At 39.1% G+C, this 72,089-nt stretch overlaps 1 protein-coding gene and 1 pseudogene across 2 annotated transcripts; one reads left to right on the top strand and one right to left on the bottom strand.

Moving 5' to 3' along the window:
* The first annotated feature begins 805 nt into the window (after nucleotides 1–805).
* On the top strand, nucleotides 806–1,302 carry LOC306665681 (mitochondrial import receptor subunit TOM22 homolog; annotated as a pseudogene). Its single transcript has one exon. The product of its transcript is annotated as a mitochondrial import receptor subunit TOM22 homolog (transcript).
* Nucleotides 1,303–17,335: 16,033 nt separating this feature from the next.
* GCLC (glutamate-cysteine ligase catalytic subunit) lies at nucleotides 17,336–64,597 on the bottom strand. Its single transcript, XM_079147638.1, has 16 exons — nucleotides 64,032–64,597; nucleotides 38,173–38,285; nucleotides 36,920–37,102; nucleotides 32,267–32,380; nucleotides 30,558–30,616; nucleotides 30,322–30,455; nucleotides 25,561–25,635; nucleotides 24,980–25,096; nucleotides 24,058–24,196; nucleotides 23,525–23,637; nucleotides 22,933–23,025; nucleotides 22,527–22,631; nucleotides 19,445–19,526; nucleotides 19,265–19,368; nucleotides 19,072–19,192; nucleotides 17,336–18,019 (listed from the first exon to the last, which is right to left on the bottom strand). The coding sequence occupies exons 1-16, from the start codon at nucleotides 64,179–64,181 to the stop codon at nucleotides 17,808–17,810; spliced, it is 1,914 nt and encodes a 637-aa protein (XP_079003764.1). The 5' UTR covers nucleotides 64,182–64,597; the 3' UTR covers nucleotides 17,336–17,807.
* Nucleotides 64,598–72,089: the final 7,492 nt, after the last annotated feature.

Below are 72,089 nucleotides of genomic sequence, written 5' to 3'. Positions count from 1 at the left end.
GAACTTGAGAAAGCAGATCTCATTGAGGTAGTGCCCCTGATGGAGAAACACTGGCTAACACGCCTGGTATGAGGTAGAAAGTACAGCTGGCATGTTCTCTGGAGATCTTGGATGTACTTTAACACAATGAAGGCAACAAGTGCAAAGAAGCAAATAACACCCTAAATCCAACCCACAGAAGAAATGGTGGTATGTATCTCAATGGCTTTCATTCATTTTACTCTGTTCACCTAGATTTGTTGCATACATATTAGTTGTTATTATATTGCATACTAAGTTGTTTGTCCTGAGTTATGGTTTGGATGTGAGGTGTCCCCCAAAAGCTCATGTGTGAGACAATGCAATGTTCAGAGGGGAAATGATGGGATTGTGAGAGCCTTCACCTAATCAGTGAATTAATCCCTGATGGGATTAACTGAGTGGTAATTGAGGGTGGGTGGAGTGTGGCTGGAGGAGGTGGGTCACTGGGGGCAGGCCTTTGGGGTTTATATTTTGTGTCTTGTGAATGGAGCCTCCCTCCCTGCTTCCTGATCATCCTGTGAACTGCTTCCCTCAGTCACACTCTTCTGCCATGACATTCAGCCTTACCTTCAGCCCTGAGGAACAGAGTCTGCTCTCTACGGACTGAGACCTCTGAAACCATGAGCCCCCCAAATAAACTGTTCCTCCTCTATGGTTGTCCTGATTGGGTCTTTTAGTCACAGCAGTGAGAAAGCTACAACATCCTATTTCATGCACTAAAATCACATCATAACAATTTTCCCATGTCATTAAAAAATCATTCCTAAGGTTTCCAGTATCCCCTATAACCATGGCTGCTGCTGCCGCTGCTGCCGGCTCTGGGGAACCTCTGTCCCCTGATAAATTGCTCCAGAAAGGCGACGCGGAGAAACCTGAGGAAGAGCTGGAAGAGAACGACGACAGCTAGATGAGACCCTGTTGGAGAGACTCTGGGGTCTGACGGAGATGTTCCCGGAGAGGGTCCGGTCCGCGGCCGGAGCCACTTTTGATTTCTCCCTCTTTGTGGCTCAAAAAATGTACAGGATTTCCAGGGCAGCCTTGTGGATTGGGACCACTTCCTTAATGACACTGGTTCTTCCTGTTGTCTTTGAGAGTGAGAAGTTACAAATGGAGCATCTGCAGCAGCGGCAGGTACTTCTAGGGCCTCACACAGGGCTATCAGGAAGAATGCCAGGGGCTCTGCCTTCACTTCCTGGAAAGATCTAGGTTGTTACTGCTATGTTTGAGCTGTCTTGATGGGAGAAATTTGAAATTCAGTTGTGTTTAAAATGCTATCTGGGGCTTTTTTTTTTTTTTTTTAAACTCTGGCATATTGATCCAAACCTGATAGAAAGAATTCTCCCCTCACTGTCTCCGGGAGAGACTCCCAACTTTTAGCTGTGCCCTCCACGCTGTCCTCAATGTTTCTTCTGTCCTCACTCTGACACCAGAGTGCAGCTATGCAGATGGTTATTCCAGCTCTGGCCACCTTACCCCTTCTAGTAAATTGCTCCTAACTGGAAGATCTCCTCACTGTCCTATTGTGGGGTAAAAACCCATGCCTCACAATAGGAGGGAAGGATCCCTGACCATTAATGACTTTTTTTTTTTTTAAAGAATGGAGATACTGGGGAGAGACATGCACATATTGTGAAACCGACAAAGTTCACTGCACCTGTCTGGTAAAGCACCAGGAAGCCCCATGTATACTGGAGAGAAGGGAAGCTGGTTGCAGCTTCACCCACAAAATGGGGACAATGAGTGTGGAGGACAGAGCAGAAGCTCATTTCCTCTGCACATTTTGGCTATTAGACCTGTGTGTAGTAAAAAGTCAGTGCTCACTTTTTGTATTTAAATATTAAAAAATATTCCAATTCAAAGTGTCAAAAAAATCGTTCATAAGTATAGCTTATCTGATAGTTACAAAATAATCCACACCATTCATTGCATAGCAAAACATTTGAAATCATTTCTTTATTAGTAAACTTTGAGTTATCTAATTTTCTTTATCATAAATAACAATGTAAGGAGTCATGTTCACACTAATATACATAAGTATACATATACTAGGTACTCCATGATTCTGATCACTTTGTCATGATAGATTCCTAGAAACAGAATACCTGAACAGAGCTTAGTGCTTCGAAGGGTGGGAAAGTTCCCATTATACTTTTAATTTCCTTCACTATACATGAGTTTGTATTTTGTACATATGTTATTTAGGTTGCCCTTTTAAAAGTATACTATTTTCAGTAATATTTTAAGTATGGTAAAATACCTTTCCATTGTATGTATAGACAATTCTTTTGCCTATCCACTAATCTGTTGATGGATACTTAGATTGATTCCATCTTTGGTTGATAATGCTGCTTTGACCACGCATGTACAAATACCTCTTGAAGACTGTGCTTTTAATTCTTGGGAGGTATATATGCAGAAGAAGTAGAATTGTTGGACCATGTAATATTTCTATTTTTAATTTCTCAAGGTACCTGCATTTTGTTTTCTATAAAGGGTATACAACTTTACATCCATACCAACAATGCATAAGGGTTTAATTTCTGTACATCTTTGCTAACATTTGTTTTGTTTCCTATTCTTTTAGTAGTGACTCTTTTACTGGATACCTCCTTGTGATCTTGACTTCCATTTCTTTAACACCTTTTCATACATTGATCATTTATATATCTTTTTTGGAGAATTTTCAATTCAAGTCCTTTGCCATTTTTTATGTTGTCTGGGTTGGGTCTGGTTTTTTGGCCCAGTTTAAATTAGGTTATTTATTTTTGTTGTTCATTATAAGACTTCCTTAAATATTCTGGATATCCAACCCCTTATTAGAGATGTGATTTGCGAATATTTTCTCCTGTTCCATAGGTACTTTATCGCCTGTTTCCTTTGATATATGGGCGATTTTAAGTTTGTCATAGGCCCAGTCTGCTTTCGTTGCCTATGCTTTGGGTATAACATATAAGAAATCATTGCCAAATCCAATGTCATAAAAATTTCCCCTTATTTCTTTTGGATAAGTGTATAGTGTTAGGTGCTACTTTCAGGTATTCAATTCATTTTGAATTGATATTTAATATGGTGTAAGGTAAGGATCCAGTTTCACTTTTTTTTTTCACATGGATACCTACTTTCCCCAACACTACTTATTGAAAGGATAATTCTTTCCCTAGTGAATGGAACCTTTGTCAAAATCCTTTGGTGGCTTAGATGAGGATTTATTTCTGGCTACTCTTTTCTATTCCATTGGTCTCTACATCTGTCCTTATGTTGGATATTACACTCTGTTGATGACTGTAGCTTTGTAATAAGTTTTGAAATCAGAAAGTGGAAGGCTTTCAACTTTATTTTTCAAGATGATTTTGGTTATTTAGGAGATCCCTTGAGATTTCATATGTAATTCAAGATATGTCTTTCTGTTTCTGCAAATGTGTCATTGGGATTTCAATAGGGATTGCATTAAATTTGTAGATCTCTTTGGAAGGTACTGACATCTTAGTGATGGGAAGTCTTCTAATCTATGAATATGAGATGGCCGTCAAATTGTTCCCTTTTTTATGAATAGTTTTTTTCATATCTTTGCTTTTCTAAGCAGCCTTAATATCTTTAATTTTCTTAATACCTTTAATTTATCTTTAAGTTTTATGAACTTTTTACATATTATGGATATTAAACTTTTGTTATATTGTACTAAATCTTTTTTCAAGCTAGTTATTCATCTTTTCATTTTTTCCCTCTCTCTTCCTCTTTTTTTTTTTTTTTTCTTTAAGATAGGGTCTTGGTAAGTTTGCCAAGCTGACCTCAAACTTGCAATACTTCTGCCTCAGTCTCCCCAAAGTCTGGGATTATAGGCATGTGCAACCAAGCCCAACCATCTTTCATTTTCTCGGTGATGTTTCACTATAAGTTTTGCATCCAGTTAAAATTCATAGTCATCAGTTGATATCTTTTTCTCATCTAGATAAATTTGTAAAACTGCACTCAGCTAGAACAATAGCTAACATTTATTGAGTGCAGCCTATTCTGTAGGCACTGTCTTAAGTGCTTGATAGGTATTAGTTCTAACCTCACAAGTTTTCTAATCTAGGAACATGGGATGTATGTCCTATCTTTCCCTTTTTCAGAATTAATGCCTAACTCTATGAGATAGGCACTATAATTGTCATTTCATGTTATGTAAGTATAAAAAGGTCACATATTGGGCTGGTGACGTAGCTCAGTGGTAAATAACATGCTAGTATGCATGAGGCCCTGGGTTCATTCCCAGTACTGCAAGAAAAAAAAGGAGAAAAAAAAAAAAAAGCCTCTATACCTGTCCCAAAGTCACACAGTGAAAGCCAATCAGTGAGATGTCAGAGACTTCATTCCTTGATCTCTCTGTTCTTGTTGCCTCCTCTCCTTGCTTATGCCTTTTTCTCTCCACTCATGATCATTCAAATCTCTTGTAGGACTATCAACAAAAATGGATAAGATGCAGGGACTCTTTGTAAGCGGCAGGTAGGATCTTTGCCAACCAGGAAAGAGGCAATCCACTAATTGGTATCATGCATCATGGAGACAAGGTCACCCCTGGGTCTTTGGTCTAGATTAGGGGAGCCAGGGTAGGGAGTTTGATAAAACTAAGCTTGTCTCTAGAGCAACAGCCTCCTGAGGCTCAGTGACCAAGAGGGAAAAACATATTGGGGAAAATAAGAACATTAAGCTATTTATTTAAGATTTGACGTGGAACTGTTTCAATAACTACCAGGTCAATGACTTCTTAAGGTAGGTGTGTTTAGAAGTGCTCAAGACATCTTGAAATTCACATGAAATACTGTTTGTGAGTGATGTTGATAATAGCAAACATTCACGTTGCTAATAGCAACTTTTTCTTACAAGTGATTTTTTTGAGCCAGAAAATGAGGTACTTTTCTTGAGTTTTGATTTTGTTTTTGCAGTGTGCTAAACGTGTTCCTTCTCCACCCATCAAAGAGAATGCACCGGAGCCTCTCCAGACCAAACTCAGGCATGCTATATTCAAGGGAGAAAACAGTGAAACGACTTTGAATACCAGACTTTGAATACCATCGTGGTAACCAGAGTGCTACCAAAGCAAACCTGCATCTTATCTCATGTCTTGCTTATTTTTCAGAAGGAATCTTATTTACACATAGTCCTTTAATTTTGAAAAAACGCCGCTCCTCTTTGTTCTTTGATTGTGTAAGGGATGCCTTGTTAGCCTTTACTTCATAGTGAGTCCCTGTAATTTTGGGTATGTTCCCTGTGGCTGTGTTACGCATATTCATGAGCAAGTCTGTCACCTTCCATACTTGTCTGACTTTGGCAGTCAAACTGTGGAGCCCAAGGAGGAATTTACCTGGTAAGTGACAGCAACGGCAAGTGGGTCTGGAACTCTTGAAGAGGAAAGCTAGTCAAGATTCAGCTTCAAATGGATATGAACATCCTTTACCTGTGTGTTTTCTTTTAAAAAAGTAATAGGTGTACTGGTGACCCACTCTTTTAAAGGCTGTGAGGAAAGAACTCTTCTACATTCTCCATAGAACTTGGACATGAATTCAGGGGGACTGTGACAAAAGTTTGAGTAATAAGCTCTTTAGGACATTTGGTGGATGCTCACAAGGATGCAAGATTTTAAAAACATTTGTTTGTTCTTAAAAAATAATGCAGTAATTGAAAATCCTGGAGGATGCTACTCTACTCCCCTAGACGAGGGAGTTGAAAATCTGTATCACCTCAGAGCCACTTCAAATATTCTTCACAAGGCAGCAGGCAAAGACAATTCCTAGGATGTTTATGAAAACAATGCCCAGGGCTGCTACAGCCACCCACCGCCTGCACATTCTTCCTTAGCTAGACCGGATCTTCTCCACACCCCTAGGTGTAGATGGCCTTAGGTGGAAATCAATTGTCCATGGTGTTCTTGTGCAGCAGGAGTCAGGAACTCCACCCATGGCTAGGCTAGGGATGTTCTCTAGATCTGTGGAGTTAGCCATCCCACAGCAGTTAAATCTCCCTGCGTCTTGTCCAATAATGGCAGTACATCCACTGGCATGACAAGAGACAGGAAGATGGAAACGTGATCTTAAGACAGTGGTTGTTTTCTAGTCCCACAGCAGCCCATGAAGGCCACCAGAAAGTGGAACGTATCCACTGCAGTGACAACCATAGACAATAGGGGACCCAGAGTTGCCCTGTGGGTTATGGTATAAGCTAGGCCCTTATACTCATGCTGATCAGTATGAGTATACAAGCACCAGAGGCCAACAGAAGAATGTGGAGCAAGAATCTGACACATTTTATTTCTCCTTCTGCTGCCATCACTGCTGGCCCAGACACAGAAGACTTGAGGGCAGAAACCGTTTGTCTTGGTCACCCTGCATTTTCAGTTCAACAACCTTGGAAACGAGTAGACCCTCAGAAAATATTTGTTTGCTGCCAGATGCAATTATTACTACCTTGTCTTTGCTTTCTCAGTAACCAGAGCAGTGAGGACTTCAGTAACCTCCCAGCATCTCCAAGGAATCTTGGGAATCTTTTCTCTAAGGCAGAGCAGGCAGTTTAATGCCCCATCTATAATGAGGTGATTTAGACCCTCCAAAGACCACCATAAGAAAAAAAAAAAAAAAAATTGTTCACCAAAGCAGAAAGAACTCCATGAACAGAGGGTTTTGTTTTGTTTTGTTTTTTCTCTCATCCTGACTTATTTGAAAATGCCTAGAGAAGGGGTCTCCATATTGGGCCCTCATTCCCTTCATGAGGATGAGTGGATCAGGTGAACATTTGCTTTACAAGTGAGACCACCAGGGGGAGGAGACAGCTGACCAGTTATTGCTGCCCTGCCCCAATATTCCCAAGAAAGTAAGCTCGATGGTCCCTGTGGACTTTTCTGCTAAACACTCACTACTGGCTTACAGTATAGGGACTGCAATTCTTTGAAAAAACAGGCCTTGGACTTGGAGTCCACAAGCCTGTTCTTTAGGAGCAGTGATTCACTGAATCCCACCACCCCACAGGCTCCAAAGAGAACTAAAATTCCCCTCTAAGCAATCATTATTATTATGGTTGTTTCTTTTTCTTTATAGTAATGATGTATCTTTTATTTTGAAAAATTCCCACGATCTCTATGTGACTTATATTTGAGAGCAGCCAGAGTCTGCTCACAAGGCATTGCGGAAGCTGACGTTTATTGAGAATCTGCCACGCTCTGGCACCCAACCAGATGGACACTTCCTGTGTGAAATGACTTTGTTAGGCAGATATTATCGTTTCCATGTTTACTGAGAACAAAGCTGACGCTCTGGGAGGAAAAATAAGAACGTTCATGGGGTCACAAGGCTGGACTGAATTCCAGGGACCCTGTTTTCTTCTATTGCGAGGAAGATTCCATGAATGCTGGAAACAGTCATGAACTCGTTTTTATACCTCCATTGAACTTCGCACAGGAGCCTGGTGTGTTTGATAGGAAATGCATGTAACAGAACGTGCACAAAATACGCTTAAACAAATATGTGATTCTGGGGGGGATACTGGTTCATCCCTATCACATGAGTAAAGTTGAACCACGAAGAGCCAGCAGCAGGAGTCCTCAGGTTTTCTCTCTAGTGCTCTACACTTGCCTGAACACAGGGACCTGTATCTCTGTCTCTTAGTTGGAGTCTTCTGGGGAGAGAACCTCACTGGTTTCTAGTGGGTCAATGTATTGCCTCCTTTCAAGTCAGGTGTTCACCTCTAGTCCAATCACCTATGACCAAGAATCACGAGACTACAACCAGACCCCTGGGAGCAAATTCGGCAGATGGATGGGACTCTTCTCTGAAACAAACAAACAAACAAACAAACAAACAAATAAAAAACAATCCAGTGCTGGGTATCTATGGTGCTTGGACCAAAGGTGGTTACTGTACTTGGATGTAGCTCAGGAAGTGCTTATGGCCTGGTGTTTTCATTGTTGTTGTTGTTGTTTTTATTAGATTCCACCAAGCACTTACAGAACCTTGGTTGAATCATCTGTGTTTCATTCAATCCCTAGGCAGGGTTCATAAGGCCATATGTGTTCAAGGAAAATATGTGATATTTCTATATGCCAGTTGTCCCTTTGTTTACCACCACTGGAGCAAATCAAGAAAAGAGAAATGAACTATTTATTCTCAAAAGCCTGGTTTCAAGGGGACAGAGGAAATGGCAAAAACACTATTGGATAGAGCTATTGTGTTTGCACTGGACGATTACCAAGGACAGTTAGTAGATGGGTGGGCAGCAACAAGTAGGTGCTTTGTTTTCCCCCTGTAGGAAGTCATTTCCTCTGTTTTGCAAGTTCGTTGAATTTCTTTTGTTCCTGTGGTCAGTGACCTAAATGCACAACTCTTTTTCTCCCTTCACAGTGCCCTCATTTTTCATTTTACCTAACTGCAGAGCTGACTGAAAGCTGGTTTGTTGAGAAGGATGTTGCTTGCAGGTTAGCTGGTTGGCTCTGAGGACTGCAGGGACATGGATTGAGGACTGCGGGGACATGGATTAGTCTTATATTGCCATCAAGAGGTGACTACTGGAATTCCAAGGTGCTTTTAGCTAAAAGACTTGTTATGTCAATTTTCAGAACACAAAGTGAGCAAGTTAACTTTACATTGTTTTACTTTAGATTAAATTATTATTTTATAGATTTATAGAAACTTATAATGGAACAGTTTACCTCCTAAAACACGACCTTGTGGAAGGCTTAAATGGATAGACAACATTGCCAGGTGTGTCTGAGTTAGATAGTAAAGCTTTTGAGAACTGCCTCCACCTACCACCACTAGTGACTATCTTTGACCCAGGGTTTAAGTCTTCTAGGCACAAGTGTAAAGAAGCTCTAACAGAACACATGTCATAGGGGTTTGGGTTGACTAAATGAGAGAGCCTGTGTCACTCATTAGCACTTGGCAAACATTCAATAAATGACTGCAATTGTTTCTACCTGAAATTGGCCTTGCCTGAAAGCTTCAGGGAAGACTTCCGGCAGGAGGAAGCAGGGAGAAGAAGGCACCAGTAACCTAATGAAACTAAACACCAAGCCCATTACTGGAGCCGATGCTCAAAGAACACCTGAAAGGGTCCAGGAGAGGGGTGATGTCACCAGAGACAGCTCTACTAAGAGGGAGATGGAAAACATTCTTTTTTGTCCACTGATCATTTTAGAGATAGAAAATCATAAAAATATAAAATGAATTCTAGAAATGTCCTCCATTCTCTTTTCAAATGGAGCAACCACGTAATTGATTCACTTTTCAAGTGAAAATGGGAATCAGTAGTAGAGTGGGGCTAGAATGTAAAACTTTTGATAAGTAATCCAGTGTTCTTCATACAGTACTGAAATATCACTCAAGATTGGCCAAGTGAAGATTGCTCTAGATTCAAAAACATAACCTGGGGATGTGGCTCAGTGGTAGAGTGCTTGCCTACCATGTGCAAGGTCCCAGGTTCAATCCCCAGCACCAGAGGAGGGGGGAAAAAAAGACAGGTGATTTGTTTAACTTGATAATCTTGATTTTGCTTCTGTTTCTTTACTGGCAAAATGGCAATGATAATAATATCCTCCTGCAGAAGGCGAGAGTAAAGATCAAATGAGATATTATGTATAAAGCATTTAGAATTGGGTTATGCATGTTAACCAGTGTGATTATATAACAATACAGTTCATCTGTTAAACTGTTTCCTGGATGTGATCAGTGGGATTTGCTCTCTAAAACCAGACTTCTGTCTCCATGATAGTAAGCTCTTTAATGGTGGGGAAATTTGTCACCTTTTTATTCCTTCCAGCACTGTACAATTACGTTTTTTAAAAAATTAAACTTTAAATTGAGACAATTATAGATTCATGTGACGTTATAAGAAGTAATACAATGAAATCATGGGTATCATTTACCCACTTTCCTTTTGAAACTGTTTGCAGAACTATAATACAGCATCACAACCAAGATATTGACATTGACGCAATCCACTAATCCAATGCAAATTTCGCCAGTTTTACCTGTATTCAAATGAGTTTGTGTACTTAGTTCTATAAATTTTTATCACATCTACAGATTCATGTCTCCACCATCACAGTCAAGATACTGAAAAGTTCCACCATCCCCAAGGATCCCTTGCATTGACAGGTTTTAACCACATAACCTCCTCCTTCCCCACACCACAACTCTAGAAGTCCAACTGACATTGGACTTTTCCCACTCAGCATAATTCACTGGACATTCATCCATATTGTTGTTTATATCATTGGCTGGTTCCTTTTCATTGCTGAGCAGTAGTTGATGGCACAGAAGTAGCACTGTTTGCTTAACCATTCACTCCTTGAAGGGCTTTGGGGTTGTTTCTTGTGTTTTACTACTAGGAATAAAACTGCTCTGAGAGTTTATGTACAGATTTTTGTGTAAACATAAGTTTTCATTTCCCTGGGATATATTTCCAGGAGTATAACTATTGCAATCAATGGTAATTACGTCCTTAGTTTTATAAAATGTCAAATCATTTTCCAGAGTGGCTATACTATTTTACATCCTCACAAACAATGTATGAGTGACATGGTTTCTTTGTGTCCTTGCTGGCATTTGGGATTATCACTGTTTTCTATTTAGATTTTCAAATAAGTGTGTGGTAATATTCATTGTGGTCTTAATTTTTACTTCCCTAATGGCTAATGATGTTCAACATCTTTTCATACTCTTATTTGCCATCTGCCTCACCTCTTTGATAAAAAACCTTTTCGTGTCTTTTGCCCATTTTATAGTCGAATTGCTTGCTTTCCATTGTTGAATTTTGAGAGTTCTTTACGTATTTTAGACACAAAGATAAACATAATGTTTGTAGTAGTAAAACACATGACAACACTGCCACAAAGAAGGGGAGGTGCTGAATGAATGTACTGTGGTATGGTTTGTCATTCATATATGAATGGAAAGAGTGAGCCCATGCTTCACTGTGATACATTAGAGATGTGTATCATAATAATTTGGAGAATACACAAAGACCCATTAAGAGAACACTGGAGAGACACAACTGAGTCAAAAGAGAAAATGGAATACCAAAAAGTGAAAAAAAAAATGTGGATTAAAGGAAACAGAGAATAGAAGAAACAAAGATGGAAGAAGATGGAGGACTTAAACCTAACCATACCAAATATTACAGTAAATGTTAATGACTAAGTACTTCAACTAAAAAGGATTTTAAAATGGGACCCAACTATGAGCTGTTTGTTATGATACCTTCTAATTATAAAATCATAGATTGCAAGTAAAAGAATGGAAAATATTTATTATATAAGCACTAATTCTAAATTAGTGTGGCCATATTATTATCCGATGAAATAAAGTTCAAAGCAGGAGTACTGCCAGAGATAAAATGGATACTTTCTTATGACAAATTATAGCATACTTTATCAAGAAGATATACCAATCCTAAATGTGAAAGTTCCTATTCATGGAACTTCAAAGTATATGAGGCAAAACCAGACAAAACTAAATGGAGAAATAAACAGATTCACAATCACATTTTGGTTTTAACATTCTACTTTCAGTAATTGAAATAAGAGCAAAGAGAAGCAGTAAGAATACAGAAGATTTGAATAACACAGTAAAATATTCACCATGGTAAAGGAAACTAGTTACTAAATATGCCAAATGCATATTTGGTATAAATATTCCAAAATATTCATAAAATACTTTGAGGTGTTTACAAAATATTAATTAAGAAAGGCCATATATTGGGCTATTAAAAAGTCAAAAATTTAAAGCATTGAAGTCGTACAAAATATTTTATGACCACAATGAAACTGTTCTAGATATCCATAATACAAATGATATCTGGAAAATCCCCAAAGATTTTGAAATGAAGCCACACACTACTAAATAACCCCTGGCCAAACAGGAAAGCACAAGGATTATTAGACAATACTTATAACTGAATAACAGTGACAAAATGATGGGGATGCAGCTGAACAGTAATGAAAGTGAAACCCATAGCTTCAACAGTTTATGTTAGAGCAAAGTTCACTTATGTGAAAAAATGAGAATAGAAATAAAACATATTTCAGTACAGAATTTTATTTTACAGCAAATTTGTTTGGATTATATCTCTGAATTAGGGACTATTATAAAACATCCTAAATGAAACCCAAGTAAAAAGGCACCGATTGAGGAGACCACTAGAGGGCACTAATAGCTAACTTCCAGAGGAAAAGCAGTCAGCAAAGAAGCTTCAGAAATGGTACCCCTGGAAAAGAACCAGGTAGCACAGAGATTTTATCCATTTTGTGAATGAGACAATGAGGTCCAGAGGGAGTAAATGACTTGCTGAGTGTTACAGAAAGACTAGTCATAGGGTCAGAACTGTAACTCAGACTCCTGACTCTAACACATGGTTCTTCACGAATTCACAGACTGACTTTCCTATGGACTTATGGAAGGAACCTCTTACCCAGCAGGGTTGCCCAGCTACTGTGATGTATGCCTGGAGCTGCTAGAACTGCTGAGGGGTGGGAGGACACAGGGGCAGGAAGAATGTTCCATGGAGGAAGCCTGTCTGAGAGTAAAAACATTTTAAATAGAAAGCACAGTTCAGAGAAGGGGAGTCAAGGACTTGGCATTTGGATCCCAATGACCTATACTTGCAGCTAGTGCCAACTTTTGGACATTTCACTTATGCAAGCAGGTAGTTTTCTTTTTTATTTAAAATAGGTTGATATGGTTTTTCCTGTCACTTGCATCCAAGTGTCCTTAATTTGCCAGGTGTCTCTACTTCACCAGAAGGTTAATAGTATTCAAAATACATTTTGGACTAAGTAAATTTTTTTTTTTTTTTTTAGAAAACTCATCAGGACCATATTTGAGAGGTCATGTGATAAAAACATATAATACGAAGCTTCTCAAGTTTCATGTTTGCCTCCAGATATCTTAGTTCCCAAGTTTTTGATTTTCTCTGACTTCTTCCTTGCATGGTTGGAAGGGTAAATTGTTTTAAAGAAACTGTTAAGAAAATATTATGTTGGTAGAAAGTTGATGCAGGTTATCATTAATACAGTATCCTCTGACTCTTAGGGCAAAGAGTAGGGGCAAAAATAGCTTGACTGAAGATAGTCTAGAGACTTTGTCTTTGATGTGGGCACTCATTCCCAACCCCATTGCAACTCTGCACAGTATTCTGATGTCTTTTACAGATGAAATGGAGACAGAGGTGAGTTATGTCAATTGCCTTAAGTCACATAGCTATGTGAAAATACTAGGATTTGAACTACATTTTGGTTCTATATTCTCACTTATTTGCCAGAAATACCTTTGTCCTGTCCGAACCCAGTCCTGATAAGCTTCCTATGAACTTCAGAACCCAACGATTTCGATGGAGATGCTAACTCTTCAACTGCTTTCACCTAAGATGCCATGATGAATGCATAATGTATTCAAAGGGTATAAAAATGCAGTTATTCCACACACAACTCACAGGCAGAGAGCAAGTTTCTGCTCAATTTTTTACTTCCATCCTTTCTTTTTACTTTTTTTGTTTGAGGTAAAACAAACATAAAAAATGTCATGTGCCTCATCTGAAGCGTACAGCTCAGTGATTTTTAAAGCCTGCCATGACTCATCACTTAGATGAAGATATAAAATATGTCTAGCAGCCCAGTTTGTCTCCAGTCAGTACTTGCTCACTAGTATCCAGAGATAATCACTACTAGCATTTCAATGTCACTTAGCGCTACCTATTCATCAACTTGTAAATGCAATCATACAGCACACATTCCTCTGCCTCTGGCTTCTTTGACTCAACACATTTGTGGTTCATCCATGCATGGCAGTTCCTTTTGTATCACTGTTACATCCTTCATTGTTCTTTTTCAATCTGTCTTCTGTATTTAGCTTTGTAATGTTTCATTTCGCAGACTATTTAGTATTAAAAGAGGGCCTGGGGATTATCCAGTCTATTTTAGCCTCTGCTTACTAAGAAAGCAACAATCCAAGGAGCGTACCTTTCCTAGTCAAGGTCACCCACCAAAGTCTCACTTTTGGTTCACTACTTAAACCAATTCCCTTGGTTTGTGTCTTCCTAAAATTTCTAGGATGAAGCTTGCTTTTTAGTCAGATTTGCATTGCTGTGACCAAAAAGACCTGAGGAAAAGCTTATTGGGGTTTATAATTTCAGAGGTCTCAGTCCATGGATGGCTGACTCCATTGCTCTGGGCCCAAGGTGAGGCAGTACGTCATGGGGAAGGCCCCAGTAGAGGAAAGCTGCTCAGCTCATGAAGCAGGGTCTTGAAGCAGAAAAGGGGAAGGAACCACAGGGAAGATGCATTTTCCCAGGGCACAGTCCCCAGTCACTCACCTCCTCCAGCCATGCCTCACCTATCCTCAGTTGCCACCCAGTCAGTCCATTCAAACTAGGATGGATTAATTAGGTTACAGCTCTCATAATCTAAGCAATTGACCTTGGACTATTGCTGCATTAACATTTCAAAATAACAACACAACCAGAGAAATAAGTTTTACCCCATTTGTTTAAAATGAATCAAAATAAATAAATTTTAAAAAATAACAATGACTAATTTCAAATGTGATGGCATTTGGAGGTTGGGCCTTTGGGAGGTGATTAGTTCATGGGGGTGAAGCCCTCAAGAATAGGATAAGTGTCCTTATCAAAGAGAGGTGAAGGATGTATGATCAGGATACTGCACAAATGCACCCACCCGCAAACCAGGAAGAGTCCTTACCAGGAACCAACTCAGTCAGTGATGATCTTGGACTTCCAGTCTCCAAAACCATGAGAAATATGTCTGTTAAGTTACTCAGTCCACAGAATTCTGTTCCAGCAGTCTGAACTGAGGTGTCTTTCCCACTTGCACTTTTCTAAGTATTACTTGGTATATATTCTCAAGTGTTTATAGGGAAAATGAAATATTTATATAAAACCAGTTTAGAGAGCAATTGATAGAACTCATGGCTCATCTTCAGGGAGTGTGCGAGGCTTAACTTCAATGGAAAGCTCATCAGCAGGACCTCTGACAACCAGGCAACTAAGGGTCCCTCATCTAGCTGCACTTTGAAAGCCTCCAAGATTGCAGGTACACTTCCCTCCTGCTTCCTTCCCTCATGTCATCCCACAAGAAGCTTGAAAGCTAATTCTACCTTTTCTCTTTGCAAGGTTTCAGGTCCTAGAGAAACCTCCCAAATCCTCAGAGACATGGCCTAACCTGCACCATGTTCCAGATTTCTCCATCTCTTCGTTTTTATATCAGCTCCACTTAGGAATACAAGGGCTTACAAGCAGCCTCAGAGATGGGCTGGATGACAGAGGCATCCAGGACGAGGGGGAAATTTCTTATCAAATCAGGGGAGTGACCAGCAGGAAGGCAGATTTTGGGTTAGAAGCAGTCTTACATAATGGTGTACTCTAAGAGAGGGTCTGAGAGTTTAGGCTCAGTGATGGGTATTTCTAACAAGGAGAAAACTCCTTTTATTTCAACATGCATAATTCTGCTTCCCAAACCCTGAATCCTTAGCTGTGTTCATGTGGTAAAGTTCATGAAATTTGGAGGCTTAGTTGACTTTGTCTTGGGGAAAGAGCATTATTATATGGTTTAAAATTTAGTTAAGAGAAAAACCGACACATATCACATTCAAATTAAAGGCAATTATTATTGCAGATTTTAAATGCATCTGTCTATGAACAGGGGTACAGATTATGATCTAAATCCTTGTTATTTATGAGGCCCACAGACAGACCAGCAGAAATCTGGAAACTTGTTAGAAATGCAGAAATGAGAAACATGGGTCCCTCTCCATACTCACTGAGCAGAGTAATACCTCCAAGAGCTTCACATGCCAATCAATTTGATAAGCACACCCCTAGGATGCTTCAGATAAAGAAGTTAGAGCTCTGGAAAGCTGCCCAAGGGAAACACATTATTCCATGAACTGTGTGTGTGGATAGCAGCAGAGTGGCTGCAGATATTGATTCAAAGACATGGGTTGGAAACAGCTCTCTGTAGTACTTGCGGACTCTCAGTCTGTCTCCAGCTTCAGCTGGCAAGTGCACACAACATCCTGGTCACTCAGTGATCCCCATGTCAAACCACTGCAGCAGTGGTATATCAGCCACACTGGAAGGCCTTTTCCTCTCTGCAGGGGTGGATATTTAGGGAAACAGGACACTGCTTGCCATTATTACCACACTTCCTTCAAATCACCTGAAGATTGCTATGAGGAAAAAACAAGTTCATGGAATTTTTGTTAAAAAAAACAAAAACCTCTACTGCTATCTGTGGTTGTATAACTCACATACATTCAAGAGTTTTTCTGAATCCCAATTCCATTCTTTTATTTCCTCATACCACAAACATTTCAGTTTATCTGCCTTTTTACAACTTGATTTATACAAGCGAATTGCAAAGGAAAAACATTCTTTCATCCTCTAAAATACATGTATGAAATATAGAACAGACCCTAGTATTTAACATGAACAGTTTTAGCTTTTTTAGCTGAAGCAGCTTTATTGCAATCTCTTAAAATTAGCATTACGCTTTAAATATCTGTGCCAGTAAGGTTTTGCATAATCTATAATTTAACACAGTTATTTATGAAGCAGTTAAGACTTTTAACAAACTGGGGGTAAAAATGCCAACGAAACTTCAACAGAAAGCTCTAACAAAAATTATCTTAAACTTAAATTATTTACAATTAAACATTTAGGGTCCTGATTCACAAAACTTAGTGCATTTCATGATTTCTTTATGAGTTTTATAGAGAAGGTAAGCAATATGCAGAATAATCTGCAGGGAAATTCTGGAACAATAAGCTTTTAGAAGAAAATTCATCAGTATGCTTACTGAAAACCAGAGAAAGGATAACAAAACCAAACTTCAACAACTATAAATTGATTTGAAAATTTAAGCATACAGTAGCTATCAGCATAACAAGCCAAACAGAAGAGCTGATGCTGCTTTTGATAGTACTGCTCATATATACAGGATGAAAAATGAGTTCCCCTGCTTTTTAGTTTAAAAAACAAACAAACAAAAAAAAAACACCCCCCAAAATCTACATAGAGACTCTGGGTGGCTCCTTTCCTCCAATAGAGTTGTCTCTAAACTTAATGCCTGAATCAGCAAATTTTAAACAAAAGACAAAGAAGGAAAGTTTTTTTTAAATAGCCACCAGAGTTCAATGGGTCCTATCAGTGGGGAAAGCTTGCAGCAGGGTTAACAAGTGGTCAGCTGCATCACAGATGAGGTGCCAGGAATCCAAGATTACCACTGGGTGCCTCAATGGATTCCAGTGATTTTATGTACATAATGAAGAAGACCAAAAAAAAAAAAAAAAAAAAAAAAAAAAAAAAAAAAAAAAAAAAAAAAAAAACAAGGAAACTGTAAAGTAAGGTAGTGAATCTTGTTGAATCAGGTCCCAGGTAGTCTTTAAAAGAACATTTACAGTAAACATTTTAAACTCTGGAATGCAGGTATTGTACAATTATCAGCACATTACATTTATAAAACTGCTTAGACAGTATTTTCTCCAGAGTAAGAATTCAAAAATGTACAAGCCAATTCACAATGACTTTAGATACAATGTTATTAAAATACATTGTTAATCATAAAAATACTTTACTATGTACATGTACACTGTATAAATTCTAGGTTTACCTACTGAAGGAAGTCTCTAAATTAATTTCTGGCCCAGGCAACACCGCATTTCTACCATTTGGTCTTCACACCATATACATGGGCTGCAGTCAGTCTTTCCATCACACTGTAACACATTTTTCTTTCTGCAGAATGTTTAGTTGGAAGAGTCAGTTTTACTTCCACTGTATTTTACTTTCCTAAATGCTGGTCCTAGTAACTCTGGGCATTCACATAATTCATTTGCAATTTGGTTACACTTCACAATAAGGCTATAGTTCATTTCATCAGTTATTATACTGTCTTGCTTGTAGTCAGGATGGTTTGCGATAAACTCTCTCATCCATCTGGCTACCGTCATCAGTTCACCTGAAAAAAAATTTAGATCAACATAAAAGACATATTTAAAAAAATAAGGTGATATTTAGTGGCCAGCATAAATATGATTCTGTAAAAACAGGACCTGTCAGTATAGCCACCTGGCAGGGGCTGGGAATAACATGTCTGTCATAGTGTTTAAAGAATTCCTCCAGGGGAAGAATTTTAGGGTGCAGATGGGCAATGAGAACATCTACATCATGTTTCTATGGTACCTGTTAGATGCTACCCACATGCCGACACTGCCAGCTCTTAAGGGACAGGAGCCAGCACAAGACCATGTGTCCTCCCACTCGGCCAGAGGGTTTAGACTACATATGCCGCTGTCATGAGATGCCTCAGAGGACTGTAGGGTCCCTAGAGTAAACTTTGATCAAAGAGGTGGAGAGAATAAAAGACTAGTAAGCACAGTGAATGAAGAGGGAATCTGACAGACATACCATTTGGGGGAGAGGTGATACTGGCTTCTACAGATGATCCTTTTTTGTGACCACATTAGTAAAATACACATGCCATTATGATTATTAATGGTACTTTCATTAATAGCTGGAGGCTCTCCAGTGCCAGGCACTGTAAATGTCATCTCGCCAAAGCTAACCAATAAAGAGCATCCTGAGGATACTCTGTATAGAGGAAGGCTGAAGAACATCTTAGCTGTGCAGCTCATTTAACCTACAAAGTTACTTAGCCCTATTAAAGAGCCCGTGATGATATACAACAAACATGGCTAGACATAAATGATAAACAGGCAGCCCAGATACTGTATCTTAAGATACTTTGCTATTCTATGAGCTGGAAAGGGGGGAAAAAAAACCCCAAACCAAAACAACAACAAAAAAAACCCAAGTCTGCTAATTTAAACTATAACTGTCAAAGACCATAAGGCATATCCAATTGCAGAGTTTTTAAAATGTGAAAAAGTGTGCATGGATAAGATGTAGTATACTTTAAAGGGTACTTTCAGGAATCAAATAATGGAGGAGCCTGCGATTCTGCCTACATTATGAGATTAAGAAAAAGAAAAGGAAATAAAGTTACTATACCAGAAGCTCTCTTCTTAATTAACTTTAAGTAGTTCAGAATACTACATCTGGTGTCCACATCGACTTCCATGTTTTCAAGATAAGAGTTCAGAATTGGGATGAGTCCAGGAAACACACCTTCCTATAAGAAGCAGGACACATTATGAATGCCCCGCCAACTGCTAACACACCACGGGCATTGCACAAGCCCTACCTTCCCATTGATGATGGTGTCTATGCTCATGAGGGTGTACTCCTCCACAGCCAGCTCTGAGCTGCTCTGGGCTTTGCCACGACCGTCCACCACAGCATTACCACCTGACGAGGAGAGGGCAGAGCTTTATCAGCTAGAAACAGCATAAACTGACCCCAGAAATCTGAGAAAATGTAATACCTTTGCAAATATCTTTCCTGAAATAAAACATTCCCTGCAGAACAGCATCTCGTTTCTGTGCTACTTTCATGTTTTCATCAACCTAAGAGAGAAAAAGAATCATGACCAAGTCTTGACCAAAACTGGAGGTTGTAGAGCCTTGTTCCACCCGGTAAGAACTCTACCCCTGAGCCCTTCCTGGTTGAGGACAGATCTCTCATCCACGCGGGGCATGTCCCTCACTATCATATGACAGGTTTGTGCTTTTTAATAACAATGGGAGATTAAAAGAAATCTTTTAATTGAAAGATTAAAAAAATTCAAGTTTCTTAAAGAAGAAAACCTATATTCACATAGACAATCTGTATTTCAAAGCACCTTGGTGAATTATCGTGCCATAAATTGACAGTGCTGAAAGGGCAGTTGGTTGGTTCCCTTTACACAGCACAACAGTTCACCTAAGGTCCAGGACAATGAAAGCAGGATGGTCCAGTTCTACGACGTCTAGTGCAGTGCTCTCCATTCCCTGCCCTGGGGTTTTGTTGCTTCACTTGAGTAAGGAGAGCAAAAGGGTCAATAGGCTGTCAGACCTGGAATAAGCTTATGGCCCTCCAAGAGCAGAAGGTCACTGGTGCTATTTGCTAGCCTGGTGGCCCTGGTCACATAGATTCATTCATGAGACTGAAAATATTCTATTTATTTGTAAATTCTCCATTTCTCCAGTAACTTTTTAAGACCCTCCAAGCAGTCCTTTTAAAGATTCTCAGTGTTCTCTTATTTTCTATAATGTTATCTTATGTGAAACCTCAATATAAAAATAGACACAAGTTAGAGGAGCAGGCTGAAGCAGCATGGTTGTTATAATCTATCTTGATTCTTAAGTGTTCTCCCACATTAACTTTGGGGGGGTCCTGTTGTTATTGTTTTGTTATTTTTAAGACACACAGGACCTTCTGAATAATCTAGACACTTCTAGGAATATGTTCACGTAAGTTTCAAATCCCACCATGGCTGTCTCTAAGGTTTTCATTTTGAATGATATTCCTTTTTTTCCTTAATCTTGATAAAAGTTCATATGGACCACTGGTTTTAATTTGTTTTCACAAATTCCTGTTTAAAAGTATATTTTGCAATTGCTCTTCAGATTCTTTGGTTTATCTTCGATCACCTTTTTACAACATTTAAAGCCAAGATTTTCATAAGGGCTTAGTTAGCTAACCCCTTCCATCTGTGAGAACACAGTGACAAGGTGCAATCTAAGAACTAGAGAGTGAACTATCACCAGATACTGAATCTCCTGGGAACTTGATCTTAAACTTCTGGGCCTTGAGAACAGTGAGAAATAAATTTCTGTCGTGTATGGCTGTAGCAGCCCTAACAGACTAAGATGCTTAATAAAACTTCTGGCATGTTTTTAGCCTTAAATTAACCTATGAAGTTTTGTTAGAATCACCTGGAATATAAAGAAAATTTGGTTGGAAAGAGAATTCTATAGTCATAATTCTTTACTGTTTAGGATTCTGGACTTCTTTCCATCTCTTCTAACATTTAATGCTGAAAGGAGTTATTTTTCCCCCTTGGCAAGTATCCTAATTTTCTATTCTGTCTGGACAGTTGGTATAGTCTTTGAGATCCAGAAATTTTCATATGTGGGTTCTTCTTCAAATATTTCTGTCTTGCTGATGCAGTGGCACATGCCTATACTTCAATTTACTAAGGAAATCAAGGCAGTTGGATCTCAACTTTGAGGACAACTTGGAAATTTTGTGAGACCTTGTCTCAAAATAGGATAAAAAGGGTTAGGGAATATAGCTCAGAGGTAGAATGCTCCTGAGTTCAATCGCAAGTACCATCCCTCACCCCCAAATCTTTTGTCTCATTCTTATGGACTCCTATGTTAAGGGAAAACTCTGTCCACTATTTCCTTGATTTCTGTAAATCTCACGTCTCTTCTGTATAAACCCAATCTTCTCTTCTAAATTATTACACAAACATTGATACTTTATAGTGCAATTCTTCATGATTTGGTTATTCCACAATTTTAAGAATTTTGTCTCTGAAGTCACTAACTGACCCTGGCAACCCCCTGCTTTACTGGAGAGCACACTGAGTTTTAAAAGTGTGTGGAACTTTTATGGTTCAAAAACTCTTTGGTCCATAGAGCTTATTTATTTTATGGATAAACCCTTTCCATAGAATTTTCTGAGTGCACTAATCAGAATTTCCTTATGAACTCTTTCCAGCTTCTTAAATTAACTATTTTATTGAGGACAGTATCCCTAGAGGCCTGGTTGGACCTTCTCATTAAGGCTGCTGATGGTTCTCAACTTTCTGTTGTCTTTCAGACATCTACTCATATTAATAAAAATAAAGAGCTTGGGCTGATAGCTGACAAGGACTCTTTCCTGGGGCAACACAGGCCCACAGAACTCTGCAGGCTACCTCCTGCCTGGGTGTGACAAACTCAAGGTGTATGTGAGAGGGGACAGGCGCAAGCCAGCAAGCCCCTTGTGAGGGGACCAGAGCAGGTTTTCATGGGGCAAAGGCTGGAGCTGAACAGCTTCATGCTTCCCTCTATGGCTGCTGTGACAGGGCCGCTTTGCTTCTTCTCTGCCCTTCTTGTGCCAAGAGGCATGGGCCCCAGAGATACAACAACTCAACTTCCTCTGCAACTGCCCCTGGGCACTTGGCTTTGCTGCCTCACAGCCTCGAAGGTTCTGCTGGGAAACTTGCCCCAGGAAGCTCCTTCTTTGGTCATTGCTGGGTTGGGCCTGATTAACTCCAGTTTATTTTTCTGATAGTCAAATGCCATGTACATATTCCAGACAAGTTTGGTTCAAATGAGGAAAACCTTTCCTGCACTCTAACAACTACCCTTTCCCTTCCATCCTAATTTTAACTTCGTCATACAAATGGGTTCTTGGGTAGATAAAACCAATTTGTAGGGCTGCCTCCAGCCACTGTCTTGAATGAAGGCCTCTAGAAATAAGGCTTAGATTTAAAAAGAAAAGAGCATTTCATCCTGAAGGGTAAGACTGGAAATAAATGAGCAAATACAAATGCAGGTATCTACATCCAGGACTGTAATGAAACACATCCTCACCTTTGACAGTGGAATGAGAAAATCCAATTTGTACGATAGGATCACCCTGGTGAGCAGGACCACAAACACCACATAGGCAGAGTTCTCAAAGTCTGTTAACTGCACCTAGACAAGCAGAAGCTCAGAGATGTTATGAACTAACAACCCAGCCCTGTTCCTCCTTCACCCCAGTCCCTCTTCAGATCACAGTATTCCACCCATCCTTCCCCATCTAGGCCGGAAACCCCTTTCCACTTATATGCTCAGAAATCAACTTTCCTTAGCTTTTGGACTCACTTTTAACCGGCACATTCTCAATTTCTATTGCCTTATAAGAAACTTAAGAGCCTATGGCAAGAGTACCAGAAGAGGGACAAGCAGTCAGAAGAGAGCTTAAGGTCAGTTCCTGCCGATGCACCCATCTCACCTCCATGGGTCGGAACTCTACTCTCCATCCAATGTCTGAGTTTGGAGGAGGGGGCTTAAATCTCATTGTCTGCCAATTTGTGGACTGAATATTCTACAAAAACAAAACAAAAACACAGAGGATAAAATTAACTGTCTATAAAGTCAGGAAAACATTACCATGATTTGATACTTAAGTAGGGAAGAAAATTATTCATTGTCCATGTCAAATACTTTTCAATTTACAAATACCAAAAAATAGAATTTAAGATTTTCTTGAGTGTGACCTGTTAGTAAATAAAACAGCAGATGTTTAATAAAAGTCAGTGATAGATGCAGCACTGAAGTAACTGACCAGGTTACTTTTTGTGTAGTATGTTTGAATTTTTTTTTAATTACTAGGCAAACAAGAAAGTATCAAACAAAAAAATGTACAATCACAGAACAACTCTAAGTCAAAAGATAAGAATACTTAAAACCAACTAATTATTGTTGGTTGTTCACTACACTAGGTAACGAAAGGTATATGAGATTTCTATTGTCACTGATTCCTCATAGCTAAGAAAACTTCTCTTGGTTCGTGAAGTGAAATACATTTAAAAAAGAAGCAATACCTCAAAATGGTCAGACTCATTGGCATCATCCAGATGTATTTTCTCTTCAAACAGAGTCAGCGGGTCTCTAATAAAGAGATGGGCAACGTGTTGGGCCAGGAGATGATCAATGCCTGCAAAGACAGAGCAATAGGACTGACTACAAAGCATAAGACACCACTTTTTCTAAGTCCACAGTATGAAGAAGGGGTGTCTAGAAGTTTAGGAAATGGCTGGATTGTTCAGAATTCTCACCTGGCCCAGGACTTTATCCTACAGACACTGGGGAAGAGTCAGAGGTTTATTCATTACTTACACAATGCCTGCTGGGGCACTGGTGTGGACCTAGATACAGAGCTCCAAAGTAAGTTCCTTTTGCTAAAAGTCAAGAAGATCGCACAAGTATTTGGAACTTGAAACTTTAGGAACAAGCAGCCTCATAAGAAAAGTTAGAGACTTCACACTAAAAATAGAAACCAGACCACGAGTCAGAAAAGAAGTTTTGAAGACAAAAGGCGTACAATCGAACCTAGAAAAAGAGAAGGAACACTCACCTTCCTGCAGCAGCTGCTGGTAGATTTCTTTATCTATGGTCAAGTCGATGTCATTGTATTTCTCACCACACTTAGATAAGTAGCTGTCTATTGAATCATACCGGGATTTACTAATCCTATAATTATTCTTCTTCAGTGGCTAAAATAATAAAAATATGAATGAATGCCACAAAAATGATCTGGAAATTAATATCTCAACTAATTATATACAAATATATTTTACACATCACAAAAATATAAAAATGTTTACTTCTATATAGACAGCATGTTCAGTAATTTGTGATAATTACATAAAGACCACAGCAGAACAGCCCTGGTTGAGAACATCAGAATCATTTTGGGGGTTCCTTTGAAAACACCCACGTTCCCATCCCAGGTCCCAGTTCTGGGGATTCCCATTTACTCAGTCTAGGAGGGGACTGAGTACCTATTTTTAAAGATATCCATAGGTGTTGGTGAAGCACACTTTTATTTGGAGTGATGCAGTGTTAACAGTTCAATATGCAAACAAGAGGTACTAACTGTGCTTACTAGGCAAAGTCTGACCCTGTATATGGAAAAACCATCTCTGACAGCAAACTGCACTTCCATAGAGGACATCTTGTATGTAACACCCAGAAGCCTTTTGGTAAAAGTAGCCATCAGCATTGACTTCCAAAATATAGAAAACCAGAAGTACTATTTTTTTTTAAATAAAACAAATATAGATTTCAACTAGTGATAAAAACTGACTCCCCACCCAAGCCCAATCACTTTCTCCACATATTCACCCCAAAACAAAGACAGTATATTTCTTCCCATGTGTGACCCTAATCCACTCCACAGATAAAAATTTAAGGGAGACTTCAAAATTGCAAGTGGTTACAATAACCCATTTCAGCTGCTTGATTTAAACGAGCAATTAAGGAAAAATCATTCCCACCTCCAGTCCTCTTTCCTCCCGAGTTCTATCATCTACAGATGCAGAAATCACTCCCCAGCGACAATCAATGTCTGACACATAGCCTCGGTAAAAAGGAGATGCAGCACTCAAAGCCATCTAAAAACAAACAGAAGTCGGCTCCTGCAGGTTCAAAGTGTCATTTACATGCTGAAAAAAGTCACATGCACTCATTTCCTGGTCAAAAATAATCAGTTTATGTAATGCACATAGAGTTCTACCACATGCACCTAGGCCTGCTTTTTTATCAGTGAAAACACCAGGAACAATCCAAATCCTTGGATTCATTTAAATTATCCTCTCTATAATGTGAGGATCTAATGGGAGAGGCAGAATGGCCACTGTCAACCTTGACATTTATTTAACAAATACATGTTTTACTAGGAACAGTATGAGTCTACAGTTTAGACTCTTCATTAGCTTTACTCTACATACTATTTAAATTAGTTCATTTCTGAATGAAGTCTTAACTGGACTTAAATGGTATGCTATCAGCAAATTCTGCATATATGGTGTTATTTTATACAAAGTTATATTTAAAATAAGATGTACTTTCTACTTACAACAATTGGACAGATAGTGGCCAACTGATCATAAAGGTATCTGGCTTCAGATATGCTGCAGGCTTGGAATGTCACCTGTTAAGAATGCAAGTTATTAACAACAATAAGAAATCACTAGCATCCTCCGCAAGCAGTAAAGTCTGAGAAGGAAGATGGCTGGAGAAAATGACTATGTTAAACACAGGAGTTTTGTTTCAATGCTGTCTTGGGTGAATTTAACTAGAAAATGGTATTTAATCATATTCTGCTGTATATGGACAACTCATATAAAACCATGTTCCTAAGTGAAACAGACTAACAAGTCAGAAATCAGACACAGATAGCATGGTGAAGTTCAGCAAGGCATGTCCTCTTCTGGATTGTTTGCTTCTACAGCTTCCCATCACTGCACTTAGCAGAGGGCTTACTGAAATTTGATATAAAAGGGATTTGGAGATGCTAAGGAATATCTTCAAAAGTACACTGGTAGCAGGAAGGGGACAGCTTGGAAGGGGACAAGACCAGAAAGAAGGAAAAGCAGTTAAAACTCTGCAGCTGACAGTGAAGAGTCAGAAGGGCTGCAGGAAGGTTGGCCAAGGAGCATGCAAGTCGAAGTAGCAGACTCTGGTGACCATGGGTCAGTGATGGGATGACTTAGGTTTTGGCTGATGTGTTCCCAGTACATACAGGAAGAAAAGGTTACACAGAAGGGGATGCCATGACACGATGAGCTTACGAATCTAAGGAGACAGACAGCTAGAGGTCCTGCGAGTGCCTGGGTCTCCAGGGATGTTGCCCGGGGAAAAATCAGAGCTGAAGTAGTACTTGGGGAACAGGGCCAGATCATGTTCTGAAGATGAGGAGACCCATGTAAGTTAGTGTCCTAAAGATCACGCAATTGGTGAGCACAAATCCTCTAAAATACTCACTCAAAGGAAACCAAAACATGCCCTTCCCATGGGAAAGGGTGGTGGTGGTGGTAGAAGGGGCAGGAACACAAACTGTGTTTGTATTAACGTTATTTTTCATATTGCAAATTTGGAACTGTTTTACTTTTTTCCGCTACTATGATTAAGTAATAAAAGCTTAAATTCAATGTTGGTGTTTAGAAGCTTAAGAGCTAAAATAACGGCAGCTAAATGAGTTAATGTTCACAATCTCAACCCATTAGTTCCAATAGTTTCAGCTATGTTCCATCTTTGCTTTATAGAGCAGATAACTTCTGTGACTCATCAGTATACCTGCTAAATTATAATTGCATTTTATGTCAGTATGGTGACTACAGAAAATAATTAAAAACAATTTTTATGTCTTGACCTTCCTATAATTCCCATGTCAATGCTCAAATTGGTACTTTATTTCCATTAAAAGCAATGATAATTTACCAGCCATTACAGATTAATTCAACATGGAGAGAAGCTATGTTACCGACATCTAGGAGTTTCAAAGGTTAAAGTAAAGATTAAGGAGGACTGGCAATTAGGTCACTGACAGACAAAGCAAGGAAAAGTTTCTGCAAAGTAGAAACAAACCAATTTGTGGGTGGTGAACATTGAAAGTGAAGAAAATACATTTGTTTGTTGTGACCCCATCATTTAAATATAAGTACCAGGAGGGATCTGTCTCGCCATAACATTCCAAGTCTGTTGGGACAGTGTCTGACACTCACTTACTGCTTTAAAAAAATATTTATTAAATTAACTGAGTATTAAGAAGGAAAGAGGTACTAAAGGGAACACAGCGGCAAAGACATGTTGAGATACTGGAAAACCATAATCCTAAAGGGCCAAATTTACAGGGAATAGAGACTTCAAATACCTAAATGTTGAAGTATTCTGACTGAAGAATTCTGTTGAATACACTTCTTAGTTTATTTAGGTCCTTTTCATGATATTTTAGAATGTGTTAGTTACTCCTCTTGGTTTTTCAAAGACGCTATGATAAACAGTTTTTCTTTCCTGTGTTTTTTGACTGGCTTCTCTGAGCCGGCTTAGGGCACATTAGTGAATTCCTAGGCAAATCCTGAAAAAGCCAACCCTAGAAAAGTATGCTTAAGAAAATTAGCAAATGGAGTTTGATAGGTCAGTTTACACCAGTGACTTAGTTATTTTAGTTACTTTAAGTACATTTAGTAACTACTTACTATGGAACTGATGTAACAAGTTCATCAAATTAAACAGGGCATCATCAAAATGATGGTTTTAATGCAGAAAGAAAAAAGTTTAAAACTTAAAAAGGTATGACTACATGAACAGTTTTGGCTTCTGGTGTCTCTTTTTTTTTTTCCCCTGTCCCAGGGATTGAACTCAGGGGTGCTTAATTCCTGACTCAAATCCTTAGCCCTTTTTATATTTTATTTAAAGGCATGGTCTCACTAAGTTGCTCAGGGTTTCACTACATTCATGAGGCTGGCTTTGAACTTGTGATCTTCCTGCCTCTGCTTCCTGAGCTGCTGGGATTATAGGTGTGCACTATCATACCTGGCCTTCTGATGACCTTTAAAGCATCATATAAATAAGAAGAGACTCAATGTCACTAGGAAATTGGCAAGAGGAGTGAAAGGGGGAACTGTGAAAAGTGGATGCCAGAAACCTTTTCTAAAGTTTTTGAAGCCACATGATTTTCTGAGGCAGAAAAAAACCCATCATAACATGTCAGGAACTTATTAAATAATTCATGAAGAGCCCAACAATTACTAGGAATTTTGTAGTTAAAGTGCTTTTGTATTTTGTACAGTAACTCTTCCATTAACCTTTAAAAATTATTGTAAGGCCAGGTGTGGTGGCACATGCCTGTATTCCCAGTGACTCAGGAGGCTGAGGCAAGAAGATCACAAGTTTGAGGCCAGCTTCAGCAACTTAGTGAGACCCTTCTCAAAACAAAAAATAAATAGCACAGGTTCAATTCCTAGTACCATTTAAAAAAAATAATTACTTTGAAATTATTATTATTATTTTGCTGCTTAACTATGATAAACAGTTTTTCCTGTTCTGCTTATGAGGTACAAAGCATCTATTTCTGTGGCTTATTTGTGGAATTCTTCTCATTTGGCACATACTAAACATTATGTGTGTTAATCATCTTTCTGAATGGAGTATTGAAACGGGACAGGTCACTGGGAAAAAAGAAAGCTTAATACTAAACTCATGACAAAGCTTAAATTGGTTAGAGAACTGTATCTTCACACAATGAAAATGTTTACCACCTATCATTAGGGCACATTCATTTGTACAAATACAGAGTTTCAAGGGAAAGAATACACCTTTGGAACTCTATGAGAGCAACTGTGCTGTCCTTGGCTGAACACCCTGGTTATTATTAAACCAAGAAAAGGTAATGGTACTTGGAAAGCACTAACACAATTTTAAAGCTACACACTGTAAGTGCCTGAGCTTAATGGCTCTCTTCAGAAATATTTGCAATTAAGATAGGAAAGCAGATATGCAGTTAAAAGTCAAAGGATCTCTTTTTAAGTTAGGCGAAACCATTTGTAAGGAGACTTACTGGCCTATGTTTGTTTAGAAGCTTATGCCACAAATCCTATGCCATATGTGTCAGGAAAAGAGAGAAGGAAAACAAAACAAACAAAAACAAAAAACCCTTATGCTTGTCCATGTTAATCATAATCAGCATGGAGAAATCTGACTTGCACATTTAAGTTGGGTTACACAGTTTTAAAAATAAACACATTGGAGGTATGGGCAAGAAGATATGTGATGTGCTGCAGCTGTCTGAAATGAGAGGAAAGCTGGGTTTCTTGGCTGTCATGCTGAGAGCCATCAGGTTTTGCACTACCGTGGACCCCTAAAGACTTTCTCATCAACTGAAGTAATTACCACTGGAGAAAAATCTCCCTAGACAACAAACATTGAACAAAATTCAAAATTCTCAATTTGAAAATTAATGCTTTGTACAACTTCTTACTCCTGCTACACCACGATTTTAATCAAATTAAAACCAAAAACAAGTATTTATTAATAAAAGCAATGAAATAAAACAGAGTAAGACCTAGAAGGGGTCTTAATGTAAACCCTTCTTTCAACTGAAAATTGAGAAAACTGAGAAAACTGAGCCAGAAGAAGTGAGGGGAGTCATCCAAATACCTGTGTGGTAAGAGCCAACAACTAACTGCAAACCTGTGTGTGACAGGCTCTGTGATCTCCCTCCCTGGGTCCAGTGACCTGGGCACAATCACTGTCAGGAGCATCAGTAACTCAATCAGATCCAGGAAAAAATTTAAATGAGCAAACAGAGAAGGGCTATTTTACCTCCTGTGTAATCTAGCCAAGGCAAGGCAAACACAGGCTGCTAAATATTTATTCATTTTATACCACTGGGTAGCTTTGCATGAATACAAAAACTTAAAAGTCCAAACAGTCTTTCCTTTATATCACAAATTCACTGGAGTATTTCCATCTCAGCTCATTTTCAGAAATCAGAGGTTTGAGCCATGGTTAACCACCTCACCAGCCTGCCATTAGGTGGCAGTAAAAATTAGACATACAAAGAAAATGCAGACAAAGATCAGAGATGCTCTGCATTTTAAGTTAATTAACAACTATATACCTTTGTGGTGAACTGCAGACTCTGGGATTCTTGGTCAAGAATTTAAATTAATTTATTAAAACAATCTCATTACTTTCCAGAAAGGCATACCAGCTGCTATTTCAACCTAATTAAAATGTGATTTTTAAAACAGGAGACATGCATATATAAAGAAAAGAAGTAAATAAATAGAAATGGATGAGGACATTTTGCCTCTCCATAGATTTGAAACAATACCTGAAGACAGCAATTTCCCATCCCAAATCCCATGGCATCCATGTAAATATGATCTGGCTTGGAAGCCTTTGCTGCCTCATCATCTTCAGGAAATGTTTCTATAAATGGAGATGGTGTGTTCTTGTCCTTAAATACTGTATTATTAATTAGGGGGAAAAATAAAGGAAATGGTGAGAGTCAGGAATAAACAACTGAACAAGTCTCTCTCCCATACCACCTCCCCTTTATAGACTTACTTGGTACATTGATGACAACCTTTTCTCCTCTTCTATGCCGAATATTTCTCGTTAGGGTACTAAAACAGACAACCGAATGTCATAAATTGGTTACCTAAGATCCAACGTATACACAGAGTTTGACCATGTACAAATGAATGGAATAAAATCCTACCTCAAACTAATACTCTAAGATAATCCTACAGAAAATGCATCAGTCAAGATACTAGTCTAAAGGGACTTTCTGAAAGAAGGTTTCGCATTATATTAACTCCTTGGCTCTTGAGAATGTCATTCTCTCCCCTGCTCAACCCTGTGCTTCTAAGACTCTAGTTATTCACCAAATCAAGCTCAAGTGTTCAAGGTCTGCATGGTCTGATTCACTCTGTTTCTAACACTTACCACATTTACTACAAAGATTATAGCCAAATTTATGTACTCATTTCCCAAGGCATGTGTGGAGCCCAATGCCTACTGTTCCTCTACCCCAACCTTGAGGACCATGCTGTCTGTCTAATTCAGAAGCTACGAGGCGCTTCTGGCCACCGAGTACTTGAGATGTGACTTGCCCTAACTGAAAATACTATGAGAGTAATACACATCAGAGTCTGAACAAAAAAGAAAGTAAAAACTCTCATTAATAATTGAAAAACATCCAATACATGTTGAAATAACAGTTTGGATGCACTGGGTTAAATAAAATATTTTATAAAATTATGTTCATCTATTTTTAATTTTAACATGATTACTAGAAAATTTATAATTACATTTATGGCTTGCATTATGCTTCTACTGGAGGTGTTGATTGATTCAGCTTAAACACCACCTCTTCCGTGAACCCTGCTTTGATCCCCTCAGTCAGAATCACCTCCCTTTATCCAAGGAGGATCTCTGGTACTGCCATCTTTCAACATCTGTTATAATCTATCTTTTCTTGCAGATGAATATTTTTATGCCTGTTTAAACACATGACAACATTTTAAGTTGGAAACTATGTTCATAAAATCTATCTCCCACAAAAGATTCTGCACATAGCAGATATGAATGCCTGTTAAAGGAATGAATACAGCATCCCTAATTCTGGGTCAGGAGCCTTTCCTCAAGATAATCAAGTACTTAAGATACAAAGCCAAGTTGGTGTAGTTCCTGAAGCAATTTAAAAACTTAAGAATTAAACTCCGAAGAGCAGGCTGTTGCTCAATGTTAGAATATGTGCTCAGCATATGTGAGGCCCTGGGTTCAATTCCCAGCAACACACACACACACACAGTGAAAAATTACAAACTAACAGAGCTAGAAGTTAGCAAAACAGAAGGAAGAGAGTGCCTCTTAATATATACCAGGTGGTGTACAGGTTTTGCCTTATTGTCATGGGAAACAGAATGAGATAAGCAGACACAGCTCCTGGTGACAACTTATGGAGGAAAGATAGGAATACCCCAAATCAGTTTGTTTACAGAACTAGGACTGAAAACAATCTGCTCATTAAAAGAGGACAGCAGCTAAACTTACGCATTTTAAGATGACTTGGAAAACAAATCAAACCTGGATGCAAGAAGCCAACACTCAAGTAGTCTTGGCTTCTGAGGCGTGAGCAGATGCATGTCTGCTGCCTTCTCTGCGACTAAGGAAAGGAGTAGAATTCAGAAAGCTCAAAGGGGATTCCCAGGCTAATACTGTCTCTCAGAGGGCAGAGTCTAAGTGAGGGGCATTTCAACAGACATACTCACCTGAAGCGGGGGTGCTTGTTTATTGCTTCATCAGGAAAGAAGAGGGACTTGGAAGCTCCTCCTTCAATTGGGTTGGGTTTGTACTCAGGCAGTGTGAACCCAGGACAGCCTAATCTACAACAAATTGAAGAACTGAATAGATAAGATTTGTCTTTAGGAATTAACTGCCTGTAGTCTTGCCATAATTTGAATCTGTTAAAAACACCTTATTTCTATTATTTCCTTCTGGAGGGTCTAGCAAAAGAGCAATGCCTTTAAGTGCTGGGCCTTTGTACCAACATTCCCTGTTCTTCAACATCTTGCTTCAGGATCTGCTTTTATGACTGCAGCCCATCAGTGACTTTATGAGTCTCCACTCACTCAACATCTCTGTAACATTTGTTTAGGTTTTTCTGAGAACTGACAGCATGAAAGTTACTCCCCTTGGTGACATTGTCTCTGGTTACAGGTGCCCCTACACACTTCCTCGGTGTCCCTGATCAGCTAAACTCAGGTTATCTTTTGAGCCTGTACACCACTTGCCTCAACCTCCTGATAGGCTGCATCTGAATCTGGAGATGGTCTCCAGGTTTTTGCTTCTGTATGGCTTCTTAGGAAGTCCTCAAGGTCAGGCAGTGTCTCTGGTGTCCCCATCTACCCACAAGAGCTCACTCTTAAGTCTAAAACCCAACCTATTATATTACTTGACCTCAAGAACAACTCTAATTTCAATGTAGAAAAATGAGGCTCCAAATTTGTTCCTAAGTGTAAAGCTCAAATTCCACCTCACTTGCAGTAAAGCTACCGGTTCTTCCCAGTTTGGAACTATAAGGTCAATGTTAAGTGTGCTATGAGGGAGGGAAAAGACCAACAAGATTAGTGAAAGCAAAACAAGGCAGGCTCTTGTCAGGGTTTTAGATCAGTGTAGGAAACTTTTGGCTTGAGGGCCAAACTAGCCCACACATAATCTTTAACCTCTACCTTTTCTAAGGTACCTACTGGCTGCCTACATGTACCTTACAAGCAACTACTTAAGTGGCTGATTTTATCTGGGAAATAGTTTTAAGAGATGCTGAGAATTCTGTGCATCACTTGCTGTGAGTCTGCAACTTTAGAAAAAGTCTTTTAGGAGAGTGCAATAATGATCTGGAGGATTCCTCACTAACAAAATCAGGCAGGGGAAGGCAGAGTTGGGACAGGATCCTGACACCAACAGCACTGCCTTCTAGACCAGTGTTGGCCAACAGAACTTTTGGCAATGATGGAAATGTTTAACGCCTGCATTGTCCAAACCAAGGTGGAGACTACCAGTCACAAGTGCTACTGAGCATCTGAAATGAGGCCAGCATGATGCAGTAGTCAGAATTTCATTTTATTTGTTTAGTTTATTTAAATAGTCTCATGACTATTGTTTCGGACTATTGTTCCACACTACAGAGCTTTGCCTCTACAGAGAAAATCTCACTGCTTACATTGAAACAGAGCATTCCTTTCTCTTTTGCTCCTGTAACTTTATTATTCACTGTCAAAGTGAGGTTTCTAAGAACTAAATCACTAATAATTATTATTTTGTTTACAAGTCTCAAAATATCATCCATTCTAATACATATGGCTAAATTTTTTAAATTATAAATTTTACAATAAAATCTATTCCTCTGTCTCAATTCTCCCATCACAATGGCTCAAGAAGCCAACTTTTTTAAAAGAGCAACTTCAATGAGCTATTCTCCATTGAGCTAATAGACACAGTGGGACTTAACCAAATGCTTTACTTTGTGTCCCAGAAAGAAACATCAGCATTACTCGTGAATACTATACATTCTGGCTGGGTGTGGTGGCGCACTCCTGCAATTTTAGCTACTCAGGAGACTAAGGCAGCAGGATTCCAATTTTGAGGCCAGCCTAGGCAACTTAGCAAGACTCTTTCTCAAAGTAAAAAATAAAAAGGGTTGGGGATGTAGCCCAGTGGCAGAGCACCACTGAGTTCAATCCCCAGTGCTATGAAACAAATAAAAAATTACATATTCTTAAATTTCAAAATAAAAAATTCTGGTTTGTGTTACAGTTTCCTATCTGCTTTATTTCACTAAGCAAAATGTATAATGCTATTAATTTTAACTGGGAAAAAGGAAAAATTTAAGATCCTGAATTTTCAAGTTCACTAAAGTGGTCAAGTAACATCTGTAGCCTGCTCCTTGGCCAAAACTCTGTTATTCTAAGGTTTTCACAATAATTACCTGCAATAATAGCCCTGACACCTCTTCTCTCTTCCGGTCAATTAGCTGACTCTGCCATATTCTGATCCATCCACTGTTTTCATCTCCTTCACCACCCTTATCCACACCACCACTGTGTTCCTTCTTATTCCCCTCCTAGTAAGCCCTGGCACATGCTCCACAGTCATTCTCATGCTACAACCCACAGGAGGACTGAGAAGCAAAAATGTGATACTCTCCACCCAACCTCACCTTCTTGGGCCTCCTACTGCTTTCAGAATGACAATCGAAATTCTCAGCTAACCTGATCTGGCCACCAACTACCCACTTACCCTACCACACTTGCACTTCATCCTCAGCTTCCTGGTCACACCAGTTCACTTGCTTTTTTCCAGTTACCAACTTGCCTGGCTTATCCCTGAACTTGTATGTCACTCCCCTTCCCTAGGACACTTTTCTGCTCCCCACTCCTGTGAAACTCCTCTTAGAGCTTTGGACATATCACTTCAGTCACCCTCCCTCAGAGAAACCTTCCTCCATCCCAGAGTTCATCATGTCATACTTCCTGGGCTCCACATCTCTCTCTCACAGCCCTCCCCAATTTTACACTCATCAAATGTGGGGGTATTTAATCTGTTTTCCCCCATTTCCACAAAGCACAGCCTGTCTGCTTTCATTCCTGGGGCATGGCCACTCTGCCTGAAGTTGGTGTGGAGCAGGCACCTGGGGCCTAGTACATGGCATTAGGACAAAGAAATGTGCCAACTGCTACCAAAAAACACCTATCTACCCTTGAAAATTTTTTTTTTTTTTTTTTTTTTTTTTTTTTTTTTTTTTGCGGGGGAGGACAGGAAAGGGCAGTTGTAAGTGGAATGAAGGAATCACATAAAAGAGATAATTCTTGAGGTGTTACTTTCTAAAAAGGGTCCTGCTATGTTGCTCCGGTTGGCCTTAAATTTTTCATCCTCCCTCCAGAACCTTCCAAGTAGCTGGGATTATAGGTGTCTGCGGATCTACTTAAGGTTTCAACTACTGTATTTCGATGTTACAATGGAGATCTTAAAAAATTAAATTTCGGCTGGGCATGGTGGCATTTGCCTGTAGTCCCAGCTATACAGAAGGCTGAGGTGGGGAGGACCACTGGAGTCCATGGGTTTGAGACCAATCTGAATAACACAGTGAGACCCCACCTCAAAAACTAAGAAATGGCTCAGTGGCAAAGTGCCTAGCATGTGTGAGGCACTGAGTTTGATTCTCAGCACCACATAAACAAATGAATAAAATAAAGGTATTGTGTCCATTTACAATTAAAATTAAAAAATAATTTTCAAAAAAGGTCCATCAACAACTAAAAAAGTTTTCAAAAAACTCAAACAAAATTAAATTAATAAAAAAAGGTTCCTATTTAAATGTCCCTCTAAGATCAACTGTATGACTCTGAAAGTCTGTGTTCATTACAGATATTTGCCAAAAGAAAAATGAGGTATTAAAATAGCTCAAAATACTCTTGGCCGTGGAAACCAAGCCCTAAAGCTCTTCTGAACTCTGAAAAGGTGAGTTTACTCTCACAATCTGGCAGATCTCTAGCACAAACGAGTCAGCTTTATGATCAGGTACAACTTCATTCTTACAGAGTTACTGAGTTTAATAGGATATTACTGAGTTTAATAGGATATTCATGCACCTCATTCTAAGATGAGAACATGATTTCACTAATACATTTATTTTTAAATACTTTCAATTATAACTAGATCTGATGACAAACCCTAACTAAGTTGTCTTCTCAACACCATATCCAATCATGACTCATCTTGTTAATAGTGAAGATACACCCACAGTACACTGTGGGCACAGGTGACCCTCTGATGTCCTCCAGTACTGCTCTGGCATGTTCTCAGCTTAGAATGAGGTGCGTGAATAACCTACCTATTAAATAGAGCACCTCTATGTAAGAATGCAGTTCTACCCGATCATAAATCTGATTTATGATCAGATTGTGAAAGAATGCTCACCTTCTCCAAGTTCAGAAGCGTTTTGGGGGGGTTGGTTTCCATGGCCAAGACTGCTCTGATACGTAATAGAGGGCAAATGGTCCTTTCTGGAAGTGCATGAGGGAGTGACTGCTACGGTCTAGCGAGAAGAGCACCTGACAGTCAGAAGTGCTCAGCAGACATGCGCTCTCTCTACACCGCCAGGCAGTCATCACACCGCCTCTCCCACCAAGCCCAGACAGTGCTCTCATCACAGCATCCTGTAAGGCTGCCACCCAGTGACCAAAGGTGATGTTTAACTTTTGCTACAGCTCCAATGGGACAGTATACTCAAAACGGTGATACATAAAGTCTGAACTGTCTGTAAAGTATGAGAAAAAGGTGACATGCTTTAGGGTAACAATTTGCTTTCCTAATAACCTAAAGCTCTAATACAACTGCTTGGACATGTTAATGTGGGAACTAACCTGGGAAATGAAGTTATAGTGCAAAGAGCCTGATTTTCTTCTAGTACAGAAGTAGCCTCCTTCCGGCGTTTTCTCATGTTATCCTCGACTGTGTTGAACTCAGACATTGTTCCTCCATAGGGCTGCCCAGGTGTTCCTTCAATCATGTAACTCCCATACTCTGGTCTCCAAAGGGTAGGATGGCTACAAAGGAGAAATAGTTTTAATTTCATCTTATCCTTTTGCAGAAGTCTAGTTAATTTTTATAGGTTTTTAAAGATGCTTTAAAAACTATGAAAGCCATAGCCAGGCACAGTGGCATACATTTGTAATCCCAGAGGCTCAGGAGGCTGACACAGGAGGATTCAGAATTCAAAGCCAGCCTCAGCAATGGCAAGGCACTAAATAACTCAGTAAGATCCTGTCTCTAAATAAAATACAAAACAGGGTTGGGGATGTGGCTCAGTTGTTCAGTGCCCCTGAGTTCAATTCCTGTCTACCCCCCACCCCCAAAGAAAACCATCAGGTATAAACAAAGCCAAGAACTCATAATTATAAGGCTGTTAATTTTTCTATAGCCTTTCAACTACATAAGGATCAAAAAGTATTGAGTTCAAAATATTTATAAGTAACTGAAAACATACTCAGGGCCCTCATTTGCTGTACAGAACAAAGCTAATTTACTCTGCAGGAATGGAACTGAGGCCTGAACGAAACTGAAACTAAGGGCTTTTAGTTTTAAATGTGGAGTCTGAACTTTTTTTTTTTTTTTTTTTTTTTAACAGCGTCCCAAAAACTATGGAGAAGAAATAGAGAGTATACACTCTCTCAGCTCTTTATGCTCTTAAACAAATGTTTTAAAAACATCATACCAGCCAAACAAAACCCATCTGCAAGTTTTATCTGGCACTATAGTGTGTGATCCCAATTATGTTTCAGGAATGCATTTCTTAAAAAGCATTTAACAGTAGTAAACAGAATGTTTAGCTTAATGTACTAAGTATTTTGAAATATTAACAAATTTAATCCCAACATTTCAGATGTAGGTATTATCACTATAGATGAGAAAACTAAGACACAGAGAGGTTAAATAACTCTCTGTTAAAAGGTTAGTCAGTTATCAAGCAGAAGAATTAGTATTGAAACCCAGGCAACCTAGAACCAGGGCCTGTGCTCTTAACTGCTGTGCCATCTGCCTTCTGTAAATCTTGAGAAAAGATGCTGTCTTAGTAGCTCTAGTCTCAGAAACACTAAGCCTCAGCATATCAACTTACTTTGGGTTTGTCCTTTCCCCCTTCTCTTGTAAAGTTTCAAGAACATCTTCTCCAGACAGGACCAACTGGACCTTTTTATTTTCATGATCAAATGATACCAACATGTATTCCACCTATTGGAAATAATAATGGTGAGAAAGACTAACATTTTTCCAGACTCACGTTCAGCTGACCATTAGAAATAAAGGCAGGGAAATGTGAAGGTTGGAAGGATTCACACTTGAGATAGTCCCATTTGCTTCATACTACAGCATATAATAAGGCTCATTTGCATAAGATGAAAACGTGCAAAAGATGGTCAGTCAATAGAGGCTTTGAGGACAAGGACTCATTCTTTGAGCCCTTCTTTTCCCTATTCTACTTAATGTCCTATAGAAAGGTCAAGATGTTCCCTTTTGGCAAATTCTACTTCAAAATGTTTGAAGTTAAGATACTGTAAACTGAGGTTGTAAAGAAGTTGTGTCTTCAATTGGCCTTCTCTAGTTTAGGAGAGTGGTAATGTGGTCATTCGGTTTGAGGGAGATGGCACCAGCAAATTCTTTAATAACCCTGCTACAAATCCCACTCTTAGACATGAACTCCAAGTGGACTCCACCAAATGGACTCCAAAAAATTGAACTTGTAAAAGTGGACTCCATCAATGTGGAGATTTTAGAGATTCTAACAATTTGGTCTTGGCACATCACAAATAAGACAACTTTTCTGAGATGGTACAAAATTCCAATGCAGGATGTGCTGGTGAATTTATAACAATACTTGGTAGAATTCTGGTAAAAACTGAGAGTTATATACCAGTGGAAGACTTTTCTGGGCAGAGTACAACTGCTTTTGTCTTCCCTGAAATAGCATGCTTTAAACCATGATAGCTGGTATGAACAGTGATAATTATGAATTACTACCTGGGACACAGATAAAACACCCATTATCCACAAGGAAGTGAAAAAACATAGAACTGGGTTATTCAGGCAAACACTTGAAAGTATTCTTTGCACAAGGCACCAAGACAGTGACTGTAGAGAGTTGGCAAAGTGGGGCCCTACAGGCATACCAGGCCTAGATTCACAAGATAAGAAATATTATGTACAATATTTCCCTGACACATCTCATGTAAACCCAGATTCCTGCTATAAAAACATGGCCGTGGAGGCAAGCACTCAGCTGCAGTCTGGGACTGAGTATTCTCTTCTAGGGATGCACACTATGGTGTGCAGTGCCTGTTCCCTTACTTATATGTACCTGCCAGGTCTTGGAAGGCATCTGAGTCAGCCATCCCCATCAGAGGAATGGTAATGTTTAATGGTTAAGAGACTGTTCTGGGGACTGGGGTTGTGGCTCAGTGGTAGAGTGCTTGCCTAGCATGTGTGAGGCACTGAGTTCGATTCTCAGCACTGCGTATAAAAAAAAAAGATAAATAAAATAAAGGTCCATTGCCAACTAAAGATATACATAAAAATTTTTTTAAAAAAGAGACTGTTCTGGCTTGCAGCTTAAGAGGAAATCACCTGGCAGGTTTAAACAGTAGCCAAATAACAACAAAACAAAAACAAAATAAATGATTTCAATTTACTTTAACTCATCATCTTATTGATGAGTTTAGGTTCATGACAGGATTTTTTAGTTCAAAAAATGAAAGAATATTTGATTTCAGTAAGTGAAGCAGAAAAGCAATCTGTGCTAGTACGATCGCTGTCAACTGACTGAAAACTGCAGGCTGAGGCCTCTGTAACGGCTCCCCACTTTGCACAGAGCCAACAGAGATTGACCACTCCTGGACAACTAAAACCTGACAGAACAGGAAGCTTTGTTAAAGTTCAGGATGAGTATGTGATAAGATCCTATGTGTGCAAATGAATCTGTCTTTAAACAAGCATAATGAGTGTGCCTTGAACTCTCAGATATGGATCCTAATCTTTAAAGCTATCATGCAAAAGTAAATTTGATCACCCATTTTAAGGATTAGAACCGGCCCTAGTCTGACCTCAAGATCCAGTAGACCTTACTGCTGGGACTAATAAGGATGCCAATCTTGGTAAATGATGACAGACTTTTTATGAAACTATTATAAACAATGAGGCAAGCACAGAGTTATAGTACTGGCTAAAATTTCTCAAATCATGCCCATTTTATCAACTGACATTATGTCATAGAAGTAGACATGTAACTAATAATTACACTCATAGATTGAAATGGATGCAACAGCCCATCTTGTTAGGTCCAGAACAGAGCCTGCTTGCCCATTCTCCCCCCTTATTTCAGGGATTTCCCAGTCCACCCTGAGTACTAGGGACTGAACCCAGGGTCTTGCCCACTTGCTATATCTATGGATCATTCCTGTCTCTCCCAGTTGCAATGACCCTTCCTCCCATAGTAGTTCCTTCTTCACCCACTGTCTGAAACACATCTGCCTGGCACCATCTGCTTACAGTTGAGTTATCTTCTTGGCCAGATAACAGGCTTCCTAAAAGAAAGAAAAAGAGATATCTCCTAGCTTCTAGGTCTGTATCACTGGAAATTATACATTTCCAAAATGAGCAAAAATTTTGTAGTGATTACAAATAGACTAACTTACAATAACTTTGGCTAGTTTCCTAGTTTTGAAAAAAATTAAAATTCTTTGCTTTCAAAATCATTCTTAGTTCCCAAGGTTAAAGTATGAACAGTGCAAAAGCTTGAGAGGACAAAAAGCTTAAGCCTTAAGCTAAGTCTTAGTATCAATTTTAAAATGTTAACAAACCAGACTCTCCTTAATTAAACTACAATCATCCCATGAACTCAGCAAGAAAGTGAAACAGAAAACATCAGCATATTTACCAAAGGAGAAAGAAGCAGACTTACTTTCTGATAAGGTCTAAATTCTAATGGAAGCCTTAGGAACTTCCTGAACATTTTTCAGACTTAAATTTAAGGCCTTCTGAAATACTCCAGTCACCCTGATTCTCTTCATTTAGCCTCAAAATGGTTCTTCAACTTCTTACTTTGTTATTTCATCCCCTCTGCTTCTTCAACACATTTTTTATTTCTAATTCTACATCATAGAAGCACTTAAATAAGTAACCAGATCTTTTTTATTGGTACCAGGGACTGAACCCAGGTGGGGGTGTGGGTATGTGGTGCTTAATCACTGAGCCACATCTACAGGATTTTTTAAAGTTCATTAAATTTTTTTTTTAATTTTAAACAATTTTATTGCTATATACTATTTGTATATATTTATTTATTTTTAATTTATTTTTATTGCAAACAAATGGGATACATGTTGTTTCTGTTTGTACATGGAGTAACACCATACCATTTGCATATTCATACATTTACACAGAGTAATGTTTGATTCATTCATTATTTTTTTCCTTCCCCCCCCACCCCTCCCACCTCTCTTTACTCTCTATACAGTCCCTCCTTCCTCCATTCTTGCCCACCTAACACCCCCCATTACATGTCATCATCTGCTTATCAGTGAGATCATTCGTCTTTTGGATTTTTGAGATTGGCTTATCTCACTTAGCATGATATTCTCCAATTTCATCCATTTGCCTGCAAATGCCATAATTTTATTATTCTTTATAGCTGAGTAATATTCCATTGTGTGTGTGTGTGTATGTGTGTGTGTGTGTGTGTATATATATATATATATATATGTGTATATATATATATATATATATACACACACACACACCACAGTTTCTTTATCCATTCATCAATTGAAGGACATCTAGGTTGGTTCCACAGTCTGGCTATTGTGAATTGAGCAGCTATGAACACTGATGTGGCTGTAAAAAAATTTTTGAGCTAGGGTCTCACTAAGTTTCTGAGGCTGGCTTCGAACTTACGATCCTCCTGTCTCAGTCTCCTGAGCTGCTGGGATTGCAGGCGTGTGCAACTGTGCACTAATTAACATAATCTAAAAAGTGAAGTGCTAAGTAACTCAGTGAGACCCTGTCTCTAAATAAAATACAAAATAGGGCTGTGGATGTGGCTCAGTGGTCAAGTATCCCCGAGTTAAATCCCTGGTACCAAAAAGAAAAAAAGAAAAGACAATGAGAGCTGAAATGGGTCTTGGTTCAGTCATCTAAATAATGAGTGATAACAAAAAGTGACACAATGAGACAATGCTTTCCACATATAAAATACCTAAAGCAAAAAAATAAAACAAAACAAAACAAAAAACAACTAAAAAACCTAAGGCCACAATGACTTATTTTATATCTGGATTCTGTTCCTATCCTAAAGTTCTTTTTGTATCCAAAGAGAGGAACAGACAAAATCAAAGATAAAAAAAATGAAAAAGGATAGAGAGGCCCTTCTATATCACAACATAATGGTATAGAAATGGATTAAAACAAAAAGTAGTTCTCCTCAGAGGTTTTGCTTTCTGTGGTTCCAGTTACTCAAAGTCCCAAAATATTAGTATTTGTCTTGACTCTTTTGAGAGAGACCACATGACTTTAAATTATTCCAAGTAGTATTGTAATTTATTTTACTATTATTAGTTGTCACCAATCTCTTATTGTACCCAATTTATAAATTAAACTTTCTTACAGATATGTCTCTACAGGAAAAAACTAGCATACATTGGGTTTGGCACTATCTATGGTTTCAGCCTCCATTTGGGGTCTTGGCACGTATCCCCTTAACATAAGGAGGGACTACTATTTCAACTTCCTAACTGAACAGGATGTAAGTCCAGAATTCCAGCAACATTTCTTATGTATACTGCACAAACACACAATTTTGAAAGCATGTACCCAAAGAGCATTATAAATGGGGTGCAGGGCACCTAGTTCAATTTCACATACTTAACCCATTAAATCCCAGGTTTTCAACTCTGAACATTTCAATGAAACAGAGGTGCATTAAAATAAGTTGGAAATCATAACCTAGAGTTTATACATCCTTTATTATTATTAACAAAAATATTATATTGCCCTAATGTCCTACTTTTAGAACAATCTGTATCTTTTACATTATAAGCGATCCTATTTGTTGTAAGTAGCAAGAAAGAAAGAAAAAAAAAAAAACCCAAACAAAAAGTCACTACCGCCCATCTCTATTCTCCACTGTACACAAAGAACAACTCCCTAGATGATACTCAGGTACTCTGCTATTTAGCAGTCATCATTTATCCTTTAAGGTGGGGAGAGAATGACCCCAAGAAAAATAACTGAATATTGTGCAAGTCACTCATATTTTAAATGTGCACTACTTTCTCTACAGATGAGAACTAAAATCCCTTATATTTATATTGCTAAAAGGTTAAAATTTATTCTACTAGAATAAAAATCACTACCACTAATCTGAGTTGTTGAATCAAGGACAAAGACATGAACAAAAGACTATCATGCTCTTTGCCTTACATGCTATACAATGTTGCTAGGAACAAAATAATCCTCAAGTCACTTAATGCAGGTTTAACAAGGGTAAATTACCTTATTTTCATCTGAAATTAAGCCAATAAAAATAAAGCATCTTAACTGAGGGTGATGTTAAGTACACAGAACAATACTGAATACACAATTGACACACAGCAAATTATTTGTGGCACTGAAGTTTAAAATAATGGTTAATATTCAAATTTTTAGAATTTATAACGTTTTTAAGTGGCATTTAGCACTAGTGCAAAGCAAAAATTTTCCTTTCTCCTTAGTTTTATACATTTTGATACTCTTCCCTGAAGTAAGAACTTCTGGGAGCTTAGAATTTTAGGTATGGCTAGACATTTTATAAAAAAACACTAATTTATTCTTCATTATTTTCCTGTTTGAGGTACTAGGAATTGAATTCAGGGCCTTGCACATGCTAGATTAGCACTCTACCACCGAGGTACATTCCCAACCCCTTCTTGAGCTCAGTCTCACTGAGTTATACCCAGGCTGGCCTCAATCTTGCAATTGTCCTGCCTCAGCCTTCCAGGTAGCTGGTATTATAGGCATACACCACCACAATGGGCTAAAACCCTTAATTTATTTTTTACCGGTGCATCATAATTATACATAATAGTGCGCTGTTACAGATCTATACATGCACATAACATAATTTGGTTAATTTCACTCCCTAGTACTATCCCTCCTATCCTACTTCCCCCTGATCCTCTTCCTCTATTCTACTGGTCTTCCTTCTACTTAATTTTTTAATTTCTACTCCCTAGAGATGAAAACACTGCTTAATTAGGAAATAATCCAATTTCATAAGACTAAGGCAATTAAAGTCAGCTCCCCATTTAGGAAAATTATTCTTTGAGAAAGTTCCTCTGTCGGTTTGTATATAAATTAGAACCAACAAATTTTATCTCTCAAAAGTATTAACCCATCACGTACCTGACCTCTGGAGTGAAGGAACCTACCACCAAATCCTTTTTGGTCAATGAGCCACAAGGCACAACATTCCTTGCAGACAGACAGGTGAAATTCCTTATACTGGGGTGAGGGGACAGGGCTCTATATCCAGATGATGATCAGGTCTAGGAGGGCAAGACAGTGAAAGGCTCCACAAAACTTAGCCCAGGAAGTGTGGGCGTGAATAGCAGGGTCTCCAGCCATCCTGAAGTTTAGGGCTCAGGGGAGTTCCTCCTTTCCCCTGTTGGCTCTCTTTCACTGGTCTGTGCAGTATTTTGATCTGCTTGCTAAAAACACCTGTTGCTCCTGAGAGACCCAGTTTTTTCCTGTACTAACTCCTAAACAAACCCACTCACTTTGAGGGTCAAGGTTCTACTGATAGTGAATGACTCATCAATGCCCAAACACATCTTTCTGCCCTTTCCCCAATACTATCTCCCTGTCTTTCCATCCTTCAGCAAAGTCCTGTGCTAAGCAGGTGCTGGGGATATTATGAAAAATCAGACAGATGTGGCTCCTGCTCTCAAAATTCTTAAGTAGGTAAAGAGACAGCCAATAACATGAGAAAGCTCAACTACCACAGTGAGAACTCAAAATGTCCAAACAGCTGTGCACGTGTAATAGCAGGGTCTAATCTGGTTTTGGAAATCAGAAGGCTTCCTAGAGGTAGTGACATTTAAATTTAAGCTGATTCCTGGTGTGGGGACTGACCAGGCAAAGGTGCAGGTCTACAAATCCTTTAACATAAATACAATTTTCTACAGCATTTCAATATACCCACTCCCCTGGGGGGCTGCTGTTGGACCTGTCAGGGATGGAGATAAAGTGGGCCCACCTTTGAGAGATCATGCCACAATAGTCCTCTACCACATTACAAGTTCTTTGAAAATCCAGGACCATGCATTTGGTCCAGGAGACTGTTTCCTCACCCAGCAAATATTGACAACCACTTTTTTGAGCACTCTCAACCATTAAGTTGGATGGCACCATTTCCTGATGTAACATGACAACCAAACTTGGAGCACTCAAAGGTGCTAGCCAAAAGGATACTACTTCATTTTTAATCAGTCATTAGTTACTTAGGAAAGACTTAGATGGCAATATTGAAAGAAAAATTGTGTTTGAAATAGTACAAAACTGAGTAAGAAATTCTAATACAGATGAAATAAAATCTGATATAGATCAAAATATGGTTTAAGGTAGACTCCCATGTTAGGCATATCTATCTGATAATAACATTATGAATATCACAACCATTGTTTTCATGGTCATATTTGAGCAGTTCTGAGGTACCCAAATGGTGAGAGCACAGGGTAGAAACTGTAATTTATCTGTGACATTTAATATATGGGGTAATATTTTAAAATGGTGACTGTTGAGATGTTATATTAAACTGCCTAATGTCCCCAAAAGGCAATGTTTCAGCAGTATAAATTTATATTAAATTCTTAAAACATCTCATGTATTTTGGGAAGATAGATTTTGCTTTAAAATATCAATTCATACCACAGAATTGCACATGATACACTGTAGGGGAAGTTTAAATTTCTAGAAGCCAAAATAAACACGGTCCTGACCTGGGCTTCTGTCAACATGCTAGACTAGAACTTCAACTTACAGAGCAGGCTGCTTTTTATTTATAACATATTAATCTCAATTTTAACACTGAATAAAAAAATCAATGATTTTCTCATATGATTAGTGTATATGATATGGTATAACTTCCTTCAAACAGTATGTTGGCCCACACAGAGAAAACATTCTTCACATGCCTAGATTAGTAATGTGAGGTCCATGTGAAAAATTTCAAAACTTTCGAAGAGTCAAAGAAAATAGGACTTGCAGGGAAAATGGTGGTGAATCTCATCAAGAGTAGAAAATAGCACCCTTCACTAAAGAGACAAATTATACTGTCCATTATGTTAGCTACTGGGCACATGCGATGAGATTTTAGATTAATTAACATAAACTAAAAGTAAATATTCAGTTTTCTAGTCTCTATTGGATAGTGCAGAGTAGAACATTTCTACTACTGCAGAGAGCTATACTGGACAGGACTGGACTAAAACCCAAGAGAAACCATAACTCTGGGATTAATTTTAACTGGATCCACTAATGCATTTGGCTTGGATATACTGATGTTGGCACAGAGGAAATCCTTGAATGTAGATCTGCTCTTTCATGCCTTACAGATGGCATGAGACACTGATTTTCTGCACTTCTGAATTTATGATGGCTATTTTTTTTAATTGTTAGACTGCAACTCTGGCTATGTCTGTTTTGATTTTCTGACACATAAAGCCAAGGCATTCCCACCTTATTTCTGAATCTAATCAGTCTTCTCACAGAAACTGACCTCAGAAAAGGCAGGACATTGAATTAACAATGTGAAAAGATGCTTGTTCTGGTCACTAGCATAACACAGGCACTCTGCAATTTAGAAACTTAATTAAAACCTTCATTACATCTCATTAAGGCAGCATCAGGGCTCCCATTCGGGAAAACTGTACCTGATTTTATAGCAGATCCTACCAACAGAGTAATTCTAACTTGCTCCATACAGGATTTAAAAGATTAAGGTTTGTTAGTAAAACTCCTTCCCCACCATATATGGATAGAATCATGCTAAGGGATGAAAACTCTCAAAGAGGTAGTCAGAGCTCCTGGCTTGGGGCTGATTCTGACTGGCTACCTGCTGCCTGGGAAGAGGTCAGCACAGGCTGCATAGCTATCAAGTGAGGTCAGCCTGATTTTCTTATAAAGGGCTCATCCTGCATCTGCCTTTTCACAGGGCTCGCCTGCCAGCAGAAGATTAGCTGGGAAGGCTGCAGTCACATTACTAAACTTGTTAGCATTTGTCCTGTGGACCGAGAAATTTACCAAGTACATTCAATAGTGTCATTTTGAGAATGCTGGCATTTCACTGAGAATTACTGGCCATCTGGTAATGAAAAATGCTGAGGTCTGCATCTATGGTTCCAAGACACATTCACAGTATCATTTAGAAAGAAAGAGAGACAGAGAAAGGGAGAAAGAGGGAGAAAGAAAGAGGTCACTTCCTGCATACCACCATCCCTTCCTCTGTGTTCTTTTCTTTCCATCCTCAATCTCATCTCTGGTGGGAGACCATTAAAACAGTCACAGAGCTCTTCTCCTGACTATCTGGGCTGCAATGTTTGAGGAGCAGTAAAAGTGCAGCAATCCATTTAAACCCCGGTAACTTCTCAGTGCTTTAGTTTTTTCTTTCATAAAAATGAAAACAATAACTCCCTTGGAGAGGAATACATAAAATAACGCATGTAAGTGTGTGTGTGCAGGGCCTCACACAGTATTAACAAAGTAACAAGCAAGTGCCAGTGGTTATTATTTACAAGCTCTAGGGCAGTGACACTGAGGCAGTTGGAAATGTTTTTCAAAGCCTGGTTGTAACGCCTTAGTGGACCACAGTAGGTTGTGATCAATATTGGGGGAAAAAAATTAAGTAGAGTAGAACAGAAATATCAGTATATGTCACTCATGGGAAAGGAAGTATGATTAAAAAAAAAAAACCTGTTTCACACAGCATTTATTTTAGGTACACTGACTGGTCTTAGTCAAAAATGAAAGTTACTAAAGTGGAATACTAACTGCAGTCGGCCAGACTCAGGGTCCTTCATTGTGCAGATCAAGTAATGTCCCTCCTGACACTCTTAAATGGCTAACAGTTGGTTAAAAAAAAAAAAAAAAAAAAAAAAAAAAATTAAGCACTCCTCTCTGACAGCATAGGGCCAACCTCCTCAGCCTCCTTCTTTTCAACCCCTCCTTATACAGTTGCAACACACTGGCCTTTTTGTTTCTCCAGCCACCACTCCTGGGCCTTTGAAGCACTGCTGTTCCCTCTGCCAGAAAGATTTTACCTTAGCCCTTCAGAGAGCTGGCTGCTCAAATGCCACCTCTTCAGAGACCTCTGCTGACTCCACAACACTGTGATCCCACTCCCTGACCCTACCCCTAAGGAGAGCCACCCACAATAGTACCAAATGTATTACCTACTCTGCATTACCAGGAAGGTCATTTTATTCAAGTGCATTTGTCTTGTTACCCAAAGTTACTCTTCAGAAAGTATGATCTTCCAAAAACATTTTATGAGTGGGAAACTTTCTAAAACTGATTACATTCCCCTCTGCTATCAACAAGAAGATACAAAACATGCTTTCACTTTTTCTTAGGACTTGAAACTTCATTGGCAATTTCATTTCTTTAACTAGAGTTATAACAAAACAAAAAACCTTGCAGTAGCCACAGCTAGATCTGCTTTTTTTGTTTTTGAAGCTGCTCTCGGAATTGCCTCCTTTGTCTCAATCCTGTGCTGAACAACTAGATGACCAAGACTGCAAGTACTATGTATAAAGTATCTGGGAAGGGGCTGGAGATAGGCTTCTGGGAGTGAAGTGCAGGAACTTAAGCTTAGAGGACTTCTGTTTACTTCCTAGTTCTTACTTTATTTGAGTAGCAGAGTCAACAGATCAAAACCCTACACCTAACACCACCACCATGGCAGGCCATAGTGCTCCCATGCCCGGCACAGGGAGGACAGTTTAAAAGTGTGCTAGATAATAATACAGCTTGTAGGCACGGGTGAATATGTGAACATTTAGAGGGGGAAATGAATGAAGCACAGTCTCAGAACCTCTTTAGATTTGTCTGAGGTTTACAGTTCTCAGAGAATACACTTACTGAGGATTTATTTTTTCTTAAGGTTAACTTTCTGTGTTAAGGTCAGTGGCAATCCCCAAATCTTTCAAACACTTCAGAGAGGTACCAGTCAGCTTTCACAGTACTTCAAAGACATTTCCTATCTGTGAAATCCTAACTCCTGACACTTGTGGTTAATCCAAATGGGGCAGAATCACACCCAGATTCTTAATAATTTCCAGGAAAAAGACCATGAAGTCTCTCACCTTAGGGTTTTGCTTTAATTCTGCTAAATCAGCACTGGTTCAAAATGAAAGGAATTAACTGAATTCAAAGAATAACAAGGATCTGGCAGGATTCAGTCCCTATGAACAGTTATGTAATCAGGAACATTTGTTTTGGGGGGTTTGTAATCTTATTGTGGAAATCAATTCAACTACCAAATCCTAATGATAACAGACAGAAAACCTAAGAACACAGAAAGTTCTCTGAAGAACATCCAACACGTGAACTCTACGGACAGATGAATTCAGATGACCAAGTTTTCTGGTTACCTACGAAGAAGATGTATCAAAAACAAATTCTCAGGGCTGAAGATACAGCTCCATGGTAGAGGGCAATCCCCACCACCATAACACACACACACACACAAATGATCAAACAAAACAACAACAAAAAAACCAAACAACTCCAGCCCCCCGCAAAACAACAACAACAAAACACTGCTTTTAGCTACAGGGCTCAGGCTTAATACATGCTTCCACATCTCCTTAATGTCTGGGCAACCACCTTTTAGTGGAGATTCAGGAGTATCACTCTAAACTACTCAATCCATTTCAATTTTCACCATACGCTGTGACACAGTGACCACAGAAACGCTAACCTGAATGACCCAGACACATAGCTTTTCTAGTCTATGTCTCGTTTCCTTCTAAAAATGATAGGATTTCAAGGGTCATGAGTTATAAAAACATGCAAGGCTTCATGGCACTTTTTTTAACCAGAAACCACGTTTTTCTCTGTCCCAAGTCATTAATTACTGTCAACCGGCAACTCCAGGGGCTACATTTCAGTTCTCATCCTTCCCATCCTCTTGAAACTGCCAACATTCTTCTAGCACACGGCATCCTCCTCCCTGCACTCTTCTTCCTCAAGCCCCCATGCTACATTCCTGTTCCTTAGGTGTGTAGCTACTAGAGTTCTGAGGCACAGCCAATGATGCCTCTTTATGGGTCACCTCCTCCTCCTCCTCCTCCTCCTCCTCGCTATTTTTTTATTTAGTACTGGGGACTGAACCCAGGGGTGTTTTTTAACCACCACCTTCAGGTTTGTGGCTGTCAAATCCACAAAGGCAACTCAGATGTTGCTTCAGCTCCCTCTCCTCTCTGTGTACCTGGTATTTCTACTGCATGAATGACAGGCTCCAACCTCCAAGGGCTTTAAACCAGGATATGCAAGCTAGTTTCCTCAGGAACTATCCCGGAATATATTCTTATTTGAGTGATCACCTGCAATAGAAACCTGGCTGAGAGAACCCACTCAAGTGCTAAGTCTTCCCAAGTATCTTTTTAACATGCAAAATTCTTTATCTCTCAAGCCTTAGGCAATATTGGTCTTTCTCTTCTAGCAAAGATTAGAACCTGCATCCTATCTCTAATGTCTCCTTCTAAACCATTTTTCACACCACTACCAAAATGATCTAAAAGAAACATCTTTCTACCATTTTGGGATTTAGAATATGGTGTCTCCCAACATGGCCTATTATAAAGTACCTTAAATAGCCTGGATTCAACCTGCCTTTCCAGTCTCAACCTCTAGCCATTTCCTCTTGCTCTGTTTCAGTCCTACATCAAAGCCATACTAATTGGCACTCCATTAACTCCAGGCATCTTCAGTCACATATTTGGTATGTCCTTTCCTGGCCTTCTCAGCCTTCCTTTGAGATTCCAACAGAAGGGCCTTTCCATGTACAAGACTTAGGATCTCTAGCTATTGAGTGAATTCCTCCTCTCCTCCCTCCTGTTTGTCCCCACTTTTGTTCCCCACAACCCAGTCACTGAATTCTTTGGGGTAAAGAGCTTCTCTCTTCAATCTTATTACCTAACACAGGAAGTGTTCAATTATAAGAAGTACTGAATAAATACTTCTTAATTTAAAAGTCATCCATCATTAGAATAAACCCTTTAATATTAGGCCATACATAAATAAAGTTTAAGCATCAGCTTCTGGAAGAAACAGTTTCCACCATTTTGCTTGTTACGGAAAAGTTGTAATAGGTTATTTAGGAAGTCAAAGAAGAAAATTTCTACAAATTTAACATCTATGGCTTTATATTTAAGATTACTTTTTCAATAGTCATTAAAGCACATTACTTCAGGGGAAATGCTAACATCCAATAGGTGATGGGACAAGAAAATGGATTCTACCATTACACATATGCATTTCCTGATTTTTTAAGTTATATGAAATTTAGAGCATTCTGAACCAGTTATAATGCTAAAAGCATTTGCCTAGCATATGCAAGTCTCTGAGTTCAATTCCCAGAATTGGAAAAAAAAAATTTTTTTTTAAACAACTATAAAATTGTCAAAAGACAGAAATGTACCTGTAAGCATGCAATTAAAAATCAAATGATAGGTATTTTTAAAATTAGTCTTACAGATGAGGAAACTGTAGCCCACAGAATTTTAGTTTTAGCTGGGCTCTGTGGTGTATGCCTATAATCCCAGCGACTTGAAAGACTAAGGCAGGAGGATTGCAAATTCAAGGTCAGCCTTAGTAACTTGGTAAGACCCTATCTAAAAACAAAACAAAACAAAAGGGCTAGGGATGTGGTAAAGTGGAAAAAAAATTAGTTTTTTATCTAAGATCGCACAGCTATTTGGGAACTATTTGGGGGAGACCCAGGGCTTTGACTCTCATTTCAGACTAAAGCCATTCATAAAATACATGCAAACTTACAAATAACTGTACTTTTACCAAATACTCAGTTATACAACAAATGATAACAGTGATACTAAATGACAAACATTAATAGCATAAGAGCAAATAAAATTCTGACTTTAAAAACTTGGCTAAACCTTGGTTGTTGGCGGGTGTCATAACTATAGGATCGTCAGCTTTGGGCAAAGTTGCAGACAAAGGAGAACAAAAGCTGAAAGGATAACAGAAAAAGTGGGAAAAACTTCCACTTTCAACAAGATGGAATAAGGGGGACCAAAATTTATTGTCCCACTTGAAACAACAACAACAACAAAAAAAAAAAAAAAAAAAAAAAAAAAAGGAAAGGGAGAAATAGAGATGAAATATATGAAAGAACTATTTCAAAGACCCAGTTAACAAAGTTAACATCAGTTAACAAAGGCCAGAGATCCTGGGTTATGATGGAAAAAAATCAGGTGAGTCCTACAAATGCCCGAACTTACTGCCTGGAAAGAGAATCTAGGTCATGGACATGGAGGTAATTCCAGAGTTCAATGGACTCCCTCAGTTGAGAAGATGAAGTTAGAAGTATGGGGAAATTGAGTCTTATTAGAGTTCATGGGAAAGGCCACAGGAAAGATCACTGTACAGAGATCTGCAGAGTCCCTCTGAAGGAGTCAGTAGTAAACCAACTACTGAAATGGGAACTCAATCCTGCCCCAACTTAGGGCAGGATATGTCCTCACCAGCAATATAAATCATAATTCAGGCATTCTGGGTAGAATACTCAGAAATAGCCCTAAACCTAGACTTGTCTGGATCTGCCTAATGAACTGTACATGCAACTCCTGAGAGGAACAAAAATAAGTATCAAGAAATAAATATCAAGTACATAACAGGGTAAAATTCACAATGCCTAGCACCCAATCAGTGATTGAATGCATGTACACCATTCATTCAAAGAAGGGCAACACACTCTAAACGAAGAGAAAAATCAACCAAGTGCAATTGACGACATGACAAAGATGAGAGAATGAGCAGCCAATGACATTAAACACAGTTGTCAGAATTGTACATGTTTAAATAAGCGAGTTTAGTAAGGTCACAGGGTAAAAGACAAATATACAAAGTCAAATTTATTTCAATAGACCAGCAATGAAATTAACCAGAAATTAAAAAATTTTTTAAAAATTTACATTTATGATAGAATCAAAACACATGAAACACTCTAGGATATCTGACAAAAAAGAAGTTAAAGACCTGCCCCTGGAAAATACAAATCACCACTGCTAAGAGAAATTAAAGGAGATATAGCTAAGTGGAGAGATTTACTAGTTAATAGGAAAACTCAATATTGTGAAGATATCAAACCTCAAATTGATCTATAAATTCAAGGCAATCCCATCAGGTTTGTTTGTGGATTTTTGTTGTTGTTGCTGTTTTTGGTAGAAATTGCCAAACTCGTTCTAAAATTCATGTGGAAATGCTCAAAGAATCTAGAAAAGACAAACCAGTTGGAAAAAGAACAAAGTTGGAGAGCTGACACTCTCTGATTTCATGACTTCTTATAAAGCCATAGTGATCAAAAGAGCATAAAGACAAATAGGTCAATGGAATAGTAGAGAGTCCCAAAATAAATCCATACATATATAGACGACCAATACTGGACAAAGGTATAAAGGTGATATACCTTTGAAAGTGAGAAAAGGATAGTCTTTTACACAGAAAATACTGAAGAAATATGCAAACAAAACCTTTAGCACACGTTTTGCATCAGGAACAACCATATATATATATATATATATATATATATATTTCTTAAAATGGACTAGAGACCTAATGTAAAATCTAAAATTATAATACTTCTTGATAAAAACACAAAACATCTTTGTAATCTTAGATTAGGTAAAGATTATTCCTTAGATACCACACCAACAGCATAACCCATAAAGAACAAATGGGCAAACTGAACTTCAACAAAATTAATTTCTTTTCTTCAAAAGATACTATAAGAGAATGAAAACAGACTGCAAAGAAAAATTTGTGAAGCATGTATCTGATATGGCATCCAGAATATACACAAACTCTTAAAACTGAATAGTTTGAAAAGAATTCAAATAGACAAATCACTTTAACATACTCTACACAGAAAGAATTAGACGGAAAGCATAATACATGAAAAGATAATCAACATCATTGGTCTTTAGGGAAATGCAAATGAAATACCACCACACAACTAATGGAATGACTAAAATTAATGAGACTGCCCATACCAAGGATGTAAATGAACTGGAACTGGCATACCCTGCTGGTAAGAATGCAAAATGGTACAACCACTCTAGAGAAGTTTAGTAAAGCACACCTCTTGTAGGTAATAATCAAAACAAGGAAAGCAAAAGACCATACAAAGACTTATAAGCTAATGTTCAAAGTTTTATTTGTAATAGCTAAAAACTGAACACAACACAAATGGTGAATAAACAAATTGTGGTATATCCACAGAATGGAATATTACTCAGCAATAAAAAGGAATAAACTATTGAACAATACAACATGGATGAATTTCAAAATATACATACCTGTAATCCCAGCAGCTGGGGAGGCTGAGGCAGGAGATCAAGGTTCAAAACCAGCCTCAGCAAAAGCAAGGCATTAAGCAACTCAGTGAGACCCTGTCTCTAAATAAAATTAAAAAAAGGGTTGGGGATGTGGCTCAGTGTTTGAGTGACCCTGAATTCAATCCTGGATACTAAAAATATATATATATGCAGAGTTGAAAGCCAGACCATGCTGGCTGGCATACGCCTATAGTCCTAGCTACTTGGGGAGACTTGAAACAGGAAGACTGCTTGAGACCAGTAATTAGGGGCAGGCCTGGGCAATATAGTAAGATTTTTTTCTTAAAAAAAAAAAAAAAAAAAAAAAAAAAAATCAGATTGAAAGTATATACTGTAAAATTTCCTAAATATAAAATTATAAGAAATGCAAACCAAGCTACAGTGATGGAGTGCAGATCTGAGGTTGCCAGGGGGTGGGGAGAGAGAAGAATCATAAAGGAGCACATAGACATTTTTTGAAGGTAATGGATATTCACCTTGACTGTAGTGATGGTTTTACACACACATGTATATCAAAACTTATAGGCTATGGTTCAGTGGTAGAGCACATGTTTAGCATGTATAAGGTCCTGGATTCAATCCCTAGCACCAAAAATAGAAGTTTATCAAATAGTACATTTAAATAAAGTTAGTTTATTGTCTGTTAATTTTACTTTAATAAAGCTGTTAAAATGTTTTTCTAAAAACCAACTTTGTTATATCAAATGTAAAGCAGAGTACTAATTAGCAAGCTCATTAGGATGGGTTCATCTAATAACATCAGTAATGCCCATACAGAATTTTCTATCTTTACCAATTCGTTCAGACGCCTTAAGAATGGTCGCAAACACAAATTCTGATGTTAGAGGTTCAATTAATATTGTCTCAAGATACGGGGTCTTACTGAACTAAGTTTATGCTTCAAAGCGGAGCAACAGAGTACTAATAAATGAATACAGTGCTAAAAACTTCTTCCTTTTTTACTTTCTTCCTTTCCTTCCTTTCTTCCTTTGTGGTGGTGCTGAAAAGAAACCCAAGGCCTTCCATGTGCTAGGCAGGCAGGTACTCTGCACTGAGCTACACTCCCAACCCTGTTCTTAACTCTTCTAGACATGGAGAAACTCAAGAGAGATATGGTGGAGTAATAAACTGATCTGTAAATATGGAAAGATTTTTCTAGAGAAGTCAAGTGTATACAGTGATAAACTGCTTTCTTCCATTCTACTACCCTCGTGGTTTTAAAGTACAATAAACCTGCCACTTATCCTGGGGATTGAACCTATGACCTCCAGAACACAAGGCAAGTGCTCTACCACTGAGTTACATCCTCTCTACAAACTGATCATACTATTCACTGCACTTACACCACCAAAATGCACATGTATCTTTCCACATGATCCAACAGTACTTCTCACCTTGCCTCCTATGTTACATTTCTCTTTTGCCTGGAGTGCCCTCCCTGCTCCTTTTCATCTAATTAACGAATATGAGTTCTTCAAGGCACTTTCTCAAAGTGGCATTGAAAGAAGATTCACAATTATCCGAAATGAGTTCCTTTCTCCTTTCTCTCCAGCACACCTACATATACACACCTGCCAAGGACACAGGGGAACTTCTGGGATGTTATGGAAATGTTCAGTGCATATTTTGTATTTATACTTTATATTTAACTGTAGTGACAGACATCTGGTTGAAAACACTTGTTAAAAGTTACTGAACTGGCCAGGCATGGTGGCACACACCTGTAATCCCAGCAGCTCGGGAGGCTGAGACAGGAAGATCTTGAGTTCAAAGCCAGTCTCAGAAATTTAGTGAAGTGCTAAGTACTCAGCAAGACCCTGTCTCTAAATAAAATATAAAAAAGGGTTGGGGATGTGACTCAGTGGATGAGTGAACCTGGGTTCAAAAAAAAAAAAAAAGTTATTGAACTGTATGTTTTAAATGGATGTACATTAATTTTGTATGCAAACTATAATTTAATGAAATTGTTTTTAAAAAGAAAATACAAACAAAAATTTATAAGACACAAAGAGAACACTAAAACAATGACAACACAAAATTGAAATGAACGCCAGAAGTAGTAGTCAAGGTCACGTTTAAGACAAGTTTAAACCTCCGGGGTGGGGATGACATTGGGACAGTACTTGCCTAGTGCTCTGAGTTTTGATTCCCAGCATGGTGTAGGAGCAGATATGGGGGGATAAAGGGAATCTGTTATGGTTTATAAACGAGATATCCCCCAAAAGTACCTGTGTGAGACATCGCAAGAAAGTTCAGAGGAGAAAAGATTGGTTGAGAGCCTTAACCTAGTTTGAGCACAATTCTCTTGAATGGATTAATTGGGTGGTGACAGTTGGCAGGTAGGGTGTGGCTAGAGGAGGTAGGTCGTTGAGAGCATGCCTTTGGGGTATATATTTTGCTCCTGGTGAGCAGAACACTCTCTCTGCTTTTTGACTGCCATGTCCAAGAGCTGCTTTCCTCCACTACACCCTTCTGCCATGGTGTTCTGTCTCACCTTGGGCCCAGGGAACTGGAGTTAGGGTCTATGGACTGAGATCTCTGAAATTAAGTGCCAAATAAATAAACTTTTCCACCTCTAAAATTGTTCCTGTCTGGTATTTTGGTCACAGAGACCAAAAAGCTGACTAACACAGGTTCCCAGTCTCAATTCCTGATATATACAAAGGATCAGCTTCCTAACATTTAAAAAAGGAACCTCTTGGAGCTGGTTTCTATGGCAATGTAGTGAGACCCTGTCTCAAAATAAAAAAGGGTTAGGGGTATAGCTCAGTGGTAGAGCACTCCAGGGTTCAATCTTCAATACTACACACACCACACACTACACACACACACACACACACACACACACACACACACACACACGGTAACTTTGAAAAAAAAAAAAAAGGCACCAGAAGCCTCCAACCAATGTCTGACCTTTTTCCTTTGATTTCACCACTGTTTAGATGAGGTCAATAAATACTGTTGAATCCAGGTCCTGTGACAGTTAAAGGAGACATAAAGATGAAACAATTTGCTTTTTGTGCTACAGAATATACAATGACCTACCAAAGAAACCTAAATGTTTATGGTGCGTATTAAGAAATAATTCATATTCAATATCTTATTCTAAGAACTCAGTCTAGGAGGCTGGGGCTATTGCTCAGTGGCAGAGTGCTTGCCTAGCACATGTGAAGCACTGTGTTCAATCCTCAGCAGCACCACATAAAAATTAAATAAAAGAATTTTAAAAAGTCACTCTAGATTTTGAAATGTGATTTAGAAATTCCATAAAAAATTACTAATGAAAATGTAACAGTTCACTTAATGCTTTGACTATATGCCTTGTTGCTTTGAAACTTACATGTTTTTTTTTTTTTTCCCCCAACCTTTTCCCTGAACTTCTCCTTGATCTTCTTTCCCCTAATCTCATTTTCTCTGTATCACCTCTTAAAAACCCCGTTCCCCATGATGGGCAGAATCATAACCTTTCAGACAGGAGTTCCCTGTGTTTCTCCTTTGCTAGCAAAACAATAAACCGCCTGTTTCCTTTTTCTCAAAACGTGTCCTCATTATTGAAATGGCACTGGGGACAAGGACCGAGCTTTTGGCAACAAAAATATAATTGTATCTGACTCTGCAAATTCAGTTAATTGGGGGAAAAAAAAACCTACCTACGTGAAAAGCTTCATTCCCGAATGACCATGGCTACTTAAATGAGATATACTGGTTATACTAAAATTTCCAAGTAACATTTTAAGCTATCGTTTATGAGTCTTAACAGGCTAAGCACTTGTAAACCACTTCACTAACATTATCTGACTTAATCTCAATATAACCCTGTAAGAAAGGTGTTATCGTACCCATTTCACAGATGACAAAACTGAAAGATTAAGCAATTTGTCCAAAGTACACAGAACTTTTAATTAGACTCAGATGACTATGCTTTTATCCATTTTTAGATAATTCAGGTCTGTATTATTCATTTTAGTATCACATGCTTATTTATCAATATTTATGTATTTTCTAAATAGTCAATTAAACATTCTAAAACTTAACATAAACAAAGTTGAAGTTCAAACTCCACAGATGATAAACCAGCCCTTCATAATTCCCATCTTGGTTTTATTCATGATAACACACTCATGAATATTAAACACTGCATTTTCCTCTCCACGTTCATATGGACTTTCATACTAACCAGAGGACAGTTTACCTTCTTGCTTTTGAGAACCATTAGATTTGGTTTAAAAACTAGAAAAATAGTGTTCATTTGTAAGTGTTGTCTTCTGATACCTTTATAACATGTATACTTTAAACTCTCTGTGATAAAAATCTCATACATTCCAAAACCTGGTATAACCATATTTAAGAAATGGACCTGGAGTCAGGCATTTTCAAATCTGACCATGTCTCTGCCACTAGGTAGTTGAAAAGGCCCGGGAGACAGCTAACATTGGTGTTTTAAGGAACAATAGAGAATGATATTTATTGCCATATTTACACCACAGATTTCCTCAATCAGTCTTTCAGTAACCACATCAAGTTATGAACAAAATCTGTATCTGAAAACTGTGAGTGAGATGTGCAAAAACAAGTGCTCATGCTCACTTTTTTTGCATTCCTAGCAGTCAGCAGAGTACCCAGGAATATCCTTCTCACCTCTTCCCATCATCACCTATCCTGGGGCAATACAAGGTATCTTCCTGGAGTTAGAGTACCTTTATTTCCCACTGAAAGAACATAATACATAATAAGTAATATTAAATAATAATATTGTAATATTAATGTGAAACAGGCATCTGCAGGCTGCTTTGGGAATTGATGGATTTATAAGGTTCCCCTAGGGAATAGAAAGAATATATAGGCCTTCACAACACAACCCACTTTACCAGTGACTGTGGCACCTTCAAGTGAATTTCAGAGTTAACATATTCTGGTTTGAAATATGTAAATTATTAAAAATCTTATTCAAAATGTAATCACTTAAATTGTAAAAGATGGAAAGGATAAGAGTCCAACCCTCTCCTTTTTCAAATAAAGAAACTGAAGCTCTAGATCACACCAGCCATTTGGCATACCTTGGACTAAAACACAAATTGAACCCTAAATCCAGGGTTCTTTGTGGTACGAAGATATAGATAATGACCTAGTAAGTAGGGTTCGGCATTTCTAAAGTGGAAGGCTCTCTTCCAGTCATATCTACAATGAGCTTTAGGGATTTTTTGTTTCATTCTTTCCTTTTTTAAAAAAAAGCAAGCAAGGCCCTATAAGTGCAACAACAAATTGTGAAAAGCGTCATTTGGTATCATGGCCACACACTCCAACATATCACATCCAAAACACTCCTTTCTGTCTAGCAGGATCATCCTTCATCTCCAGGGGCCACACCACTTACCACACCTTTCTCTTCTTTTATCTGCTTAGCCTGTTTCTCAGAACTTCCCAAAGCTTCTAACTCAGTCTTTAGACTTTTATTCAGTGTAGGCAATACTGAGTTCCTACTCTGTGCAAGTACTCACGCCAACCTCCAGCTTTGTCACAACACTCACCTCAACAAGGAAGGCTTTCAAACTCCCTCAAATGTGAACCATGGTAAGAATTTACAGACAATCTGCCCCTGTTTATTTATACACACTCTTAAATAACTCAGAATTATTTGACATAATCTTACAATTGTTATTATTACAATTATTTTGTGTGTGTGTGCGTTTGAGTGCCTTTTTTTTTTTTTTTTTTTTTTGGCAGTACTGGAGACTGAACCCAGGGTTGCTCTACCACTGTACTATATCCCCAGCCCTTTTTATTTTTGAGACAGGATCTAGCTAAGTAGCTGAAGCTGGCCTTCAGCTTGTGATTCTCTTCCCTTAGCCTCCCCAGTTACTTGTAACTGCAGGCATGGGCAGCGATATTCTTCTTTCTATTCAATTTCATTTTCAAAACGTTTTGGCTGACAGAGATATTAGCACTTCGGTGTTCATTGTAGAGCTATTCACAATGGCCAAGATATGGGAATAACCCATATTCATCCTCAGAAGAATGGATAAAGAAAATGTGGTATATGCAAACAATGGAATATTAGTCTTAAAAAGGAAATTGTTCATTATGTGACAACTTGGATGAATCTTGAGAATATTATGCTAAGTGAAATAAACTCATCACAGGACAAATAATGTATTATTTCACTTATATGAGGTATCTAAAATATCTAAACTCCTAGAATTGGAGAGTAGTACAGTGGTTGCCAGGGACTGAGGCGAAGGGGGAAATGAAGGGTTGCTAATCCACAAGCATAATGTTTCCATTATGCAAGATGAACAAATTCTACAGATGTGTAAGACAGTGTTCCTGTAGTTAACAACACTTTATTGCATACTTTAAAAATCTGTTAGGAAAGTAGATTGCAGGGCTGGGGTTGTAGCTCAGTGGTAGAGTGCTTGCCTAACATGTATGAGGCACTGGATTCGATCTTCAGCATCAAATAAAAATAAATAAAAGGTATGGTGTCCATCTGCAACTAAACAAAATATTAAAAGAAAAAAGAAGGTAGGTTACATGTTAAGTGTTCCTACACACACATACAAAAAACCAGCCCTAGTTGAAATTTTCAAAATTTATTTCTCAATCCACTATTGATCATGACCTGCAGCCCTAAAGGGTGATTATTTTGGTATAAAGATGGGAGGAATAGTTATTAGAGGCATCAACAAATCCTTACACATGAGATCCCCCAGGAAATGTCACACTTTCTGTCCATAGGTGGGGGTGGGAGGAGATGGGGCATCATTGAAGTGACATTTCAGAAATCAAAAATAGAGTGGGACTTTTTTTCTAACCATCTAGGCAAATTTCACAACTGTAATCCTTTCCCTGTGACAGGCTGACACACTTTCCCTGTCCAACAGGACTGTCAACACTCAGGTGGAAACACTATTCTTGAAAATTTTATACTCTAACCAGAGAGATGACAGAAGAATTTAATGTAACAAGTGAGCAGATTTTTTTCATTTAAGATAACTTTTCAAACTCAAGTGTCTGTTAAAGATTTTACTCTCCACTCTGAAGGATGCTGATTTGTTAGTGGGGAGGGGTCAAAGGAAGGTGTGGAAAAGAAAAAAATCTAAGGGAAAAGACAGATCATGAAGTAAACAGTAAAATACTAGTTAAAGGGGAAGCAGCTCAAGTTCTTTTAAACAATCAATTTGTAGCTTTGTATTTCATGTACAACATATACTATCTGGAACAAGAAATTTGAAGATGAAATTTCAACAGTCACTAATCCAGGTTTAATAGAATCTCTGACACATTTTAATGTAAGAATAGGGCTATTCAGTCAAATTATTAGTCATGACAAACCTAAAGTCTAACTACTCAATATATGTGAATAGCATCATCTTTTCAAGAAGTCTGTTATCTGGTTGAAATGCTGGGCCCAGTTTTCTCCCCTTAGAAAAGCAAAATACAAGTACACATTACTGCCACTCTTTTTTGCTTCCCTTCATCTTTCAGGGAGGGAAGGGGAAGCAAACCTGTTACTAACCCTGAAAGTCTATTGGAGACATATGTACCATACGTCAAGGTCCACACTTCACTCTTCTCACATGAGTTCATTCAACAGCTACAAGTCACTTACAGTAGTAGTTTTGTTATTTCTGCCAACAGGAGAAACACATTTCAAAATTTCTCCATGAATGGAGATAGGTAGTGAAGAGAGTTCTCCAGAGTGAGCTTGCTCTGTTTCAACTGTGCTGAAAGTCTCCTGTTGATGTAGTTTTATCTGGGACAGTGACTATCAAAGGCATTAACTGCTTTTTTTTTTTTTTTTTTAAGGTAGTCCTAGTTAAATGTCAAACAGGCACAAGTAAAATTCTAACTTTAAATTGTTCAAAAATGACTTCTTAACACAAGTACCTGATACCAACCATACCAGCCCCAAGGTTAAACCCTAGTTAAACAGATGAGCAAGAAGCATAGTGTCCCTGTCCTCCCAGTATTTTCCTGTGATACAGAATACATAAATGAATATATAAATGTCAGATGTTGTAAAGAAATATTGAATTTTAAGTTAAAGTTGAATAACTACCACAAAACATTTTATGTATCCCTTTTCTGCCCAAAGTGTGAGAGATCATTTTTGTAGAAACAGAAATTACTAGTCAGTATTACTTTCCTAATTTAAAACAGCGCAATGCCTTCAGCTGTAGGAGGCAGAATAATTTACCAATCTTAGAAAAACTAACTTTTGGCAGTTAGGTACTCTACATTGTTATGGCAGCACTTTCAAACTTAGGTCAAGAGTGATCACAACTCTGACCACAACATAAATTACAGGAGTGGCAAAACGTCTACAGGAAGAGCCCAAACCATGCAAAACAGACTTTGCAAGTCTTTTAATATGTACTGCATATTCATGTTAAAAAACAGGAAGGGCTTAAAAAATTTTGGCAGAACAGACTAAATCTAGTAATTTTTAACGCTGCAGCTTTCCAGATCATTCCAATAAACAATGTTTCAACACTGAGAATCCAGAGATTTCATCTACGGGCAGAACACATGCTAAAGCACTAACTGATGAAGTTTAGGTGCAGGACCCAAACCATCCAAGAAAAGACACTGAACAATCGTGACATTTTATATTGAAATATTCCCATTTATACTTAAACAGGAACTGAAGCTTCCTTCCTTCTTTAGGAAAACTGGGCTGTAACTTGTTCCAATTTATAGCTATAAAGTTGGGGGCTGTATATGAGAATTCAGAGAAGTTTAAGAAAAACACCTGGATGAGGTAGGGCTGGAGTGTACCTGCTTAAGACCTGATTTCTAATAGTCAGGGGCCTACGAGGATAATTTAGTCCCGTTCACATTAATCTCAAAGACGAATTTTGAGACGGGACAGTGGGTGGCGGCAGCCGTCAGTTAGCAGCTACACAAAACTTTTGTGTGTATGTATATACGCATGCACATGTGTACATATATATACGTATAATGTGTATGTATGTATATATACATATATACACACATATATTATACATACACACTTTTTCATGCTCACGCCCTCCCAGCACCCAATCCTCGTTTCTTGAATGAAGGGGAAGACTCAAATAAAAGAACGAATGAATGAACAAACGAGAGCAGGAGAGAGATGGGAGTCTAGCTAGGGGGCTCAGGTAGGGCTCCAGGGCCCAGTGGCCCTGGACAGCCTTAGGCAAGAGCAGGGGCGGCGCCGGAGCGCAGGACGGGGCGCCGACAGCGATGGGCCGGGGATGAGAGTGCGGGTCCGGCCTGGCGGAACAAAGGAGCGCGGTGACCTGGTAGGGGCACCGGTCGCGGCGCTCACCTCGTCGCCCCACTTGAGCACGTCCTTGTGCCGGTCCTTGACGGCGTGGTAGATGTGCAGGAACTGGAGGATCCCGTGCCGCCGCACGTGGTCGGCGTAGCGCTGGGTCTCCTCCCAGCTCAGAGGCGAGCCCTGGGACAGTAGCCCCATGGCCGCCCCCTCCTCCTCTAGCTGACGGCGGCAGTCGCTCGCTCCGGGCGCGAGCCGGACACTAAGCGGTCCGCAGAAGGCGGCGGCTGCTCCACCCCGGGGGGCGCCCTCCGGCCGCAGCAGGCAGAGGGAGGGTCCTGTCCGCTACGGCACCCCGCGCGGGGATCCCTGCCGCCCAGATGACAGATCCCGGGACCAGCGCAGCGCGCAGACAGAGGCAGAGGACGGCAGGGCAGTCTCAGCGGCTCTCAGCCAGGGGGCCTCGCCCCTCGCCGGCTCCGACGCTCGCCTGCCCCGGCTTTAAGTCGCCGGCGGCAGCTCCCGCTTCTCCGTGCCGGTGTCGTGCACTGGCTTCTTCCTACTTGTGACCAAAACCTGCGCCGCCGTGGAGCATGCCCAGTCTCTGCGTCCGCCGGTACGCCGTCTCGGACGCGATCCGGCTCTCCGGATTTTAAAGACTACGGGCGGGGGCGGGGAAAGGAGGCGGTGCGAGAAAGGGAGGCGTGGCTGGGAACCAGAGGGGTCAATAGGGGCTGCGGAGGAGGCGTGGCAGGCGTGGCTGGGAGGGAGTCATAGGACGGTGCTCTCGGGGGGAGGGGCGGGGAGAAGGGGCGGGGCCCAAAGGAGGGAGGGGCCTAAAGGAGGGGAGGAGAGGGGAGTGGGGAGGGGAGGGGAGGGGAGGAGAGGGGAGGAGAGAGGAGGGGGGAGGGGGCGGCGTAACTCAGGTCTCAATTAAGCAAACCATGATAGGAAAAAATTGTTTTTCCTGATCCTGACTGAAGAAGATGGTAGGTTAACTGAGTTAATGAAGAACCCATCAGATTACTTTGTAGGTGGAAAGGGTCTCACACTTGTAAGACCGGCGTAAGAGCGGCAGATATATTGTGAAAAATATTAATTCAGGGAAGTCAGATAAAATATATATTCAAATCTAGGCTCCACCACTTATTGACAGAAAACCTGTTTAAAATTAGATTAATCCTATCTCTTGTGGAATCCTATCATGTAAGGATGTACATAGTGTAGATGTCGTAGAGTTGATGGTCAATAAATCTACCTGGTTATCAGGAAGAATCAATTTGTCTACAAGGTTTTTGACATGCATATATTTTCATTATTTGTGTATTTTCTATTTGATGACGTTTTCTAGATGGCACAGATGCCATTCACTGCGGGAAAATGGGATTTGTGAACATCTCCAGATAAACCATATGAAGGAACCATTTCCAAGTTTATTCTCCATTCAAATCTAAGATTCATCCACCAAGTGAACATAGTGATGTTCACATGATCTTTCCACAGATGTCGAAAACTACCGGAAACAGCTGAAGTTGCCCTATCTTGATAGGAAAGGGAAGGAAGGCGATATCTTGCCCCCAAGTAATTGTTCAGTAAATAGTGTTGACAGAGAAGTGATATGATGGGTCAGGGTGATCATACATGTACTGAGGCCAGAAAGTGTATATTTATTAGGCCCCCTTATCTAGAACAATAGAGATAACATTTACTAAACACTCAATTGCTGAGTAAGTGTATTGCAGACCTGGGAGATAGGGATACTAAAGGGCTGGCTGTGATTTTCACAGTGGAATGTGTGTATGCATGTGGGGGACCATGTATATATATGAAAAGTGATGTTTGAAGCTCAGAAGATGATATTTCAATTCCTATCATACAACTGGGATAAAAACCAAGCCTCATTCTAATTTTTCCTCAGCTCACTCAACAACCACAGCTACTGCCCCAACTTATTGTAATGCCCTCTTCACCAACCTCACCAGACCTACATGGGGTCTTGGCTTTCTGCTGTTTTTTCTGCTTGGAATTTCCACCTGACACATTTCTGCTCACCCTTTGAGACCCAGTTAACCTCTCTTTGTATTTTGGTTGAATCTGTGCATGCCTCTATTTGTAATTATGGTTGGATAATTTTAAAAATATGTCTACACCAAGTAATAATTTCTTTTGGGATAAAGATGACTTGTGCTTGGAATTCTAGGAAAGTGCTTAGTATAGAGCAGATGCCTAATAAACGTTAGTTTCCCTATGGAACATAAGTAGTGGGGCAGGGATAAACATGTTTCACCCACAGATTGAGGATCTAAAAGACCATCTGACGACTCTCATAATCTCATATTTTCATAGACCCACATTTATCAACATAATCATCAGCCATAGGTGGTAACTGAGCATCTAATAAGTGACTCACATGACTAAAAAACTTAACTTTTAGTTTATTTAAGTGATCTAAATATATTTTGAAAATTGCTATTTAATTTGGTAATTGGAAAACTTTTTAATTTGGTAATTTGGAACAAGCTAGGAATGTGAGGCCACTGAATTTTCAAGTGTAAATTTTACAAAATGTAAATGTAAATCAAGTATTTTTAAGGAAAATGTATGACCCAGGAGATGCACTGAATTGATGACACACAGATTGAAAGACTTCGTACAAAAAATTTAAATATTTCATTAAAAAGTTTATTTTGAGCTGGGTATGACAGCTCACGCCTCCCGAGGCTGAGACAGGAAGATCGCAAGTTAGAGGCCAGTCTCAGCAACTTCTGGAAACCCTGTCTGGAAATTTATAAAAGGGCCGCAAAAATTTTTTTACACTGATTACAGGTTGATACTATAGTATTTAAGACATGTCGATTTAACTAAGATAAGTAAATTATTCATATTACTTGACCCGGTTTTTTTAGTTCTTAAAGGTAGCTACTGAAGACAATTAAGGTAACATATAGTTTGCACACTACTTCGTTGAAACAGCGCTGACACAGACCTTTATTCACACTTTGCAAAGCACCCGTTCCCCACACATCTGCTTGTTTCCTCACAAGGGTTCAGGGCAGCGGGTCTTAGCAGAAAGCCAACTTCACTTTAATGAGGAAACACGGAATTGCGTGGTTCAGTGAAAGACCAAGTTCTAATACAGCGGAAGTCCTACGCGATACTAAACTAAGAGTTAACACTTATAAACTGTGTCTCAGATTCTGGTTCACACTTAAGGGGGCCTCTTCCAACTTACCCCTGAATTACGAACCAGTCTAGGGGTCTGGACAACCCTAAATTGGGTTCAGGCATTATGGCACTGATCAGTTAGAGTTATGCCAAATTTAAGCCATGGTCCTCTTAGCACCTTTACTTATTTGTTAAAAGAAAACACACACACACACACACACCATAGATCAAAGGGTCATATTTGACAGTGCTTTACATTTACAGGTCCACTTTTCGAATTCATTCTGTAGATTACACCTAGGGCTGGGCTTCGGACACTTGGGAGAGCGTTTTCAGCTGACAGTCCCATCAGGGGTTAAGCTTTGCTAAAGGGAGAAGCAAGAGCTCTTATCTTGCAGAACTAGATCTTCCCCAGGCCACGATTAAAGATGGATCCGAGGTCATTTCGTCTATGAGAGAAAACATGAATGGGTCGACACAAACCCACCCTGCCTACTGCAGGTGTGGGCAGCATATCCTCGCCGCTGGCACGCCAAGCGAGCATAAGCCCCGCCTCCAGGGACGCCGGGAAAACCCGGGCAGTGGAGCCGGTCGGCTGGGGAACTGGGCTTCCGCGCTGAGCATGCTCGGAGAGCGGGTCTGTCGCGGGAGGAAGCGGCGCGGGCTGCAGGCGCTGCACGCCGCGCCGTTGTTGTGATCCAGCCTCTGCCACGTGACTGCGCGGGGCCCGCCTTCCCGCGCGCGGTGCCGCCTCACCGTGACTCAGCACTTTGTGCGGGCTCGGAGCCGGAGGTCAAAGCCCGGGAGGCTGGTGTGGGGCAAAGTCTGTGTCGTCGTTCCTGCCCCCGCCCCCCGGGTTGCGGGTGCGTCTGTCGCAGTGACCATTTCAGCTACACCAGGCCTCCAGGCAAAGAGGCTTCTGTGGTCCCACCATTACCCGTTTCCGTCTCATCTCGGGTTCGCAGAAATCAAATAAGAAAAGCATAGGGATAGTGCCTAGGGGTCTCTGAGGAGGGCATTGCTGGGTTCAAGTCACTTGGGGACACCTACCCAACCTTACTGTACTCTTGGGCTTGAGTATGCCTTGTCCCTGAGGTTTTCTCAGGTAGGTCTCAAATTACTGTACGCAGCACACCTGCTTTATGCTAGACTCGTGCTTTCATCTGCAATCCATACAGCGGTACTGGCTGTTGCTGCGTTTTCTAGCTGAGGCCACTGAGAGTCGGCGATATTTAGGCAGAGCTAGTGACTGCCCTGGGACCTGAGCTCAAGTGTAGTTTCAAAGCCTGTGCGCCCCTTTCTGTTACTCCCCACAGCCTGTGTGAAGCGGATTACCTTTGTTTTCAGTGGAACTCTTCCAGGTCTGGAGGCCATCTCCATTACAGCTTTCCTACGTTGACACACCGTTTCCTCAAAGCCTGCGAAGTTAACCTGTGAAACCTTTCAGATAGTGACTTCTAAATTTTTAGTTGGTAGAAAGTTATTTCTTAAAGAGTGCGTGGTACTAAACTACAACAGACATAGAAGAGATTTCTCCCTACAATTGAATTATGCTTGGAATTTGATCATATTCAGGAAGGTTTCCAGGTCCTTTGGATAGAAAAGCAATAGATTTTTTTAAAAGAGGGGAGGGGTTCTTCCTGCTCAGAGGATAAAGGTGGGTCACTCTAAGGTAGGGCTGTGTTTATCATAAATAAGGGCATCGCTCTCTCCTCACCTGTTTAAATGAAAGTTTGGAGGAGACAAGTTTTCCTTTCCAGCTGAATATTCTCCGATGGCAATACTACTGAATTGAAAATGTACAAATATTTTTACATTGTGTAGTATTTCTAGCTCATGCTACTGAGATGTGCTATTGTTATTTTTAGGTCAAGTGCAAATTTTTAGTTTATGGATTTTTTTGAAAAAATGTAAACATGCTTATTTTCATTTACTTAATAAAAGCCTGTATAGTTGAGTGAAGCCCCTTTTAAAAAAATGCATTAAAAATGAGTTAATAATAGAATGAGACAAATGTCATTACCCTATGTACATGTATGATTACACAAACGAGTGATTCTACTTCATGTACAACTAGAGAAACAAAAAGTTGTACCCCATTTGTGTACAATGAATCAAAATTTTTAAAAAATGAGTTAACAGGGTACAAGACTAAAGATGTGGGAGCAGGAAAAGATGGTTTTAGAAACAAGATATCTAAGGAGACATTACTTGATGGGATTCAGAACTCATTGTCTTCCAATGAGGAGCTAAGGAAGAAGATAAGGGCTTCAAGACAATGGGATAGGAAGGGTGAAAGCTTAGACCAGTAGACTTACTCTTCTCACTGGAATATGGTTAAAGAAAACATTAACTTTTTTTTATTATGGACATTTTCAATAACAAAAGCAGAGAGAACATAGTGGAATAACTCGTCATGTACCTATTAGCTATCTTTGGAATCATCACATGACTCATCTTGTTTCAGTTATCTACCTTTGTGCTGTGTGCAATCCTGCCCCCCATTAGTTTCAAGTAAATCTCACTGGAGTAGGAGCTCTCTTATTATCTTTAAGAGTTGAACAAAGCAGAAAGTAAGACATGGTTTTAGTAACAGAAATGGGAGCCAGGAAAATAGAAAGGAATGAGCAATAAGCTAATCCCTTAACAGAACAAAATTTCCTTCATCCTTACTATAGTTTAGGTCTGGAATGCCCCCAAAAGGCTGGTGTGCTAAAGGCTGGGTCCAGGTGCAGCACCGTTCCTATGTGGGGCTCGTGGGAAGTGTTTGTATGATGAGGGTTCTAACTTTGTCAGTAAATTCATTGCTGAATAGAGGTGGTTGAAACTGTAGAAAGTGGGACCTAGTTGAAGGAAGTAGGACATTGTTGTGTCCCTAGTGTCCCTGGCCCCTTCCTTTCTTTCTCTCTGATTCCTGTCTACCGTGAAGTGAGCAGCTCTGCTCTACTACATGCTCTCCTTCATGATGCTCTGCCTTATCATTGACCCAGATGCAGTGGAACCAAGGTGACCAGGAACTGAAACCATGAGCCCAAATAAATTTTTTCTCCTTTAAGTTTCTTTTCCAGGTATTTTATCACAGCAACAGAAAACTGACCATCACAATCCTGAAAATGGAGACTAGATATTCCTTATCCACTTGTTTCTTATTCCAAATTAGCTATTCTAAATTATGGGACTTTGCATTTAAAGATAAAAAACAAACAAAAAACCCCATGCTTGTCACATGTAATGTAAACTGTTTCACAACGATTGGCACGGACAATTATTGTTAAGGTAGGCCAGGTGTTCAAAGGTGAGTAAGATCTTTAAAGCATGTACTTCCCTTTTAAGGATTCCTAATCCTAGTTCCACCCTTTTTTCTTTCATTTTATTTACCTAAAGTCATATAAATATATGTAAACTTCATTCTAGATAATACTAAATAATTGACAATTGTCACAGCAACTCATTGTGCATAGATCCTAAGATGTAAAAAAATGTTTTAACATAAACATAATTGCATCTATGTAGAAAGGCAGTTGTACTTAATATTGAGCAATTTTCTCAGATGAGACCAGTTCCTAAAAGGAAAAAAAAAATAATAACATAATTGTACTTCTGTACATTACTTTTCCATACTTGACCCTCTGCCATTAATTTTAGCACTTGGGGTTTAATGTAGTAGGTACCTTAGGAAAAGAAATTCAACTACCTAAAAAAATTTATCCTACAATGCACAGTATAGCCCCACAATAATGAATTATCCAGCTCACATGTCAATACTGTGAAGTATCAAACTGAGACATCTTGGTCTATTGTATCAGGATATATTAAGTGTTCCATGGGTGCTTTTCCTTAAATATTTGCAAAGCTTTCTAAGGTCATCAAAATGGTTAGTTGAAAAGATCTGAACATATGCAATGATTAGCATCATTTTACTCACAGCTCTTTGTCTGTCTCTCTGTCTCTCTCTCTCTCTCTCACACACACACACACCCCACCCTTCAGAGGAGTATTCAGCAAAGGGAATAGGCACCAGGTAATCTGGTTATTCTGTTTGTCTTTGATCTGGACAAGGAGGAGGAATTAAGAAATTATTCAATATCTATTAGATCAGATTTATATTTATTCCTCCTCACAAATCAAAAAAGGCAGAACAACTTTCCAGAACAGTACTGTGCCCTGACTAGTTACAGGATGCCAAAATGCTGATTCCTCTTCACTCTTGTGATGGCAAAACAGAAACTAATTTGGGTGGTCTGGGCTCCCTGGTCTCAGCTTACTATGCACAGCAACATCCTTTGCAGTAAAAATTCTGTTATTTTCAAGGAGTACAATATTATGAGAAAGGTTAGAAATGGCTAGTATGAAGTTTTAGAGCTCACAGATTAGGAAGTACAATTACAGACTGAGTTTGTAAACAGCAGAACCGGCTTTAATCCAGGTCTGTTTGACTTCAAAGTCTAAGTTCATTTCCACTTTTCTCACATCTCTAAAATCAAAACTGAAATTAGAATAGGCATGTTTTACAGAGTGCTTTGACCTAAGAAAGACAAATGAAAGGTGAGGGAATGAACATGTCTCATATCTACAATACACCTGGTGCTTTATGTTAAGAATCTTACTCAGTTTTCTTAATAGTTTTATGCATGAACTTATAGTAAATAACCTTGGGGGTTTTTATGAATTTAATTTGCTCTTTCATAATTTTCTCTGTATACCTCACTACTTGTCAGAGCTGATTGACTCAGTTCTTAGAAAACAGAGGACTTGGTTCTTAAGAGAAACATTGATAATAGAAATTGCACTTCATCCCAGGCCTTTAGATTGTGTGATGGTATAATTCATTCAGTACATGACTGTACAAAAGAAAAATTTTAAATTTGATATTTTTAGTAATTTATGTTTTTATTTCTCTGTGTACCCTTTGATTTCTTTGTCCATAATTCTAGACATTTACAT

This window comes from Sciurus vulgaris, assembly GCF_902686455.1.
Source record: "Sciurus vulgaris genome assembly, chromosome: 7".
NCBI lineage: Eukaryota > Metazoa > Chordata > Mammalia > Rodentia > Sciuridae > Sciurus > Sciurus vulgaris.
The sequence above is the reverse complement of the archived record's forward strand: the minus strand, read 5'-3'. Positions and strand labels throughout refer to the sequence as shown.

What these genes read in the sequence shown, in the direction of transcription:
- GCLC (XM_079147638.1), bottom strand. Translation starts at nt 64,181, where the DNA reads ATGGGGCTACTGTCCCAGGGCTCGCCTCTGAGCTGGGAGGAGACCCAG. An exon ending in ACTATAACTTCATTTCCCAG is followed by an intron (nt 32,381 to 36,919) that starts GTTAGTTCCCAC and finishes AATTTGTTGTAG; the next exon opens with ATTAGGCTGTCCTGGGTTCA. An exon ending in GGTTGTCATCAATGTACCAA is followed by an intron (nt 30,456 to 30,557) that starts GTAAGTCTATAA and finishes TTAATAATACAG; the next exon opens with TATTTAAGGACAAGAACACA.